Source organism: Gossypium hirsutum, chromosome D13, assembly GCF_007990345.1.
Source record: "Gossypium hirsutum isolate 1008001.06 chromosome D13, Gossypium_hirsutum_v2.1, whole genome shotgun sequence".
In the NCBI taxonomy this organism is placed as follows: Eukaryota; Viridiplantae; Streptophyta; class Magnoliopsida; order Malvales; family Malvaceae; genus Gossypium; species Gossypium hirsutum.
In genome coordinates, this window is record NC_053449.1 from 6340144 (window position 1) to 6412232 (window position 72089).

General features: G+C 33.6%; 4 protein-coding genes and 1 long non-coding RNA gene across 13 annotated transcripts; 2 read left to right on the forward strand and 3 right to left on the reverse strand.

Moving 5' to 3' along the window:
* The first annotated feature begins 6831 nt into the window (after positions 1 to 6831).
* Positions 6832 to 9585, forward strand: LOC121225723 (uncharacterized). 3 transcript variants are annotated; one of them, XM_041110146.1, is made up of 6 exons: positions 6832 to 7221; positions 7312 to 7407; positions 7496 to 7536; positions 8040 to 8157; positions 8555 to 8635; positions 9281 to 9585. In XM_041110146.1, exons 1-6 carry the CDS (start codon positions 7021 to 7023, stop codon positions 9335 to 9337), a joined length of 594 nt encoding a protein of 197 aa, XP_040966080.1. In that variant the 5' UTR covers positions 6832 to 7020; the 3' UTR covers positions 9338 to 9585. The 3 variants fall into 3 exon arrangements, with proteins under 3 accessions (XP_040966080.1, XP_040966081.1, XP_040966082.1); XM_041110147.1 differs by having other exon boundaries at positions 6906 to 7221; positions 7496 to 7553; positions 8078 to 8157; XM_041110148.1 differs by having other exon boundaries at positions 6906 to 7221; positions 8078 to 8157.
* Positions 9586 to 10338: 753 nt separating this feature from the next.
* LOC121225721 (guanosine nucleotide diphosphate dissociation inhibitor At5g09550) lies at positions 10339 to 17558 on the reverse strand. The gene is made up of 14 exons (XM_041110145.1): positions 17344 to 17558; positions 16318 to 16380; positions 16107 to 16190; positions 15756 to 15863; positions 15461 to 15633; positions 14980 to 15091; positions 14711 to 14791; positions 14545 to 14607; positions 14050 to 14151; positions 13815 to 13939; positions 13332 to 13542; positions 12519 to 12593; positions 11288 to 12377; positions 10339 to 10764 (listed from the first exon to the last, which is right to left on the reverse strand). Exons 1-13 carry the CDS (start codon positions 17428 to 17430, stop codon positions 12327 to 12329), a joined length of 1335 nt encoding a protein of 444 aa, XP_040966079.1. The 5' UTR covers positions 17431 to 17558; the 3' UTR covers positions 10339 to 10764; positions 11288 to 12326.
* A 10611-nt stretch (positions 17559 to 28169) lies between these two features.
* On the reverse strand, positions 28170 to 34692 carry LOC107918801 (MADS-box protein SVP-like). Of its 7 annotated transcripts, none has more exons than XM_016848390.2 (9): positions 34483 to 34688; positions 33671 to 33883; positions 31898 to 31979; positions 30813 to 30874; positions 30629 to 30728; positions 30179 to 30220; positions 29107 to 29148; positions 28900 to 29018; positions 28170 to 28434 (listed from the first exon to the last, which is right to left on the reverse strand). In XM_016848390.2, the coding sequence occupies exons 1-9, from the start codon at positions 34494 to 34496 to the stop codon at positions 28416 to 28418; spliced, it is 693 nt and encodes a 230-aa protein (XP_016703879.1). In that variant the 5' UTR covers positions 34497 to 34688; the 3' UTR covers positions 28170 to 28415.
* Positions 34693 to 51079: 16387 nt separating this feature from the next.
* On the forward strand, positions 51080 to 52018 carry LOC121224928 (uncharacterized). The gene is made up of 2 exons (XM_041108575.1): positions 51080 to 51651; positions 51727 to 52018. The coding sequence occupies exons 1-2, from the start codon at positions 51080 to 51082 to the stop codon at positions 52016 to 52018; spliced, it is 864 nt and encodes a 287-aa protein (XP_040964509.1).
* Positions 52019 to 61061: 9043 nt separating this feature from the next.
* Positions 61062 to 61828, reverse strand: LOC107919735 (uncharacterized). Its single transcript, XR_001690438.2, has 2 exons — positions 61684 to 61828; positions 61062 to 61361 (listed from the first exon to the last, which is right to left on the reverse strand). It is a non-coding gene; the product is annotated as an uncharacterized lncRNA (long non-coding RNA).
* Between the last annotated feature and the right edge of the window lie 10261 nt (positions 61829 to 72089).

A 72089-nucleotide genomic window follows, 5' to 3' on the forward strand; every position in this document is an offset into this window, starting at 1 on the left:
ATTGTTCTTTGTACAACAAATGCTACATAAATATATTTGTTATAAAATATTATAGTGCAATTTCCTTTTAATAATCAAAATTTATTTTGTAATAATCAATATCATATAAAAACTTAATAATACATATTTCTTAATTAAAATTAATTTAAATTACATATATGAGAGTACATATTGACACATTATGTAATAACTCATTTTTCAATGGTGTCAAAAATGGCTGTTTTGGGACCCCATTTCCGACGAGTGAGTCCGTAAATATCATTACTTCATATTTATGAGGTTAGTATAAAGTTTAATTGAAGTTTGATCCTTTAATTTTGTTAATTGTATAGTTAATTAAGGTGGAAGGACTAAATTATAAAATTGGTAAAAGTTAATCACTATAGATTTTTAATTAATTAGGGGACCAATTAAGCAATTGAACCCTTATTAAATTGATAAAAGGTGGTAGATGACATTTGGGATCCACCAAATGTTGTTAATTAAGCTTAGAATTAATTAATAAAGATTAATTAAACTAATTATAATTAATTATAAGATAATTAACTATATAAGTTAAAAATTAAAAGAAAGAGAGAAAATTTTTGCTCTCCATCTTCATCAACCCGTATCTAAGGAGAAAAATAGGGTTTCAAGCTTTAAAATTTTATTTCTTTCAATTGGTAAGTGTTTTCAAGTCCGTTTCTTGTAATTTTATATTTTTGAGATCTTGAGAGTATCACCCCAATACCCGGCCTAGGAGTCTAGACCGAATTTCGGAGGTTACATTGATCACTGAAGTGATCGTGGGAAATTTTAGTTTAACAAACTGAAAAGCATTACAATAGTTAAGTTCCGTAAAAACTCTTAGACATAAAGTCCCGATATTACAAAACCCTTAGTCCAAATAACACTTACATGTATTTGATACAAAAATTCATACCATAGTTTTCAAAACAGTACTTAAACTAATTATTTAAAATGCGTAACTCCGAGACCTCCGGTGTGCCTAGTCTAACATCAGAAATCGAAAATGTACTTGAAAGGGAAACACTAAGGGGGTAAGCTACACGAGCTCAGTGTGAGTTCGACACGTGACTAATAACAAAATTATGGAAATCAATTCGATAGCGAAACATACATATAGATATACATAGAATCAGAAAGTAACTTGGAGCCAATGTCCCAACAGAACGTAACAATTCAAGCACACCATGTCATACACAGACACTCAGTCACAAGTGTTATTTAGTTAGACAGAATACAGTCAAATAATCTTACACCCAGTCACTCAAACAAATGCATATGGATACAGTCAAGTAATAAAAACCCATCCATCCAGCCAACACACCTTTCTGTCCCCTAATTATACCCCAAAAGAGTTGTATAAGCTCATTCAACTAAACACACCATGTAGGACCCCAAAAGGCTCATCCAACCCTACACACCATGTATGTAGACTAAGCCACTCAGATAATAATACGCAGTAAAGCTAACATATCTACAGTACTGTGCATTACGGTAAACCGCTGTACAGATAAGTTACAGTTTAAACTGCCAAATCAAATAATAGTACGCAGCAAAGCCGACGTACATGCGATACAGTGCGGTAAACCATTGTACCGATAAGTTAAAGTTAAATTTCCAGATCAGATCAGAATTAGTTTTCCTTCTCTTCACAACCAACCCAAAAATTACTTTATGCAAGTGCATGTATGCTTACAACCTCATAGAAACAATGAACACATCGTCAGACAGTTAGACAGAAACAAACATGCACACACCCAGTTAACCAGAATCAGATATCTCGCACAACAGTCACAAATAACACATAAGCCAAAGCCCAAATCAGAGTCTTAACTACCCTTGCTAAAGCCTAGTCAAGAGTCGAAACACACAGACACATTTTCAGATAAAAATATACAAAGAACTAAAAATTGGTGACTTAGGACCACACGACCGTGTGCTCTGGTCGTGTGGAAATGCCTACGTAGTGTGGGGGTTAATATGCCCATGTGAGAGAAGGCACACGACCGTGTGGCTGAGGTACACGCCCATATGAGCCAGAGACATAGCCGTGTGAACAGGCCATGTAACTCTCTGTCTATTTATGCTAAAATAAAGTACAAGGCAGACATGACCGTGTGCCCACCAGGCACGACCGTGTGTCCAAAACACACACTCGTGTAGGATCCCTAAATCCCCAAATTAGCCACACGACTGTGTGGTACAAAATAACTAAATCCCTAATTCCCACACACACATGCCCATGTGTTTAGGGGACACGGCCGTGTAAAAATTGACTAAATCCCTAAATCGGCCACACGATCGTGTGACCAGGCCGTGTGGAACCAAATTTTACCCGAAAACCCTTATTTCTAATTGTACACAACCATGTGAACTGCCCTTGTAGAGGCACACACCCGTGTGGCCACCTGTGTGGTTAAAAAACCACACTGAAATAGGCTACCGAACATGCCTTTATTGTCGAAACGTTCCCTAATCCCTTAATCACTGAGAAATATATCAAAATCACACCCAATTTTAAGCTATTCCATGATAATCGCCCCTTTTGAATAGTCGATTCCACAAGCACACAACGATTTCCAATTTCACAAAAACATATCACAATTCGTTAACAAAAATTTAAAAGGTTCGAACCCACACTTGATTTGCGAACAATGACATCTAGACACCGACTTGATGACAAAGGGGCGAAGCTCTCCGAAATCCATAAGCAAAATTGTTTCCTAAAAGAAGAAGAAAAAGAGAACAACAAAGGAGAGGGAGAGGAGAACGTGAAAAAAAGAAAACAGTAACAAAAAAAAAATAAAGCTAAATAGTTATTTTAAAACTTAAAACAAATCACTATTTAATCAAATGAAAATATTTCTCCAAAACGCACACACAAGGATTCAAACACGCGTCCCAGAGATACACTAACACACAACTAACCACTAGACTAGCAATCCCATTCTGTCACTTAAACGTGCAACTAAACACAATAGCACAAGCTACTCACTGACCGTAACCACAAAATTTAAAACTTTTAACCCTAAAATTTGGGGTGTTACATCGAAAGTTTGATTTAATTGACCCATGTACTATTTTTCAATACTGTTAAAGTATTCCAAAGTTTCCATTGTTGAAAACTTGATGAAATTGGTGTTAATTTGTTGATTTTAAGCTTAGATATGAAAAAGTACTAGTTTGTAAAGTTTAATTGTTATTTTTTGAAAATAAGGATTAAAGTGCATAAATTTAGAAATTTATGTTAAATTTCTATAATTATTGATAATAGATGGCCGAAGAATGATAAAATTGAGGTCAATTTCAAAATCGAAGCTCAAATTTGAAAGTTATAGCAATCTCAGTTTTAAGGACTAGATTGAATAAAACGAAAAACCTTAGGAAACTTTTGAAAAATGAAATTGAAGTTTCATATGCATATAATAGAATTTTATAATTTATTTGGAATTGATAAATTGAAATGAATTGTCATATAGATTGGGAATTGAACCAACCGGAAGATAATTGAGGAAAAGGAAAAATTGTAAAATAGTCCCCGACATCTTGTTATTGCAATTTCTGTCAAGTAAGTGCATATGGTGTAGTTATATGTAATATTAATGTAAATATGTTTGAATTATAAAATCATTTGTGTGTAAGTGTAATTTTGAATTGGTTACGATTTGGTACAAAAAGGTGAGACATAGACTAAATTGTAAAAAAATGGTAATATGTGTTATATGTGCTCGCATGGATACGAAATGTTTTTATGATGGGATGATATGTATATGATGACACTACAGAGATGATATGTATATGATGACACTACAATAATGGGATGATATGTATACGATTGGCATGCTAATAGGGTTATTTGTGCGCTTGTACGGTTTTAGCATTTCTATGCTCTCTATTCAGCACATTAGTGCTCTCTGATCAGTACTCCGGTGCTCTCTTCTTAGCACTTTGGTGCTCTCTGGTGTGGTGTAGTTACCTGTGTATCCGAGTTTATTTACTAGAGTTCATCGAGCTAATAGATTAATAAAAAAGAGAAATGTCAGTGAAACGTTACGAGCCTAATGTTCAAATGGTTATATGATGAATAGATGATACAAATGGTATTGAATTGTGGACTTTATGTGTATGGAACTAAATTGAATAGTATATTAAATGTTGAATTGCTATATTACTCGGTTATACAATGAACTCACCTTATTGTTGATGCTATGTTAGGTAATATTGTGACAAGTTAAGTAGTTGAAATATTTAATTGTAAATCAAGGTAAGTTTATCATTTTAGTACTTATGAACTTACTAAGCATTCGAAATGCTTGCCTAGTTGTTTTTCCCTTTTCTGTAGATTGTCGATTTGCAGAGTACGTTGATCGGATCACCTCGAAGTTCACACTATCCAACTATCGACTCGGTAGAGTTTTGCTCGTTTTAAAACTTAATTATGTGGCATGTATATAGGTGTCTCATAATTATTGGTTGAGAACTTATTGTATATATACATGTGATTTGAACGATAGTGTTAGTTGATTGAATTGGTTTGAATATGGTTAATATTAGATGTTAAGAAAGTTAAGTTAACTTGTGTTTGTGAATTGGTAAAAGGTTATGATGTGTGAATGATATTTACAAATGCGTAATTGAGTAGGTTATGGTATGAAAATGGATGATATTGAATGATTCATAGACATGTTGCTACAAATTGAACTTAATAGGCGAATTTGATAAATATTTTGTTATGAATTGGTGTAAAATTTTGACATATTGAATTGGATGATTTTGCAAACAATTAAGTGCTTGAGTTGGGTTGATTTTGGTTAGTTCAGGTTTAAGTGTGCTTTTAGGCACAAATTGATTATCATGTTTTGTTAGTATGAGAAAGGTATCAAAATGCAAGATTTTGACATTTTTGGCATGAGGTATCGATACCCAAAATAAAAGTATCGATACTTAGAGTTTTTCCTTAGATTTTTTCAAACATCAAACCTTAAAATGGTATTGATATAAAGGCAAGGTATCAATACATTGAAGAAAGTGTTGGTACTTTAAGTTTGGTATTGATACTTTCTTATTAAATTGATTTTTTGAAACATCAAAGTCAAAAAGGGTATCGGTACCTAGCAGGGGTATCAATACCTATTTTGAAAACTTTGAAAACATTACAATCGGTCCTATTTCATGCCCGAGTCAATAAAAAAGCTTTTGTAGGCTCGATTAAGGCTCAAATTTAATTGTGTATAATAATATATAGGTATTTATGATATGATTGAATATCTAAATGATTTATTTATGGAGTACTTGATCTAAAATTTTAAAAATGTTGCAAAAAGGTCCCTTTTGATCTCGGGTTGATTTTAAAGCATTAGTATGCTCATATAAGACCCGTAAAAGAATGTTTATGATATTAGATATTGTATTGCTGTTGATTGCATGAACGATCATGAACTATGATGTGAAATGATGATTTTACTGTGAAATTGTCAGTAATTGTGACGGTAACGATTGTAACATCTCGTAACTCGAACTAGACGATTGGGTCTGGCGATGGGTGTTACACATTAAAGTTGTAAGGGATAAATGAAGCTAAGCATAATTTAAACAGATACTCATATTTATATAATTAAAATGTTCATATTTTTATACTAGATTAAAATATGACATAAGTCCTTGTATTCTTCAAAAATTGAAATTTAGTCCATGCACTTTTATTTTTGGGCTAGTCCTACTTTTTAGATATCAAAATTCAAGTTCAACTGTTAGAATTATTAAAAAATATTTTATTAAATTCATATTCATTATAAAGTCATTTTTTAGTCACACGAATATCGAGCATTTTTTATTAAAAAAAGTAACATTAACAAAATTGACAAAAAAAATCTAACAATGTTAACAATTGGACTTGATTTTCAAATCTGAAAAGTAGAGATTAAATTCTTGAAAATAAAAGTACAGGGACTAAATTTCAAATTTGTGAAGAGTACATAGGCTTATGATATATTTTAACCTTTATACTATTATTAATATATTTATAATTGTAATAAATATTTATTATTAAAATATTAATTTTGAATATTTTTAAATATATGAAAAATATTATTTAGAATTATTATTTTTAAAATTTATTATTAAAAATAAAAATAATTTATTAAATAATTTATTAAAATAATAAATTATATTAATAATTTATTATATGATTAGATATAGATAATTAATATGTTTAATAATATTGAAAATTATAATATTTTATTAATTTTAAATATTTTTTAAAAATAAAATAAAAAATTTATTATTAATATAATAATATTAAGTTTAACTTAAGTTAATTTTTATATAAAAATAAACTAATATTTTTTAGAAAATAAATTTCACTTTTCAAAAGAATAAAGCATTTTACAGAAAAATATTTATTTTTCATTAATTTATAAGTTATTTTTTTGTTGACTAAACTACTTTTTATAAAATAATTATAAAAATTATAAAAATTATTTTTCGAAAATCATTTTCAATGAAACAAATTAAGTTTAGATCTTCTAAATGAAATTATTTAAAATTAAAATAGGGAGACCTGAAAATATTATATTTTATGAAATGCAAAACCAACTTAAATATCTTATTCATTAAAAAAAATTCTCAAATTTTAATGATTAACTCATAAATAACGGACAGTAACATGCCAGTTAATTATGAACCGTTAGATTACCAATCATTTGATTAGATGAAATCTGACGGCGACTATACTTATTCCGCGGGTCCCACAAATATCCAATGGACTCAGTTGTCAGCTTCAGTATTGTATTGTTTAACCGCCAGCTGTCAGTTTATCTCCCATTCAGCAACCGACACGTGGAAGCGGACTTCACTTGGCTTGAATAGCAGGTGAAAGTATCCCCCGCTTTCCCAACGAACAACTAAAGTTCATTGTTTATTCAAATCCCTATTAATCAAGAGATTCGAAAAAATTGTTTCATTGATTTGATTTCTTTGGGGTCTTTTTCCCCTCAGATCAAAGGTGAACAAATTATGGCGAGAAGCGGAGATCCACAAGGCGACGGCGGCGAGCCAGTGCTGCCGAGAGCGTCTTCCAGCACCAGACTAAGGTCCAGACCCGACCCGTTTTTGGTGGTTTGCCGTTGTTTTAGTGTTATAACGTCTCTCACTGCGATTCTCTGCATTGCCGTTAATGTTCTCTCTGCCGTTCGGTCTTTCAAGAACGGAGCCGATGTATGTATAATCTGTTTCTTTTTTTTTTTCCTTTTCTTATTTCTACTTAATAATTTTGACACTTTTCTTTCCTTTACCCATAAAAAATAGGTTTTTGACGGGATTTTTCGGTGTTACGCTGTTGTAATTGCCTTCTTTGTGGTTCTGGCGGAAACAGAATGGGGATTCATAATCAAGTTCTGGAAGGTTAGGGAATTTATATTCTCAAATATGTAATGATAATTAATTTTAGATAAAACCATCAAATGCTGAGTTAAAAAACTTTAAAATGCAGGTTTTGGAGTACTGGGCTGGTAGGGGTATGCTGCAAATCTTGTATGTCTTATATTGCAGTAAGATTTTTCTTGTTTTTTCCCCCCATAATACCAAATTTTTACTAATTATGAATTTCATCCTTCTACAACAACTGAGAAGTCTACTCTCATTTGTTGGAATTTGGTCCTCGTATTTTACAAAAACTTATAACCTAATCCAGTTGAACAGCTGGTTCTTACTAATTTGTTATATATATAAGCTGTTGAAATGTTGAATTTTACTAATTATTGCATATAAATTAATGAATTGTTAATTTCCGTGTTAGCAGTTTAATGATAAGTTTTAACATTGTTACACAATTGGACTGACTTATCAGTTTTTATAACATATGAGCATCAAATTATAACAAATTAAAGCAGAGGACTAGCTTTTCATTTTTCGGGATGAGTTTCATAATTAGACCAAATTTTTTACTCGGTAATACTTGATTTTTGAATTTTTTGTTGAATAATCAATTTTTTTTTGTTTTAATTTCTTTCTAAATTTGCTATTATTGGCTCCAGCGTTGCAGTAATGACAAGAGCTTTCCCTGATTATACAGAAAGGCAAAAGGATCTGGTTCTTCTTCAGAACATAGCAAGCTATATGCTCCTTGCCTGTGGTGTAGTTTACGTTTTCTCGGTAAGATAATGAACCTAATGTCTTATGTTGCTTTGAGAATTTCTAGGTTCACCTATCTTAAAAATGGATAGGAAGCTTGAAGGAATATTCAACTGAATTACACATTTACCATGTCTTTTTTTCTTTAATCTTGGATTCTAAGTGTGGTTTGAGTGTCATGGTGCCTATATATGGAATCCTTGATCATATCTTCATAGCTATGCTTGAAAATGTGTCTAATGTGATGCTGGCTTTGTTTACTTCAAGAAAAATAAAGAGTGAGATGTTTGAGGTTTATCATTCACTTTCATGTCTTGATAAAATATAGTTTGGGGTGGAATTGAGCAAAGGCTTCAGAACTGTGATTTTGAGTTGAGTTTATGTTTACTCCTTGATTTTACTGATAATAATTTGTCAGGGAATCTTATGCATTGGCTTTCTCAAACGTTCTCGCCAGCAAAAGGAAATTACAAGGGAACAAGCAGTTCAAGATCTGGAGGTAAGCTATGAGAGTTGTTCAAAGCTGGCCTTTTGGTCTACATCTTGCCTTGATGATTTCTTATCTATGTATTCTTTTGTTTGATCAATTGGAGGTCTAGTCATACTCTGGATGCTTCTTTTTTATATTCAAACCTCTCCTACCACATTATAATCAAGTGTTCTTAAGTTGACAAATGAACTGTAAGAACCCATTCTTGCCGTGCGTTACCAGTGATTGTTGTTAAGATATTGAGCACCAATTAAGGAATATTATATATGTTGATACATTTCCTAGACTACTCCTGAACTCCCCGAACCCCTGAATAATTGTACTCCTTTGAGGAGGACATTACGCGTCTTAAGTCCCACTCGGACCCACAACCTTTCAGGAGTCTTGAACAGTTCATTTTAAGGATATTTTCTAACATTGAATACATAGCTTACTTTAGCTGAATTCAAGAAAAAAGTGATGCCTTAATTACACGGCATTGGTTAACATTTCTAAGAAACTTATCAATAAACACCTTAACATGATAATGAATATTGGAGATTTTGCAATACGGTATTGATTTGTAGGGTATTTCAGGCCAATACTGTGAAAGTATCACAGCTGCGAACTAATTTTCTCATCAAATACCGTAATCTCATGGACATTTATGTGCAGGAATTGGAGAGAAGAAGAGAAGAACTTGAACAATTGCTGTTGGCAGAAAGGGTATGAGAGAATGTGGGTGATTAAGTCAAATGGAGAAAGGGACATCATGTCCTTGTTGTGTGTAAGTTTTTTCTCCCTGAGACAGGTAAGGAACCTGACATCAAGAATGGTTCAACTTAAAGATGCTTCCTTGTACTCATTCTCATCCTCTTTATATTTTCTGATGCTTTCTTCAAGTAGGATACTAAGAAACAGCATTTCGTGTACTATTCTTTCTGATTGCTTCTAAAATAGTTTGCTCATTAGAACCTTCATTTTCTAGTCTTTTATTTATTTGTGTAAATCATTTTTCTTTGTTTAGTGACACAACGAATCCTTAAACATAATTTCTGTTGAGTTACATATAAATAATTTTTTAAAACTTGTGTTTTATCACTTTTTTAAAGTATTATTTATATATGTCAAATTCTGCTGTTTGTCATTGCACTATGTGTCCTTATACTCTAATTTAGTTTAATATATGTCAAATTCTGCTGTTTGTCATTTCACTATGTGTACTTATACTCTAATTTGGTTATTTTTTTAAAATTTAGTTCTGACCCAGACACTAGCTATTAAATTTATTAAACTAAATTATCAAACGTTATGTCAATTCACTAGCACTGCCATGTCATTTCAATTGATGATTTAACAACTATGATTTTCAAAAATTTGAAAACAAGGTTGCTCAATTTGAATATCAAGTCACACATTCCATTTTTGCTAGGAAAAGCTATATCTTTTTTCAGAATTTTATAAAAAAAAAATTATTTGAATTTTATACGCGTTTTAAATGAGTGTGAATTATATTTAAAAAAAACTACATCTAAAAGTATGACCCATTTCCCTCATGGGACATAATATCCTCATTAGTTCCACAATAGTAGCATTGCTGCTGCAAGTCCGGCAGACATAACAAAAGAGAAATTAAAAAGATAAAAAATAATAGCCAACCGAGCATCCGTTAAAATTAAGTCATGATTAACATTGAAGTACAGAGTTTCATCTTGTACACCCCCTCACTTATAAATAAAAATAAAAACAATCAGCTTTCATTCATTCTTTGTAAGAATGGTTGAAAAATAGCTAACCTGCATCACTAGGAGAATCATATGATAGGATGCTGTAGAAGTCGACATTCAAAGATGGTATACATATAAGACCATTTTAAATTTATAGTATTGAATGTGGTTTCAAAAAGTTTCCACCACATAATTTGTAAAACAATCTTGGTTTCTTTCTGATACCGATGACCAAGGGCCAACATAAAATAATACTCATTTCAGGTCTTTCTTCTCAGATGAACTTGAATTTTGGGAGTATTTTTTGAGCCATCTCTGCTTGTTCTTCTCGGATGCATTTTGATTTTCAGTGAACTCTGTTAACCCTTGTCTCAATGCTCCAAGATTAACCCCATCACCCACATATATACTTGTTACTCCCATCTTCGAGACCTGCCATCGTCATTACAAATTCTGTTACACTGTGGCGGATCTTGGCATGGGCCTAATTAAAATTTTAAAAAAATTATGAATGGGGGGTGCTTTGCCCCAATGACCCTCTGCCCCTACTGTTAAGTGAAACAAAGCATAATACCAAGGCAACCCTTACCAATAACCATAACGAAGAAAAAGTAAAAAGATCCTTAAAACCACAATGCATAAACATGTAAGATCCTAATATCCGACCCCATGAAATACTAAGTATGTTACTCAGATTCAGATGTGAATATCCTAAACAGGTATTTGTCCAACACAGATATGCTCAAATTTCCCAAGTTTTTCATATGCTTGGAGAGATCTAGGAGGGTCAAATTCCCACCATATTCATATCCATATATGTACTGGATACAAGTGCTAGACATGGGTGTTTCAGGAAAAATGAAGAGCCGGAGTATCATAAAATACCAGCAAGTGAGCAAAGCAAAAAGAAAAAAAAGAACAGGAAAATCGAGAAGATAGGAAAACTCGTTCTTACAGCTTGTATGTTCCTATCCTCATCATCAAAAAAGAGCATTGAGTTGAAGGGAATCCCAGTCCTTGAGTGAATTCTCTGGAAATGATCGGTCTTGTGTGTCCAGCTGGAAAAAATTTCCTGAATGGTCCAAAAGAAGAATAATTTAATGCAATTGCAACGGAAAAAAAGAACTATCAATGGTCAATTACTATGATATTCATGTCCTTGCTATCAGAAATTTATCAACGAGCAAAACCCCAAATCATATCATTAATAGTCAACAAAAGCCCAACTTGCATATGTATAAGCATTTAGACTATTATATTACAAAGAAAATAGATACATAAGAAAAGTCTCCATGAATAATTCAGTATATGAGGTCTAATGGATACAACTACAAGTAAGGATACGCCAAAACACCATAATGTTTATATCCTTATTTAAAAGTACACAAGAAGAACTTCAAAGTAGGTGGCTACGTTACTCGGACAAGGGTGTGAATGCAGGGACAAGTATATGTCTGATATAAGTATATTCAATTCTTTAAAGTTTTCTCATGTACTTGGAGCGTCATATCTCAATACCCATGTCTGAATATGCATTAGATATTAGTTTCAAAAACGGATAATTCAAGAAAAATTGAAGAGTTGGGGAAACATTGGTTTTTAGTAAAGAATTAAAATATGCAAGATCCTTCAAGATAAAACGAAAGAAAGAAAGAAAGAAAGAAAAATCTTTTAGCTACATTATTCTACACAGCCTGTAAGTATAATTATTTTTAAAATTAATGCAATAATATGGTAAAATAAGAATATATTATCGTGACTCGTGCTCTTATACATAATATTGGTCCAAAACATGTTTCACCAACCCACTGATGAATTTGGGATAAATCACTTAAAAGCAGTAACAATAATAATAATAAAAGAAGATTACATGCAAATATACTTTGAGTTTTTCATCTAAAAGATTTGGTGAAACACAAATGAGACAAACTGAAGGCTTTTTTTTTTTTGTTAATGGCTTTACTTGATAGATCAAAAATGTTTGAAGAATTGCTTCATTCTTCAGCAGCACTAGCAGCACTCAGGTCCACCGATAAATCAAGAACCTGCAGAAGAAAACAATAGTAATTGATGGTATGTGTGAATCAACCATTGCAGAACAGATTAAAGAGGAGATTATATATATAAATATATATAGTAAGACGAAAGATTGAAATTGAAGAATATTTGGGGGATGGAACTGGTACCTTTCCAGTAATCTTGGTGTACATCTCCATCACATCGATGACGGTGGTCTCGAAGTGTGTTGTCGAATCATAGCTCTGTAAGTTGAATCAACAACATTAGATGAAGGGTATAAGCCAATATACAATGAACACCAATTCGCAAAAGAAACAATATCCATGTCTTGAGCTAATTGTCTATTTGCAAGTTGTTGGAACTAATAATGAGGAAATATGGAAACTACCAAGACTTTGCCAAATATCAAAGTCTCGCCAAAAGGACAATCTTAACACCTTGTCAGAAGGGAGCTCTTTGCTGAACTGCTATTGCCAAACCCAACAAGTCTACCGGCCTATTAAACAAATATCTAATAAGATGACCTTGCTAGCTAATCCTCTTTCATACAGCAAGGCTTTTCATGCAGGGGCATATTGGTCCTCGCAAATCACATCGTGACCCACGCGACAACCTCTAACAGGACAATACATCTCTAGTCACGTCCAAGAGCACCTATAAAGAACCTTCCATGACTCTGCCAACAACTCCCTTACAGAAAGATACCTATATGGAGAGAGCCCCACAACGAAGGGAATTAATAGTCCTATCTCCCACCAACTCAACACCCAATACACATCAACCTCCCAGAGGCTCTCCGAACCACCATGTGAACCTGCTTCCTCCTTAACCCACCTTGTATCAACACAAGTTTGTCTTAATATTCTTTCAATAGTACACGGACAAGAAGGTAATCAAGGGAAAACATTGCCTTGCGTACTTTACTTTCGATATTTACTCCAAAGAATAAGCAAAAGTAATAGAGATTAAAGTCTTCTTACAGCAGATATGAAGCAGTTGTCAGCTTGATGGTCGTTAGTGGGCACATATCTGTCATAAGTGTCATAAAATATCTCATCTACAGATCCCAGTAGGTCAACCCCAGGCTTCAACTCTTGCTCAGGGTTGTCAGTCTCGGCTTCAGCTGAAACAAAAGCGATGTATTTTCCCTTGGGAGCTACATTATGAGCATAGGAGCAACAAAAGACGTACCTGCAGTACCCAAATAAACATCAGAAAGTTAAGGGAGTTATAACACTTGTTTGCTTGCTGAACATATTCACGATATAAATTTATATGAACAGACAATGTAAGGCTTTTACAACGAAGAAAAGACTCAATTGGTGAAGCTAAAACTGTAACAAATTATGTATAGAGTGAAAACTATAAATACAAACATATCAGATTTGCAGCGGTATTTATGTTTTAGCCACTCATTCTAGAAGGTAAAAGTTTGAAACTAGTTGAGAGAGTTAGCAGCATACATGTCTGATTTACGACCGAGTTGCTTCTGAGGCAGAATAACCTGAGCTGAGTGAGAATCGTTGGTATCAGGGATAGGGTGGCTCATTACACATACAGCACGAGCAACTTTCCCAACCTTCTTAACCTGTTGTATTTGAAAAAACCATGAAAGGAAAAGTATAGTTCTCGAGGATTCATATCTGTTCCTAAAGGAAAAAAGAGAGTGAGTGACATGGTTTTGTCATCGGAGGTTACCTTATCAGACAAATAAGATGGATCGCAAACAACTTTGTTGCACTTAGCAGTTTCGCCTTCAGAAGTTACTCCAATGACTTTCCCATCACCGTCAAATTCTACCTGCAATTCCAAAAAGCAGAGCTTTTATAAGAAATTCACAAGAGAAATGTAAAGACATCTGCAAATCAGCTCTGATTATAATTACCAATTTGTTAAGTAGAAATACCCACACCGATGTTTGAATGTGTGTCAAACATCAGTGTCAAACACGGATACTTGAAAAATAAATAAAGAGTCCGAACAATATGGCCACAAATTATAAGATATTCACCATATAAGTTAACTCATATGGGTGCACCATTGATGCCTAATACTGCTTGACACTATATGACCTTCTGACCACTAAAGGACTCAAAGGAGAGCTTAAACATGATAATCACTAATTGCTTACTATTACTTTATAAAGACAAACAAAACTAAATTCTGGGTTTGCAAATGTTCTGAGAAATTTACCTTACATTCTGGCTTGTTGAGCATGTAAGTACCACCATAAACAGCACTTAAACGTGCAAATGCCTGCCAAAAGAGGCCCCATTAACAAAGTCCAACAACAATTGTTTCTGTTAAACTATAATGTAATATATTATATATGTGTGTGTATGTACAGATAAAGACATACCTGAGGCAATTCTCCAAGTCCATATAGTGGATAGATATAAGGAGATCCTCCTTGAAATCGTGCCAAAGACTCTGCATAGAGCTTTACAAAACAAATGCATAATCTCTCTGAAGATTGTGATTAAAAAATGTAGAAGTTTCCACTGAAGAATATGATTAAATAGTTTATTTAATGCTAAGCAAAAACTTATTTGGTATGGAACATGGAGCTTAAGAATCAACCATTACTTGTGTGACAAAGATGAAATATGACATGAAACAAACATTTACCTTCATTCTCTTAACAAAGTTCAAAGCTGGCTGAGCCAAGTAACTATCTTCATTGTGGAGTGCCAAGGCATGACCAATAAAGTCAATTGTATCATCTTCAAGTCCATACTTTCTACATTGGAAAATCAGCAAAACAGGACCAGTAAACTGAGAGCCATAGTAGCTAAAGGGATAGGACAATTAGTGTAAGCAATATTAATGATCAAGAGAAGAGTTGATCCCTCAAATATATCATCTTCCTTGAAAAAGCCAGGCGAAAGAAACCAAAGCTCATGATAAAAAAATCAAACATTTTCCCTTTTTGTGTGAGAAAAATTGTTAAAAACAGCAACATTTAGATCAGAATTTATGAAGAAAGTTTAACCTACAAGTCTAAACACTGATTTATAGCCATTGCATTGCATATACTGTTCTTAATTTCATAGTAAACGTTAGTGGGAGAGCAAAGCTTTTTAGAGGGAAATAAGGATGAGATACACACGAGATAAGTTCTTTCGCTGTTACTTTGTTGAGATCAAGTTTTTCATGAGATTTTGGGTCGTTTTCGTCGTAGTCTTGGACATAAATGAAGAACTTCCTGGCACGGCGCTTCTCAAACAGCCCCATCAATGGTGATTTCAGTGCCTCAACATCAGTTGCTGGAACTTTATAGATCTGCAAGTCATAATAATTGCTTCAAGTTGCTTCAAGTCATTAAAGCCGATAGAAAGACATTTACGCTAACTATTAGACACAAACACTACTACCAAAAAGAAAAAGGAAAATGCTACTCTTACTTTTTTCTTTTTATACACATAACTGCCATCCACGGCCTTGAAGTTAAGATACTTGGTAACACCTGTGTGGATGAGAATACGAACCAGACTGCCATTGGCCATCATGAACTGTGAAACAAAATTAAGCATAAATTCATCATAAAACATGGCTAATTAGCACAAAGATGGTATACACTATCTCCTTGGTAAGTTGCTGATTAGCACAAAGATGGCATACTCATTGGTAATTGGTGTGTCACTGCACACTTTGAACGAAGTCCCCCAACACAACATATTTATATGCATACAGTAGGGCAACTAAGCAATGATGAAAACTACAAAATTAGTAACAAAGAGGTTGAATTTGCATGCCTTGGGAATCATATCAACATTATATTCCCTGCTTGTGCCAAGCTGTTCTGGAGGTTTGTCATTTCCCTTGAAATGTTTCCAAAGCTATACAGAACAAATACAATTTTCAGAAAATGTCAGATGAAACCAATATAGTTAGGGTTCTTTTACATAAAGGTTAAAAACAAAATTATAAATCCCATCATTTAATTAAAAAAAGAAAAGAAGTGACCTGCACAAGATTAAGAGAAGTAGACTCTCCACCGTAATAATCATTTCTGTCCATATGCAAAACCTGTTTTGAAATGCAGATAATTTAGATAGCAGCTCAATCATTAATGCAAAATTGATAATAATAATAATAATAATAATAATAATAATAATAATAATAATTTATTTAACCACCGTAAATCGCTATCTCCCCAACGATCTTCGAATTAGTATACAAGTACGCTAGTGATCTAATTCAGTAAAACTGGCACTGCCATTAGTATATTATAAAATTATTGAGTAAAACAAACAATTCACAAACTTCAAAATTTTCTTTTAATTTAGAATTATAACTCAAATATCTAAGATCCAGAAAGTTTTTACATTCCCACATTCGGTTTTGTTGATAGCATCGACTATTAAAAATGTTTTTGAAATATCGTTAGTGCTAAGCATTTTCGATCGGTCGATATTTTTTTTAAAGTTGAATTAAAATTTTATTTTTAACTTTGTTGAGAGTTCGAACTTCGAACTAAAACTAGATTCACAGAACAAGATCGAATCAGTCGTATATGGTATCTATATAAGACTTAGATTCAAATCCTATCAATGACAAATTCCTTAGTAGGAATGGTAGGAATGAAGTTCTCCTACTTTGTAAATCTCTCCTCCAGCTGAGCTCTCGACAATAATGAAAATCAAAATCCCAACTCGATCCGGAGACGATAAACAAACCATTTTTTCAAGATTTCTTTGGAAGGAATGGATATCCCCACGTTTCTACTGAACAAATAGGAAAGGACTAACCCTATCAAATTACATCTTATAAAAGTAGATCGGATCCATCCATGTTCAAGGTAACATTGATTTTAACATATCAAATCTAACCCATTTCCTTTTATCAACCTAAACCAACACCCAGAAATCATATATGAAAACAAAAAACACCCAGAAGAGTGCCGATGCTGCTTAAAAGAAAAGAATCCTAGATTGCAAAACGATTTGAAACGTGGAAACAATGAAAGTAAACAAATTAAGAAAGAGGTACTTTGAGTCCATCAACGGAGAGAAGACCACTGAGAATGCATTCCTTAAGGCCGGTACCTAGGACTATCACATCGTATGTTTCATCCATGGCTGAAAATCCTCAGATTTTTTTTCTTCTAAGATTTCTTAATTTATTTGTTTGTGTTTCTTTTTTCTGTAAGAGAAGGATTTTGAAGCGAAATGGAAATGAGAGAAAATCGGGTTTTTATTTTATTATTATTATTATTTCTGTTATGTGTTTGGAACAGTTCTATAGCGGGAAAGTAACGAGACTAACGCTTTCGGAAAGTACTAAATTCACGCGATTTTAAGCGCGTCGGATGTACGGCCACCTCTTGTATTTTACTGTCAAGATTTTAAGCCCAAATTCAAAAACTTGATTTAATCAACTCCAAACTTTTATTATAAAATATCAACATTTCAAATCTCTCTCATTTAACACCCAAAAATCCAAAATTGATTACAATGAGGTGTTATAAGTTAAAAAAAATATGTTTATAAAAATTGAATTAAATTTTAGTTTTATTTAATTTTATTTTTTATGATGTAAAAATAAATATTTTATATTTAAAATAATGAAAATAATTTAAAATTTTTATATAAAAATTATATTTAAAAAATTAAAACAGAATTTCAAAATTTGAAAACTAAAAAAAATCAAATTAAAGATCATGGACTAAATTCGTAATTTATGCATACTACCAGAACTAATAACATAATTTGACTTCTAAAAAAATACCATATAAAAGTTATTAATTGTTTTTTTATTTACTTGAAAATTTAGTTTTTTAAAATATTTATTAGAAAATTTTTAAAACTTTATTGAATAATGTTCAAAACTCTTAAAACAAAGGTCATTTGATCAAAATTATCATGGATGGTTCAAAAAATCTAAACATTCGAATTATAGAAAAAATTTATACTTACTAAAAATGATAATTGGTTCAGACACCTGCATTTTTTTAATCATCTTAATCTAAATATACAAGTCAACCTAAGAATTCAAATCCATTTATTATCTGAGTATTAATATCTAAATCTGAATTAAATACTATTATGTCAAATATCCAAATTCTTTAAAAAAATCAATTTCAAAATTTTGAATCATTTTTCAAATATTCAAATATGCAAAGATACAAATTCAAATCCATTAAAACTCTTTTTTATAAATATAAAATCAAAATTATAAGCATTTTGTAACTAACAAATTTAGAAATCCGAATCCAAATTGACATAAGTTATTTAAATAAGCAATGCAGATTCAGATAGTGAATATATAATATATCTATTCACATTTACTCTGAATCCATAGTTAATAGTAATTTTAAATTCGAATCTAAATATGCAATACTCGAATAAAAAAATCTAATATTTGTAATATTCAAATTCAAAAAAGAATTAATATAATATCTATAAATATTCAAATTCACAATCCAAATTGTGATCCCTAGTACCACATATTAATATATGTATCCAAGACATGAATGTTATAAGAAAAAAAATCCCATAAACACAACAAAACAGGTTTTTAGCGGTGTTTTTTGGCCTATAAGCACTGTTAAAACAATTTGTGTCGTTTTGATAAGCGCTGCAAAAAATGCTGCTATAAATAGCGCCGCTAAATTTTGCAGCGTTTATTTGGAAAAACGCCACTATAGAATATGACCTTTAGCGGCGCTTCTCATAAAAATGCCGTTAAAGAACATGACATTTAGCGGCGTTTGTGGGAAAAACACCACTAGCTTTAGCAGATTTTACCAAACCATTTTAATTCATATAGAACTCGAATTTTCAACATAATTTCCTGTAATATCAAATCCAACCAAAAACTTTAAATCTAAATGATACTATTACGAAGGAAATATGTATATGATCTAAATTAATAAATGAAATAATAAAATATATTATATTCGAAAGTTATATTGTTAAGATATTCTCACAATAAGAAAATAAAAGTATAAAATGGCGGATTCTGCGACTATTGAAACATCTTCATCATATTCTGAAGCTATAGCTGGAGTTCGTCATATTTTTTTGTTGCCTCTGCTTCTCTCGCTGCTGCCTTCGCTTTAAGTTGTAGCTGGAGTTCATTATATTTTCTTTGAGCTCTGCTTCTCTCAATGCTGCCTCTACTTTAAGTTAAGCAATTTGCTCAATTGTGCTCGCTTGCATCTGAGCCATCTGGTCTCTTAACCTCTGAACTTCAGCTTGAGCCTGATTCGCCAAAGGCATGTATTGCTGCAAGCTGGATCCAAAATATTGGGTTAGGTTAACAAAAGATCATTGAAATCGAACCCGACCATACCTTTCAGGACCTAAAACTTCAATAATAATTCGATTATGAATGTCGTCCAAATTAACAAAACTATCACTTGAAGCGATCGCTTCATACCCGCCCTTTTATCCTTTAGTTTCTCCTAATAAATCAATCAATGATTTAGAAACGAAATATATAATCAAACAAATTCAATATAACTTGGCATTATTTGCATTACAAACGACGAATTAAACCATTATAATTAAACATGATAAATATTTAAAATAATTCAAATTTTATTAAGTAAATATACCATAATTTCTATAGCTTCAGTAGTCATAAGAGATCCATCTTTCTTTCTATAGCTGAAGGCGTCCAACTTTTTGACCAGACGACAGTTCCTGTAATATAGTAGGAAAAATATTATTTAGTAGAAAGTAATTAATATTTGACACAATTAATAAATTCAAAATACCTCATCATCAGCTACACAAGTAAAACTTTTCGACCTAGTTGTGCGTGTGAATATTTGGTTTTGCCTACTTGTAGTTCCAACTCGCTCATGATCCTACATTATGAAAATATTATTACGTATATAGTAAATACTATAAACCAAAATAATTATAAGAGTTTGGAAATACGTAATACCTATCCTTTCTTTGAATTCCAAAATCTAACTGTATCTTCCCATTGGTACCTCAACATTCTCGGCGAGACATTTCGCAATTTCTTTTCGAGGCTTATATTTTTTTTAAAATATTCATTCTTTAAAGTACTTTTATGGTGTCTCCATTTCTTTCCTAATGCCTTCTTCACATAATTATCCGAGACCTCTAAAGCAAATCTCTCCTGCAAATAACACAAGTTTAGAAAGTAAATATAAATGAAACTTAAACCAAAGTATTATAAATTACATTCACGTTATTACCTTAATGTTATCGAGAGCTTGATTTTTGTTACTATCAAACATATGATGCCATGACTCGTAGTTGATTGGCAACAGATTGACATTTCGTGCTATAATGCCCAAGTATCCTGCTAAAAGTCGAGCTTCTGATCCAATGGCTGACCATGACTGTTTCTAGATACTTTGACATGCTCCACAAAATTTAGATTGTATAAATCCTTTAATAGCGTACGTCCTCGAGTTTTGCGTCTCCCACCACTTTCAGCTAAAAAATTGGTATACGATAATATAAGAATTTTAAACAAAAATCAATAATAAAAGTCAACATGCATGTAAATTAAAGTTAACATTACTTTGAATTTCTACAGTTTCGTCAATTGTATTCGAAACATTCGAAGATCCAATAGCAATCTGTTGTTCACTATTTGTTTCTTCCGAATTTGGAGGATTTTGAATGATACTTAAATCTCGCAATCTTCTTCTAGGTATATTATCTACAATACACATAAAATAGTTGAAATATTAGTAACTAATTACAACAATAATAGTTCATATAAAATAGTTGAAATACTTAACAAGATCAAGATTTAAATTATAATATTACATATAATTAAAAAATTGTAAAATCTTACTACATCATGATTCGTAAATATCTTTATTCAAATCCTGGCGAACCCATTAAAATTGTGTACTAGTACCAAGGATAGTTTCATTTAAGTTTTGGTCTGGAAAAGGCAAAGTTTCTGATCTTTCGTCGATGTCATCTCTATTTCCATTGCTCATGTCAAACAAGTCTCTAGGGGTGTTACGGAGTACAACGTACCAACCCTCATTAGTTGGATCTTTCGAGTAAAAAACTTGTTTGACTTGAGAAGAAAATACATACGGCTCGTCTATCAATTGTTGTCCAATGTGAATTAATCGAGAGAAGTTTACCATTGTAAAACCAAATTGATCTTTTTTAATTCCGCGAGCAGTATTGACATCAGCCTAATCACATTGAAATAAGACCACCTTCTGTTTGCCATAGTAATCTAACTCAATAATGTCCGTAAAAAGTCTGTAATACTCCACATTTCCCTCAACAGGATTACTGTCTCTAGCACTAGCATAACTTGTAATTGAAGAATTAACAACTATTCCACAATTTTGAGTCATCCTCAATCTTTTGCGAGATTTTGTATGAAACTTGAATCCATTAATGAGAAAGGCAGTATATCTTTTTACTACTCTACTCGGACCTTGGGAAAACCATTTAACTTCTTCGTTGACGTCATTTCCACTCCAAACCTATTGAATTGAAAGTACATTGATTAATTATAATGTTATACAAAAACATTATTATTTGTCATTGAAAACTTCAGTTGCATACCGCCTGCACTAACCATTCATGAAAAGATTTTGTGAATAACTTATGAATCTATCGATGTTGTAATCTTCAGGAGCGTGAACGAGATCTCAAGACTTGTTTGTACTCACTATGTTAAAAAGTGAATTATTTGGTTAGAAGATAAACAAATTAAAAAGATGAATATTTATCAAATTCTAAAACTTACTTGCGTAATGGTTCAATTGAATCGTGGTGAAAAAGAACATATTGATGTGCTTGTACCCAAAATCTATCATCTAAGTGTGCAATTTCAAGTTTACTAATTGGTTGTCCATAACTTCGAAATAAATAAGTTTTAGCTAAGTAATGATTAGTTAGCCCAACATTTCTACTTGGTCTATTCAGCCTTGTTTCAACATCTTCTAAATATCTAGAGCAGAAAGTCATACACTTCTCTGCTAAGTAACCTTCAGCAATTGATCCTTCTGGATAACGCTTATTACGACAATAAGACTTCAATTTGCACAGGAACCTAAACACGATATACAACATTATCAAAAGTTGTAATTAAAGGTATATTCATGAATGAATGAAAACTTGCAAATAAATTAGCACCTCTCTATAGGGTACATCCATCGATAGAAAACCGGTCTATCAAGTTTTGCTTCATAAAGGAGATGGATTAGCAAGTGCACCATAATTGTGAAAAACGAAGGTGGAAAGATCTTCTCCAAGTTGCATAAAGTCAAGGCGGCTCGATCTTGTACTTTCTCAAGTTCTTCAACAATCAAAACTTTGCCACAAATAGCTTTCATTATATTGGATAGTTCAATTATACAAGACATCACCTTTTTCACATACAACACTGTAAAGCAACTGACAGTAAATCTTGCATCAAGATGTGATAATCATGTGATTTTAGGGAATATAGTCTTCGATCGTTACGACTCACACATCGAGATATATTTGATGCATACACATCTAGGACCTTTATATCCTTCAACACCGTGCAGAACACTTCCTTTTCTTTCTTCGACATTGCAAAAATAGAATGTGACAATCGAGATTTTCCATTCAAAAGTAATTGGGGATGAAGATCATGTTGAACTCCCATGTCAACTAGATCAAGTCAACTTGAATATTGTCTTTTGATTTTCCATCAACATTCAGAATTGTCTCGATGCATGACATCGAGATTGTGTTGCAAAATGTGATGCTCCTAATAAGGCAAAAAATACTTCTTTTTTTCCACAAGTCTGCCTCATTAGGATCATCTTGTTTATCAGATTTATCATCGCTCTGCCGGTCAACATCGCCAACATACGCCTCCCTCGGTCTTCTCTTTGTTTCTGTGTTGAGTGGTTGATTAATCTTCCCATAACTGAAATTGATATATTTTAACATGAACAAGATTTCAGATCCAATGGTCTGCTCAGAAGCTTCTCTGAACTCTTCAGTACCATCAGATAGAGTCTTCTAAAATCTAAATCTATGATTTCCATCTAACCGCCGACGATGGCCTATATAAGGGAACTTCTTCCCATTATATAACCACTTCAAATATGCTTGCGTAGTACAATAAGAACAAGCATAACATCCTTTTGTTCTCCAACCAAATAAATTAGCATAAGCCGGGAAATCATTAATAGTCCACAACAAAGCTGGACGTAAATAAAAGTTCTTCTTTCTCAATACATCATATATTTCAACACCCGCCCATAACTGTTTTAACTCTTCAATAAGTGGCTGCATATAAATGTTAATATCATTCCCGAAACATTTCTCTCTAGGGATAATCATAAATAAGATAAAAGAAGATTGCTTCATGCAAATCCACGGAGGCAAATTGTAAGGAATAAGCACTATAGGCCAAGTACTATACGAAGTGCTCGTAATTTTAAAAGGATTAAATCCATCAGATGCTAGCCCAAGCCTCACATTTCGAGGATTGCTTGCAAAGCTTGAAAATTTACTATCAAATGATTTCCAAGCTAAAGAATTCGCAGGATGCCTTAATAATCCATCACCGGTTTGTTGATTACGATGCCACCTCATAGACTCAGTTGTCTTTGACGACATGAAAAGCCTTTGAAGCCTTGGTATTAGTGGAAAATATCACAAAATCTTTACTAGCTTCTTTCTTAACTGTGCCTTACCTTTATCCTCATTCACATCTTCTGCATTCCTATTCATCCAACGAGAGTTACCGCAAACATGACAAGACTATTGGTTTTTCCAATCACCCAAATACAACATGCAGTCATTTTGGCAACTATGAATTTTGTCGTACCCAAGGCCTAAATCTTTTATCAGTTTCTTCATATCTTTGCATGAATAAAGGATTTTTGCAAACAGAAACATTTCTCAAAAACTCTAACAGCAATGTAAAAGAGTTTCTGGTCCACCCTCCCAAAAATTTTAAGTGAAAAAGACGAATGCCGAAGGACAGTTTTGAAAATTTCGATCCCTCATAAAGTTCTTCATTCATTTCATTAAGTAACTTGTAGAACTTCGCCGCTTCTCCATTTGGCTCTTCATCAGGTGCACTTCTTCCCGTTTCGATAAAAGCATTTACACCAATATCACAATCATCAGATGCAATAATTTCAAGTGGAAACGATTGCAAACCATGATTGCATATTAAATACATCCCGCAACATACCTTCCATGTCATCTTCTCTAACAAACTGATGGTAAGCATTATGAAGATAAATTGGATTAATCGTTGAAGAGGTTCTACAAGGTGTACACTCTCCATGGAAAATCTATTTTTTATACCCCGAATAAAGCCATCAACAATTAGATGTTCGTAGACAACTTCATGAATATGCCAATTGATGTTGCCACACTTCTTACACGGGCAAAGAATCATATTCTCTTGGCTTGCATTTTGAAATGCAAAATTTAGAAAAGTTTATGCTCCATTTCAATAATCGTTGCTTACCCTTGACAAATCTATCCAACTTTTATCCATTTCGTAGTTCTTAAAGTCTAAAGTTGACAATAAACTATGGTTACTTAAGTGTTCTAAATAGATTTAATTCATGTTTATAATATGATTACGTAAGTGATCTAAATAGATATAAGTCAAATTTCAATTCTAATTTTTATGTTATGCTCAAATTTATATCTCAATGTTTATAATATGATTAATTAATCTTAATTTTTTATTCCATAAATTTAAGGCTGTAAATAAATAGTTTATGAGTTGGATCTTTGTTTATTTATATTCATTTGTTAAGTTGAATAAATTAACATTAATAAAAATTTAAAATTTGTTTATTAAATTAACCTAATATAAATGAAACATATCCAAACTAATTATCTTCATGCTAGTAATATCACAATGAGATATGTAAGATATTATGCCTTATTCAAATCACTAACATGGATTTATCTCAAAAAAATATTGTATTAAATTAAAACATTTAAGTAATACGAGGTTCTTATAAATTCAATTAAGGAGAGCTTAAAATGGAGTTTTTTGATTAGGCAATTCAAATGAGCCTATCAAATACTTCTTTTGTAGGGATCCAGTTCACTGTTTCAATAAAAAAACATAATAAATAAATGATAAGATAAATTATTGTATTTATCTGCGTGTATTTCATGTTATTTTTTTAAATTATTTATTGACTTGATATATAAGACAAATATTATAATATTAACATGAAGTATACATGGAGCTTAAAAAAATTTAACTCTTTTTTAAAAAAATTAATAGATAAATTTAGTTTTTAAAAAATAAAGGTCAAATTGATAAGAGAATATAAATATTAATAACTAAATCTGTTATTATATTAAAAGTTGAGATGATTATTTTGATAAACACTTGAATACAATGCCATTGTAATGTGATTCTGTAATGGTTAATTAATTTGTATTCCTTTATTTTTTATTCATTCTTAAATAAAATCAAATATATCTTTACCTAAATAAATAAAAAATATGCATTAAAAGGTTCATACTTTAAGGGAATTTAATTTTTGTACTTAAAAAATATAAATGGTTACATCGTTAATACTAATTAAACCCCAACCATCTCTATTTTAGAAGCAAAATATTATAAATTTAATAAACATATGATATATATTAAGCAATTTTTTCGGGCAAACAAAATATTTAACAAATTTTAAGCAAAATTTGATAAAAATACTAATTTAAAAAAAAGTATTTAACCTTTATTTTTCCAATTACAGAAACAAATCTCAAAATTTGTGAAAATAGAAGAATGATTCATGGAAGCACTTTATATGGAAGCATTGTTCTCCCAATAAAACAAGATTTACGTACTAATGGAACAATATTGACTTTTAACTTTAGAGAGGCCAATTATTGGCAATCGTTGGCAATTGTTATACCCTATAAAGACCATGCCAAGAGACCCTTGCCAAAGAAAAATAATACTTTATAAGGAAGGCCATCAGATCTTAAACAAATTTCCTAAGAAGACCAGCACTTGTGTTCATCATTTCCCAACACAAAACTATGCCTTGACTAGTTACATTAAATCAACTCAGACACCCATAAATCTAATCAACCATGACCCTATTTTAAATAAACTATGTAGAGGGTCTACAATGAGAATTAATCTGTATATGAAATTTTGAATAGTTAAAAGATGCTTTGTAGGAGAATGAATACCAGAATCCTCCTCCAGGAATTTGGTCTGAGAGAAGCAGTGCATAAAGTTAGGCAAATAAAAGCTTCACTTCACATATGCTACTTAAAGAATATATATTTCTGCGTGTCGAATAAGTTAATGACCAGCTGTTTGTAGCCTTATTTTGCTGATCTTTAGCTGTAAACAGAAACCATGGCCAATCATATATTGTGTTCTTCTAAAAACAGAAAAACAAATAAGGACATTGCAACCTCTTTTACATGACAGTTTACTTTTCAATAAAATAAAATATCATGTTAAAAGCAAATAAGGACAGAAAGCATGTGCATCAATACCATTGAAGACTGAAACTAAACTCTTTCTATGACAGTTTTACTTTTCAATTCATTGTATAAAACAAACAGAAACTAAACTCTTTCTATCACAGTTTACTGCAAATATCCGTTCCTCAATATCTAACAGTCATATTTTATGTAGGCGAGATATTTAGAATCCCGACTCTTGCTCCAATCTTTTAAATTTAAATATATAAAAAAATGCATGAACAGATTAAAAGATTTAAATTATAAAAAGACAGAAGAAAAGAAAAGAACAAAAACAAAGAGCGCACAAATAAGAGCAAAATTATAAACAGTGTCTTTAAATTTCTCCTCATCAAAAAATTGAAGTGTAAGGAACACAAGTTCTCTGCTAAGCACAACCCAATCCAAAAGTACTCACTTTTATAATTGAGATTAAAAACAGTGAGATTTATGGAGTTTAATAATATTTTTGAGTTCAAATTCAAAGTCAAAACCCTTAAATTCAGAATTCAACAAATTGATTCTTCTTTCAAATTTTTTATTTATTTTGATTTTGATAACATGGATATGAATTAAGTAACTTGGAGCGAACTCGTAAAAAATTTAAGTTCCAACTCGTAAATTCAACAACCTAATAACATTATCCATAAATTAAAAAAAAGATATAAAAAATTACCAGATTAATTGCACAGATCAGGAGAAATTTTTGGAGAAAACGAAGAGAACGGTAGGTCATTTTACTAGAGAAAGCGAAGCGAAGAGAAAAGGGTTAGGATTTGAAAGATGAGAAAATAAATTAAGAAACAAACAAAATGAAAAACATAAAAACTTACACAGCGATGCAGCAGAGGACTGTCGACGGCGATGCGGCAGGCAGTCAGGGAAAATCTAAGGGATTTGGGGATTTTTGATTTGGGAAAAAAACTAAGGGATTTGGGGAAAATTTTGAGGGAAAAAATAAGGGATTTCGAGAAACTGATTTGGGGATAAAACTAAGAGTAGCAAAAACGGCGCCGTTTTGTTAAAAATAAAAAGATATTTTGCGGCGTTTTTCTCATAAATGCCGTTATTGCTAACGCGCTATTGATTTACCTTTTGTTACATTTATGAGAAAAACGCCACTAATGCCTTACCTTTTGCGGCATTTTTCTCATAAACGCCGCTATTACTTTATTTATTACGGTGTTTTCAGTCCAAACACCACTAAAAGCACCGCTAAAAGTTTAATTTCCTGTAGTGAAAGCTCAACCACAAGGATTAAGGTCCTGAACAAACATTTTTCTAAAATATTATATAATCAATCTGATCTGCAGCTTATTCTTTTTTCAAATAATTGTAAGTCCAATAACGTTAATTTATATACACTTAGCTGTATGATGCAAATTTAGACCACAAAATGGGCTCTCGTCACATGAATTAGACACCGAATTTATTGTAATGTAGGTTTTCCGGAAACAAATTACCAACTCATGATGAGCAAACTTTATTAGCTGCCATAAATTGGTTATAAATACATACTCATACATGCATATACACCAGCCACATTCTATATTTACTGATACACACACGCCATTGAAGATAATAAGATCGTGCATGATGATGATGATGATGACTTTTTGACACCATCCCCTCCATCCTTTCAAGTTTCAACAGTCAGTTAGGGTAAGGTAACCTGCAACAAGCATTCAAACATGCACTCAGCCAAGAAAAACACACGTACCCACTCCAACCCTGATCTATGATACCAACAAACAACAATTCTGACACTCCGTATATGACTTCATAGGTAATTAAGCATCTCCAATCTTTTTTTTCTTTTTAAAAAAGAGGTATAAAGGTCTCCCATTACTTGTGCTATTGCTATTTGCTAGCACTATAGCATATGTTAGGTCTAGTTCTAGTTTTAGTCCCTTATGTTCTTTAGGTTAATTTGAGATAATTTAGTTTCCTACTTTTATAATGTTATTAATTTGTTATTATTAAAGTGATTACGTGGATATAAAAAAATGGATTTAAACGTACGGCTAACATGTAAATTTGAACTTCCTAAAATCAATGTCATTATTATAACATTAACAAACATTAAGGCTTTCACTATTGATGCATTTGTATGTATGGATGTTAACAAGACACTTACCCCAGTCTAAGAGAAATGTCAGAGCTATAGCTTCTCCATGCATGGCCGTTGCAGTCTGATGGCTGGCCTAGGCCTTGCTGAGCCACAGTTGGTTGGACCACATGAGGTGAATTCCCCATCTATACCAAATCAACTTTGCTGTCAAATGAAAATGAAAAACCAGGAAACTATAGGAAAAATTTTCCAGATGATACAATATACACTTACTTTCTCTTTCAATTGCTGGTTTTCTTCCATCAGTTCTACTTCCTTCAAGTTCAACAAGGATAAATAATAATAATAATTTGTAAGTGCTAAAGATCATTTCAGCAGCAAAGAGAAGAAATAAATATAGGGAATAAAGTAAGGTTTAATTATGAACTTCATCCTACTAAGAAGTTAATTCCTTGATTTTAAATTTTTACAATTTAATCATAGTGTTTTATGAAAATTGAAAAGCTAATCTAATTATTAATAAATACATGAATTTGAGCTACAGACTCGCTATTTTGTTACATATTCTTTGTATATAAATTACTGCACTGCTGATTTTTAAATCTGATAATTTTTTTAATTGTTGTAAAATACAAAAATCAAATTATGATAAGCTTCTCAATATTCATAAAAGAGAAGGATGAAATAGAGTGTTAAGGAAAACCTTAGGCCCTTTCTCAAGTTCCATGTCTTTTCTGTTAAAGACCTTTCGCTCAATGTTAACTGCAGTAGGTGCGAATGTCGAATATGAATGTTTATATACAAATATTTTTAAAATTATTCATATATAAAAAAGTTATACCTTATAAATATCTACATTCAAATATTTATCAAGTATGATAAGAAAAATAAAGTGTTTATTAAACAAACAAAATTAACAAATAGGTCAATTTATGATTTATCTAGCTAAAATGTCAACATTGATTATTTCCTAAAATCACACCTCCCAACGCAAAAAAAATCATGTAAAAATGATAAATTTGAAAGAATGCTTTTATAAAAAAAATTTATGTCCATATTTTAATGATATTAATTTTCTAAATTAACTAACAACTTTATAAAGTTAGAAGGTTAAATTATGCCTAATTAAAGTAAAAAAAAAACTAAATTTCAATTTCAACATAATAGTAGAGACCAAACTATAATTTGACCCAAAAATCTTCGTTCCAGAGATTAAGCAGCGAACTTGTCTGTTACAGTTACATAATATCATCAGATACTCTAATTTATTCATTTTACTATGGAACTTATATATATTGTATATCATAGAGAGTATCAACTATTGCAAGCTAGCTACTTATATTACCTTCCTTTTGAGGATGCTGATTTCTTTGAAAAACAGTTCATCCTGAAACACACAAAAAGTAATCATCATTAGTTAAATCACAATCTGCCAAAGCTTCAAATGGAAGCTACAAACTGAGGGTGTAAATAAGAATAAAAAAGGGATAGGGTAACATTTAATTTTTAAATTTGTTAACTTTTCCTTCTTCTTTAATTTTTTTTTACCCATATTAATCTTTAAGCTTGGCAACTTTTTTAATCTTGTATTATTTTTAGCTGATTGATGTGGCACAATATTAAACTGTCATGTTATCATGTCTAAAACTTGAAAAATTTGTAAGTTCTAAAATTAATGTGGATAGAAAGAAGTTCAGGGACTAAAAGTTGAAAAAAAGTTATGAAGTACAAAAATTAAATGTTGTTTTATCCCACTTAAAAAAAATGATCTGGGGTGAGTTGAGGCATCAAAAACCTTTGTTTGGGTGACCCGGTTAAGGCCTCCTTCAAGTAATTTCTCTAGATGTTTTAATTCTTCAAGATCTAACCCTTGAAGCTCCTCTCCTCTCAGCTGTCTATCAATGAAAAGGATGGCACAACATCATCATGGTATATAAAACTCATACAACAAAACAGCTATAATATGTTCATATTTTTACCTCAGCTCTTTGGTCTTTTCTGCTATTTCCGTTCCCAACATGGCACATGTGCTACTTTGAAGCTAAAACAAGAAGAAAAAGAGAAGATTCTTAGCATAAAATGGTTTTCTTCTTCCAAGCACATGAAGGTAAGAGGATTTTGTTTTAAGCTATTTCATGGGACACCAATTTTAAGTTGGAAACGTAGTGCTGCTGAGAGTTGCATTTTCAGGGCCTTAAATTTTTAGTCACTCAGCACTCAACTTCAGCAAGATGACTTCACATTAAAGTGTAAGTAACAGGTACAAATAAGTTTTTGTTCAACACAAATATATTACATCTTTTTAAATGTTTTTTCATGCATTCAAAGGTTCATATAGGGTTCTAAATGATCCGAAGCTGAATAAATGAATCTCTGTTTATGTTTGTTTGTTTATTTTTAGATTTATTCGCGTTTGTTAAAAACTTCAACATTGTGTTCGTGTTCATTTATTTAAAATAAGGTATATTCAATTTCATTCATTTAAGTTAAATAAACTTATTCGTGAACATTAAACATAGTAGCAAATATGTTTATGAACATATAATACATGTTCACAAACAATGTTCATGAATAATAATAAATAAACAATAAATAATCACATATTCTTTTAGATGTAAATTAATCAAGTATAAACTTTAATTATTATTTTATATATATATAATAATGTTTTTAATTATATAATAATAGAACAATAAATGAGTTTTAAATGTGTTTTAAACAGTTTCATAAATTAATATAAATGAATTTGTATATGAATATAAATAATCAAAACAAGTTTTATTCGTGTTCGGTTCGTTTAATAAACAAGCCTCAAAGATCCATATCTAAATTTTTATTGATTATAAATATTTCAAGAAAAATAATCATACCATTAGAAATTTTAAGAAGTTAATATTGCAGGTTTCACACAACATTGAATACCCTAGTCAAGATTCAAACGGTGCTGGTTTGGATAATGCATGCATGCAAACATATATATATTACATGGGAAACTTAAAACAAAGGTCAAATATCAATAATACAAACAATAAGAGAAGGATGAAAAGATGTTCAAAGTTCTAACCTGAAGCTCAAGGGTTGAAATAGGATCCAATAGATCGATTCTTTCTGACTGCAGATTTCTCCTTTCAATCACCTGCCTTGTACTTAGGATATAGCAAAAGAATTTGATATATTGCAAAGCAAAATAGGGTTATTCGAGGAGCAATTTCTAAGTATTTATAAACCATATACATATAGCATATAATAATATAGGGCATGACCCAGTCAGGCTTTCTAGGTTTCCATGCCAGTAGTAAATTATAATTACATTTATTTTTAATAAAATTATTATATCATAACCCAAACAAACACACACAACAAGCCAAAGACTTGAAGTCTGTAAGAGATCGCCAAGTAAAAGAACAACAAGCAAAACAAAAGAAAACCACCATAGACAAAGCTCAACAAGCAACATGTTAAAGAAACATTCTTAAAATACACAAAAATCCATAATGAACAGTTGCTTAATTAGTTTATGTAGAGGCTAACACTGATTATTTATAGAAGAACCTATCAATTTGCATGTGTCAATTCTGGTAAAGTATATATGTAGTTGTTTTATATATAGACTATATGTGCATAATAGCAAAGGTATGCTCATTATCCACTTAAATTAGATACTTGCATTTATTTTTTTTTATTTAGTAGAAACCTTAGTGTTAAATAAATATTAAAGCTTTTTTTTAACTGGCAAAAAGAAAAATAGTATTCTTATCAAATAATCAGACAAGGCACAGGTTATTGATTCAACTGATGACCAAACCCAATCAATTATTTAAAATGTCAAATCAAAAATATTATTACCATCAATTCAGAAAACTTTTTGGAAACTCCAACTATTTCTCCACAGGTTTAAACTACTATGTTTAGAAATTTAATTATTTGCCTTTTCAAATGTAAACATTATTACTATGTTATGGATTTCTCCAAAGCATTTCATCATTATTGGTAGTATTATTTTCGGAATTAAGAGTACGGGTAAATGTTTAATATAAGAATATTTAAAATTTTAATTTTTTTAATATATTTTGAGAGTATTTCGAAGATTAATTTCTATATTCATATTTTAATATACATCAAAACATAAATGATAAACACAAATATTAAAAAAAAAAAGAATCATAACAACATAAAAAAAAACCTTATATTCTATATTTATGAGGTAGAAAGATGTTCATATTGGGATTTCATGCTGAATGATAAAATAAAATTACCTGAGAAATAAAGTATCAGTGTTGTCTTCTACTTACATCAACAAAAGATACATGGAAATGATCACCATTTATCTAGACAGAAGCTTAGTCATAAAATATGGATTCAACAAATATAAAACTTTCATGTGAAAACTATTGACTTAGAGGTTTAAATAGCAATCACGAATGTAATCTTTTATTGCATCCATTTATTATGATCATAACTCTAACAAATATTATGACAATCAATTACAAAATATCGAAGAAAACTAGCAATTACAATATTTGCTATTATAAAATCCTTGTTTTGACATCAGCTTACATAAATTATTAAATAATATTTTTAATATAAATATAAGATCCTAGTACATTCAGTCACTATTAATTTATAGTTTTTAACACAACTTTCTTGATTCTAAAGAGCTTCACCCAATGCAATTATATTTATTCTCTCTTCCTCTCACAGACCTACACACCATAATATGCACCAGCAAAGCACAGACTCCTAGGTAAAACCAGTAAAAAATAGAGCAAATTTCCAAGCATGAACATTACATATAATATGTTATATGTAGAGAAAAAGTGAATTAATTTAATTTTACCTGGTACTGGAGTATTCAAAGAGCTTCCCAGTATTTGAAAACACTAAGAGAGCTATCTCAGCATCACATAGAGTTGAAAGCTCATAAGCTTTCTTGAAAAGCCCTCTTCTCCTCTTGGAGAAAGTCACCTGCCTAGCCGCCGTGTTGTCGATCTTCTTGATCTGAATCTTCTGCCTCGTCATTTCGCTTCCTGGGTTCGAATTTATCGAAACCCTTCGAACAAATTCGAACCCGAAGTGAGATATTTAGTTAAAAAGGATCTCTACAAAATCCCCTCCAATTTGATCTTTAAATTAACATATGTGTGTGTTCTTCAAAATAAAAATAAAAAAACAGCACATAGAAACCAAAAAGAAAATTCAATCAAAACACAGAATCCTACATTAACCCTTAAAAAAAACAGCACATAGAAACCAAAAAGAATATTCAATCAAAACACAAAATCCTACATTAACCCTTAAAGAACATCACATAAAAACACAAAACAAAAACTGGGTTTTGAGTTTATTAACAAGAAATCAAACGAGGAAAAAAACCCAGAAAAAAAAAGTTATTTCTCACCACAAAATCAAGCTAAATACAAGGCAGAAAGCAAGTGTTAAGAACTGAGATAAGGGAAAATGGTCAGTGATATAAAAGGAAAAGGGATTTCAAAATTAAGCTAGCGTAATCAAATAACTTTATAAGTGAAAATAATGAAATATAAAACCCTAGATGGGAAAAAGAATAAGGACTAGAAAGGAAATAAAGCATAGAGTGGCCAAAAGGGGGAAAACAAAAAAAGAACTGAAAAAAAGGAATAAAAAACCTACCAATCCAAGCTCATTTAGCAAAGAAAATGGAAGCAAAGAACATGTGGGATTGGGCAGAATTTTTCTGGGTTTCACCTATATATCTGCCTTTTATGAGTGGCGACACTAAACATAAAGGGTCAGAGACAAAAGCCACCAATTGTTTCCAGAGAGAGAGAATATGGGAAAAGAAAAGAAAGGCAAAGAAAACAGAAGCAAAAGAAGTAAAGATATGGAAAGATTCCATTTTTATGTGCTAAATAAGGTCTGAATTTTTTATTTTATCCAAATTTGATGTTTATATTTGAGACAAATTGATAAATAGGTCAAATTGAATAATATTGTTAAACAAATTTATAAAGAATAATTAGCAGAAATTACCCTTTCAAATTAATGTGTTTACAAAAAGTTGTACCAACTTTTAAAATTTCCTGAAATTTTCACAAATTAAAATAAACGATTTAGCTTTTTAGTTTTCCTAAGATAATGGATCAAATTCATAATTAAACCTAAGAAGAATGAAACAAACAATAAGTAAATTAATATTTTTCTTTAAGGTCAAATTCTATTGGAGGTCCATGTATAATATATTTTTGGTGGATTTAGTTTATATATTTTAATTTTAATTTGATTGTTTTTGGTTTTTGTACTTAATTTTCAATTTTTTTAATTCCGTTAGGGTAGCGGTTGGAAACATTGATTTCAAAATAATGGAAATTGATTGATAAGGGCGAATCTAGGGGGCTGGCGAGGGCTCCGGCCTCTGAAATAGAAATTTTTTTATTTTGACCCTTTAAAATTTTTAAAATTTTAAATTAGTAAAAGTAAAATTATACTTTTACCCCTCTAAAAATAATAAAATTTTGATTTAATATTTTAAAAATTACATTTTCACTATCGTAAAAAGTACAATTTAATTTTGGCCCCCTAAAATAATTTGCTGGCTTCTCCCCTGACACGAATACTAATGTAGCATTGATGATTATTTCTCAAATCCATATAAAATTTAAGAAATTATTGAATGCTTATTATTTAATAGAGAATTCAAATTTTTAAAGGAATTTATTAATTTCAAAAAATCAAACTTTTTATACTTTCTATATATATATACACTAATTTTATTAATGAAATTAAATTTCAAAATTTTCAAATTCATATTCTATACACAACATCGAATAATTTAACTTAGATTTTTTTTAAACATATGATAATAGAACATATATACGTAAAAAAAAAGTTACTGTGCAAAATCGAGGTTGAAAATATAAATTTAAAAAAGAAGAGAACAAGGAAGGATTAAATTATAAGAGAGAGATTGAATACGTAAAATTTGAATAGTACAGGGGCTTTTTATAGAATTTCACCTTTTCTGTTTTAGTTTTAGACGCCTTAGACCATGCTGAGTAGCTGTCAGAAAATAATGACTGCTTTGTACCCTCGTACCAGTTTACGTCTTCAAGGCTGCCAATTTGGCTCTCACATAATTACAGCCTATTTATTTATATTTGTGTTCTTATTTATATGTAAATAATGATTTAAATAAATAATATATTAATGGGTCTTAAAGAATATTCTAAAAGTATGCATTAGCAAATTTCTATAAATACATACTTACATTTAAAGCAATACTAGAGTTGTTCTCATGATCACCAAGGCTTAGATCGGCAGGACATCAATAAATAAATTAGGAAATTTCGTGATTTTGGTCGTCAAAAGATATTGATCGAGAGTTCGAGTTTTCAAATGAGCAAGTGATATGTCTTTACTTGAATAGCTTTCATTGAACTAAGCATATGGTATGGATATGTCATTATTATGCGTGTGAGTAATAATCTTTTAATTGTATGATAAAAGAAATAGAAATTAAATATTAATGTCAAACTCTTTTTTTTTTTTTGGAAATTATGGGTATCGTTTATAAGATCTACTTATTTTTTCAAAATTTGTAAGAATCTAGAATTGTTAGGGGGTCGACTTTTTTGGGAAAAGTCTTCAAAGAGTCGTCTACCGAGTATATAACACTTCCCCTAGCAACTAAGGTATTGTCTATTAAGAAATGTGTTTACATTGTAATAAACATATAACTGTTTTCTATGTATTTGAACGATGAATAAATAAATAAAATTAATTTTACATTTCACTGTTATACATTTTGTGTTTTTATCTTTCATGTTTTGCATACATGGCAAAGATTGTGGCAAGTAAATATTAGCTCATTATTTAAGTTCAAACTGATGATAAGTGGCATTGTAAGAACGTTTACATTGCAATAAAGACAACTTACTTCAATAGATAATCTAAACGAGTCTGTAATCTCGTAAAAGAATTAAAGTGAGCATTTGATTCAAATACTTAGAAGAATTATTCTATCGTCTACAATTCCAATTTGGGAGATGACTAGTCTTAAATATTGGAGCAGTTGACTCTAGGGGTGAGCATTCGATCGAATTGAATCGAAAATTTTTGAGTTAATCGAGTTTTCGAATCTCATTTTATCATCCTAACTTTATTTGAAGTTTTATTGAATCGAGTCGAGTGAGATGGAATTCGAATCGAATCGAAAATATTTGTTCGAGTTAAATTTTAAAAAATAATTTTGGGTCCTTGTAACCACTGTCACCCATCGTAAAAAAATTTGTCCACCTTAATCAAATTTTTTATTAACTTTCATCACCTCATAATTTATTTATTTTTTTTATATATTGGTTAGCTTCTTTACTTGCTTAGTTGTTTCAATTATCTTCAGATTCTTGTCTCTATGTATTTTGGAATTAAAAAATATATTAAATATAAAAATATGATTTTTTTTAATAAAAGTTATTTTAAAAATAAAATGTGAAATTGATACCAATATAAAATGTTAACACGAATATTTTATGGCATAATTAATAATTCAATTTTAATATAAATATTCAATTTGATTAAACAATTTAATAATATAAATAATATAAAATGTGAAATTTAATTTAATAATATAAATAGTAGATATAAATAAAATTATTACTATTTATGTTTAGTGATTTTTTTGGATAATTTTGATTTTTTATTTGAGAGTAAAGGGTGAGAAGTAAAAATATAGGGGGGAAATAAAAAGTTTTGGGGAATAAAAGTTTGAGTGAAAGTAAATAGGGGGAAGTAAAATTTTGGAAGGAAAATATTAAAAAAAATTGGAGGGGGAGGGTTTGGGGTAGATGGGAGGTGGGAGGTGGGATGGGAAGGGAATAAAAGTTTTAGGGAAAAAATGGGAGGGAGTCAAAATTTTGGGGGAAAATAAAAGGTTTTGAGGGTTTTTGGGAGTAAAATTTTAAGAAAAAGTAAATGGAAGAGTAAAATTTTGGTGGGAAATGGATTTTGGGTAGATTGGAGGGTTGGGATGAGAGGGCAGGGGAGGGGAGTAAAAGTTTTAGGGGGAAAGTGCAAAGGAGTAAAAGTTTTGAGGGAAAAGTAAAAAGGTTTGGAGTTTGGGGTAAAAATGTAAAATATTATAGTTTGATATTCGAATTATTCGAATTATTCGAGTTATTCGAATTCGAAAACTCAACTCGATTCGAACTCGAAATTTGAAAAAAAATTCGAGTTGATTCGAATAACTCGATTTATTTAACTCAAAATTTGAATTTTTTCGATTTTTTCGAATAGAATCGAGTTTTGCTCACCTCTAGTTAACTCCACGAGTAAAGACATAGAAGTATTCATTGGAAGAATGATACATTGGAAGAATGATACATTGGACTGGATCCAAGATAAATTAATTCTGAATTCGTTTGTGAATTAATTCACTTGTGACGTTTATGATGTGATTTACCTAAATCTTGAGTTAGTCACTGACCATGCATATGTAACTCATGTGCTTTGATATAAGTGGAGGTTTATGCTCCGAAGATGATCGAGCCCATAGCCGGTATGTTAGGTACATAACTTGTGTATGACATGACTTTACTGGCAACAATGGAATTCATAGCTCGATTAAAGAGTTAACGATATCCTCTCATTGGCATTGTGTGGATTTATAAAACAAGCAATCTATTACAGTCATTTGTTGGCAGTGATCATATTAATTATTAAGAAGACACAACAGTGACAATGAGATAAAATATGATTGTATTGAACGAATAGACTTAACTCAAAGGAATCAATGATATCATATAAGGGTAACACACTAATGATGAGGTCATTGGACAAAGCAGTTGGATAAATTTCTTCCGTAAAAAGTATAAATAAGGAATTTTCAATCATGGTACTTCTTGTGCACTGACTCCATGATTAAGTAATTGTGAATTATCGGAACGATGCTTCTTGACATAATTGCAATTACTAGAGCCTAATTGTATATGTCCGATTAGTCCGTTCGCTAGCTCAACAAAACCTCGATCGAACTACATTTGAATCAGAAAAAATATACAACTTTGGAAATAATTTAATTGATTTGATTTACTCGATGTGGAATTAAATTAGGCGGTCATGAGAATCATTTAATTAGAGAATTTGATTAAAGATTTAAAAAAATTAATTTTGGAAAACCTCAATGATTTTTTTAGAAAATTAGTTTTGATAAAGTAAAATTAAATTAATCAAGTTAATACGATATTTTTGGAAATTAATTTTTAAGCCAAACAATTAGCCCAATGAGTAATTGAACTTGAAAATTGGACCTGATATCGAAAATTTGGCCCGAGAACCCAAAATCGAAACTGAAACCAAGATCAAAACCCAAAAACTAGTCGAACCGAACTTGGTATGTGAAACTAGGTTGACGATCCAACTGGTGACTGGACTAGATTGGTTGGACTGTCACTGGCCCGGGCCAAACCAACAGTAGCCAAACCGAATTCGGGTGTCGTGAGGGTGTCGCGACTGCACCACTGACCGAATTCGGGTGTCGTGAGGGTGTCGCGACTGCACCACTGGGCACTACGGTGCCGACGACTGCGACAACGACATTTCTGGTGACCGACGGGTGGTCCTTTGGCAGTTGAGCAGTAGAAGAATTACAGTCTTACTAGAACTTTACCAGATAATTTGATTTCAGATTAACTATTCTAAAAATAATATTATTTTAATAGTTTTAATATTAAATTAAATTTAATATTTATCTTATAGATAAATATTATATTAATTTAATACATGTAATACTAGATTTAATATGATATTTATCTTGATAAGTATTATATTAATTTAATATTAAAGTGATTAAGTTTAATCATAGTTGAACTCTCTAAACTCACCCTTATATAAAGAGAACCTTAAGTTTCAAGAGAAAGTTGTAGAGAGAAAATTTTCTGAAAAAATTTATTTCAAAAAAAAATTAGAGATATTTTTCTTATTTACAACTTGGACCAAAAGTTTAAAGAAATTACGAAATTATCCATTGGTAACTTTGTGAAAATTTTTTTGACTCTAAGTGAGCTCACACTGATTAGACGTGAGCTTGAGGATAGCGAAAGAGACTACTTGATCAAAGCGTTCATCCTAGACGAATTTAAATGTACGATTTTGATTAAATGTTTATTATTTTAGATAACACAAATAAGTTTTTGTTTTGGAAAAATTTTAAAACTCTTATTTTCCCTAAAATATATTTTTCGATATATTTTTTAAACTCGATTTTCTAATAATTGGTATCAGAGCCAAGTTATACTCTATCTATAAGTATAAATAGATAATCAAAATATATTTTTCTTCTTCTTGAATGATTTGATTACATAGAAAGTGATATTCTTTAAATATTATCCATGTTTTGAGTTATATATGGAATTGGATGTGATATTATATAATTGTTATTTTTGCCAATGTTGTAGTTCTTAGGAAATAGACTATGGACTATCATCTTCACGCATGACTTTTTTTTTAAAAAAATTCATAGAATTCTTGTGAGCCGGAAACTGATATAGAACATAAATTTAATTTTTCAAAAAGAGTCCATGAAGAGGAGAAAATAGAGCGAAGGTGATTGAAGACCCAATGAATGTCTTATGGTGAAAAAGAATGGGAAAATGTAGTCAATGTAATCACTGAATTTTGTCCAGGATTAATTTCGTGTTTAAAAAAAAGGAATTTTTCTTAATTTTTTTACATTTTGACCCCTAAACTTTTTAAAATTGCACCATGACCCCTGAGCCTTTTGAAATTACATTTTGACCCTTAAATTTTCTTAAAATTATATTTTGGCCCCAAAAGTTTTGCTGAATTTGCAATCTGGTCCTTCTGGCAGCCAAACATGATTTGTGCACCTAATCCCCGCGATTTCCGGCCACCAACCTAGGGTATGGCTTCCCTTCTCCATAGCAACCTGCCACCTGCAAAAGGAAGCAAAGAAATCAGCATAAAAGGGGTTTTAACCCCAAAAATCGGGACCCCCACAAATCAAAAAAAGAAGAAGAAATGTTTCAAAAAAAAAGAGTTTTAGCAGCAAAAGAAAAAGGAAGGAAGAGGAAAGAAAAGAAGAGAAGGGAGGAGCGACGTAGGAGATGGTGGCGGCACAAGCGACGGCGCGGCGCAGCGACTAGGGTTTCCAAAAGAAGAAAAGAAGGAAGAAAAAGAAGAAAAGAAAAAAGAAATAAAAAATATATTTTTTAATAATCGAGTCGACCCGAACCGACTAGTCCGACCTGACCCGCGGCCCAAGAGACCCAGCAGCAGCCCAATCCAAAAAAAAGTAATTAAGCAAAAAAAGTAAAAAAAGAAATAAAAAAAGGAGCCCGTAGCAGGCCTAGCAGGCCAGCCCAAAAGCATCCCAACAGCAGCCCAACGCAGTAGGCCAGGCCCAAGCTAGCAGACCACCAGCAGCAGGCCTGCAGTAGCCCAATCCCCAGTAGGCCCAGTTCGCCCATTAGCCCAGCAGAAAAAAAGAAAAAAAAAGAAGAAAAAAAGAAAAAAGAAAAAAAGGAAAAAGCCCGAGTCGTGTAAGCCCGTTCAATCAAGCTCGTATTTTCGGGCTTTTCAGTAATTTCTTTTTTACCTACTTTTAATTTAATTTACGTATTTTTATAACATTTCATCTTTAATATTATTAGTGTTTTTAAGCATTTTTTTATATTTCGTATTTAGTTTTATTTAATTTCATTATTTTAAATTTTCATAAATAAGGCGACGGACCGATTTGACATTAAGCCGAATATTTTCACCGCTATGTTGGGTGAATATATTTGGCTCGTGTTAAATTCAGGACGCCCTTTTAAAAAATTGAAAAACTTAAAAATTCTCGTGTTTTAAAATTTTTTCGTGTTTTCAAAAAAATTAATTGTTTCAAAAATCTTCGTGTTTTTTTTTAAATTTTCTCGTGTTTTGATCAGATTGCGATTAACTATTAAATTGAACTTGTATTTTTGAAAATTAAGACAACGCGCGTTTAACGAGATACTAATTTTGGGCGTCGCGAGGGTGCTAATACCTTCCTTGCGCGTAACCGACTCCCGAACTCTAATTTTCTCTGGATCTTCACGTAGACCTAAAATCACCTCTTTTTTAGAAAAATTCAAAAAAATAAAATTTTCTTCTAAAAAGAGAATTTATTAGGTGTTCTATCACACCTAGGAAAAAAGATCGGTGGCGACTCCCTTTTTAAATAAATCGAGATTCTATTTTCAAATTTTCAATAATTACTTCGACTAGCGCCCATCGTAAAATTTTTAGGTCGCTACAGCTGGCGACTCCACTAGGGACTTTTTGAGAGTCGAGTCTGGTGTTAAACGCGTGTTGTCAAAATTTTTAAAATTTCTTGTTCAATTTAAATTTTAATCGTGATCCTTGAATTTTGTTTTGAAAAATCATGCATCCGCATTCGGTTTTGAAATTAATATTTTTCTAACCTATTTTATTTTCGTGTTTTTTTCAGCTTTAATTTTTATGGTTTTAGTTTTTTTTAGTAAAAATAAAAATAAAAAGGTTTGCAAGTTTCTCCCCACACACCGTGCACTTGCATTCTTGCATAACATGAGCTCTCTACCCGGGCTCAGTCCGTTTAAGTGGAAGTAAACGCTACGCCTTCGTGAGTTAACTCGTCCCTCCGCACAGGCTATTGAATTACTTCCGGGTTACATATGACTTACGCTTTCGTAAGTTAACTTGTCCCTCCATATAGGCATAAGTAAATGTAATCCCTCGAATTGAGCTCGCAAGCCCATGAAGGGCGATAACCGAGGCTCCATACTAACCTTAGTAGGTGACATTATGGACAATTCGAGTACCTCTCTAGAACCGAAACCACATATAGTGAACCGTACGAGCCACCCAATTAGAGCCATGCTGAACCTCTGTCCGATGAATAGTCACCAAAATAAGTACACGGGAGAAACGCCTCTTACCTTTTATTTCTTTTACATTTACACTTATTTGCAAATAAATTAAGTCTGTTTAGTAAATTGGGTCGGATAGATTGTTTGATGGTATGTGGGGTAGGTTTTTGTAAAGCATGTTGGGGCAAAAAAATGTGGGTCTGTTCCACCAAATTGCATGATTGAATAGCTTAATTTGTTAAATTTTCCATAGTCTTTATTTTTCTTTTTTTCTTCTGTTTATATCTGTTGTGATCTCTAACCAATGTTATTTGTTTTTCATTTTACTTTTCATCATGCATCGTAGACATCGTTAGGAAGGTGTTGATTAGAGATTGGTTACCAAAAATGGGTTTCTGATGGAGCAGTCAATTACACGAGTAACCGAGAAAAATGTTGTAGTCCGAGATTGGTCTTTGAGAACTCAAAAAGTGAAAGAGGACAGTTTGAAAGAAGGATACACCTTTGATCTTCCTGAGCGTGTGACCTCAAATGTGCGTCAGAATGATCTTGAAGACTTGACAAGGATTTGGAAACAATGGGACTCAAATACTAGAAGCATCTTCACTGAAAAGTACGGGGATATAGCTCACTTGATAGCAATCAATGTGAATGAGCAGTTGATTCAAGCCATGGTTCGATTCTGGGACCCAGCCTATCAGTGTTTCACTTTTAATCAAGAAGATATGACTCCGACCATAGAAGAGTATGCTGCCCTGCTTCGCATTGATAATGTGCAACTCAACAAGATATATGTGAAGGAGCCTAAACCAATGACCTTTAAGAAAAAGTTAATGAAGTTGACGGGGATGACTGATACACGGGCGGAAAAACAGATAAAGAAGAAGAATGAAATCAGTTGCCTTCTGTGGTTTTCTTTTCGGAAGTTAGTTCAGAATCATCCAGATACTTTGAGAAGGATAGATCTGTTTGCCTTGGCCATTTACGGACTAGTCATCTTCCCAAATGTTCTCGGGCACATTGAAGTCGCGGTAGTGGATTTCTTTAAAAAGTTAAGGCAATGAATCAACCCCGTCCCAACCATATTGGCTGAGACTTTTAGATCTCTAAATGCTTGTAGAAAGAAAGGGGAAGGGCGTTTTATCGGATGCGCTCAGTTACTTAATGTTTGGATTTTTAGCCACTTTTAGAAAATAGAGCGCACACCTTTCCATATGTTCTCAAAAACATTCGTTCTGTTAGAAGCACGCCTTGAAAAAGACTGGCCAAGAGATGTCATTAAACAACACTGGGTCTCGGTTTTTCAAAACCTCAATGCTGAAGATATAACTTGGAGAGCACCTTGGATTCGTCCTTCTGTCTTGTTATACAAGTGTGAGAACCAAGACTGGGTGCCTTTGCTAGGATTACGGAGAGGAGTGGGATATGCTCCGTTGATGGTTCAGAGACAGTTCGCTTCGCGATAGTTTGTACTAGTTACTGATGGATTGGCACAATCAGAGTTTGCCTTTACGGGTGACGGTTACATGAAAAGGGTGCGAGATGCCGCGAATTCTTGGAGGAAAATATACCTAATGAAGTTGGCTCTCAATGCTGATACTATCACTACAGATTATGACATATGGAGGTAACGACGAGTAAAGAGCCAGCTAACCCCGCTGATAGACGTTGCTTGCCAGAATCTGTTCTTAGAGGAAATACCGTCCGAGTTAGATTTGGCGAGACATGAATTTGAACGTGAAAAAGCAAAGCTATTGCGAGATGTTAGTTCTCTTCAGGAGGAAAACTACCAGCTGAAAATTGATGTTCAAATTGAAAAATCCAGAACCGAAAAGGTCCAAAAAGAAATTGAGGTCACGAGAAAGGATTTAAGAGACCTTCATTTGGAAAACAATAAATTAAGAGGCACTATAAGGAATAGTGGATTGGGTAAATCATTGGCAGAATGGAAGGATGAGCTAAGCAATATCAAAGGTGGGATGGGATTCTAGAAAGCCAAAGCGAAGAAGGAAGAGGAAAGGGCTGCACGTGCTATGATAGAATTGAAGAAGAAGAAGAATGTTGAGTACGAAACTGTGTCTGCAGAATTAACGGCTAGTCAGTCTGAGCGTCAAGAGCTAAAAGGAAAAATTTGAAGTCTAGAAAGTACAATACAAGCTCATCAGCAACATTTGGATGACCTCTTAAGAGCTCTAGAAAAGAAAAATGGTCAGCATGACAGAGACATTCGCGCTTACGAAAGAGCCCTCCAAGAAAAGGATCTCGGTAGTTTGACCAATGAAATTCGTAAGGCAGCTGAGCAAATAATGGAATTATCTGATGAAGCCGAAGCTCTCAGTTACCAATACCCTCAAAACCAAAGGTTAAGCATATCGGAGTTCCTAGAACGAATAAAGAAACAAGGCGATGTGGCTAGGAAATTTGTGTAACTGCTGAACAAGGATGGCAAAACTTTTTGTAATAGACTCTTTTGATTAATGAAACGCCAAAATATGGGGCTATCTTGAAATCAACACCCTTTTTTGCCTTTTTTTGTATAATTAACATTCATTATTCATTAGTCATTCATTCATTCATTGCATGTACATATCATCCTAATCGCTCGCTAAAGCTAAAATCGTCTAATTCATAGTTGTTACACTACGAGTCTAGAATCACGTCACTCTTATAGGACGTGCCTAAGAGTTAGAGCTATGGATGCTGAACTCAATGAAAGAATGGAAAGAATGGAAAGAGCCCAAAGAGAGTTGTAGGAGCAACTGGCCAAGTCGCAGCAAGAGGCGAAAGATTTGATGGTGAGATCTCGAGAGGAATAGCTCGAACAAAGGGATCAAATGGCCAAAATGATGGAAATGATAACGGCCTTGGTCAAAGGAAATGGACCTATACAGAGCCCTGATATCGTAGAACCGCCTCAGTCAAGAGCTAATCAAGATTCACTTTATCCCTCGGGATTCACTCTACCTCATGTCCACACAATGCAAAGAGGATACCCCCAAAGAGAACCTACAGTCCTGGAACAACATCCTGCTCCATCTGCTCATTTAGGACAATAAATATTTGTATCAAACCTTGGGGCTAATCCCTCAGATCCAATTGTTCCAGACCTAGATGATCCTGTAGAAATAGCAAGGCTGAAAATTGATGACAATAGTGCTCAGGATAAGTATAGAATCCTAGAAGAGAGGATCAAGGCAGTAGAAGGTGCTAAAGTTTTCTCTGCTTTGAGTGCCAAAGAGCTCATTTTGGTACCCAATTTGGTTCTACCCCCAAAATTCAAGGCACCTGATTTTGAGAAGTATGATGGAACAAGATGTCCAAAGGGGCATCTTATCATGTTTTGCTGAAAGATGACTGGTTATGTGAACGATGATAAATTGCTGGTACACTGCTTTCAAGATATTTTGGTTGGCTCGGCTCTTCGATGGTATAATCAGCTCAGTAGAGAGAGAATCCGATCATGGAAGGATTTGGCGTCAGTATTCTGTGAGTAATATAGGCATGTATCGGATATGGTGCCTGATCGATCAACTTTACAAATGATGGAAAAGAAGCCTACAGAGACTTTTAGGCAGTATGGACAAAGATGGAGGGATATCTTGGCTCAGATAGAACCTCCGTTAACTAAGACAAAGATAACGGTCCTCTTTATCAACACTCTGAAAGCACTATTTTATGATAAGTTGGTGGGGAGTGCCACAAAGGACTTTGCAGATATTGTAATATCTGGGGAGCTTATTAAAAACGCCGTCAAAAGTGGGAGAATGGAAGGTCCCGATAGTTCGAATAGGGCAGTACTTGTGAAAAAAAAGGAGGCAGAAGCCCATATGGTTGGAATCGAGAGCCACTGTACCTCCAACCCGTACCCCACCCAATCACGACCGCATTACCGCCCACCTTCAAACTTCTACTTTCCTCCTCAAGGTCCTTACTATCAAGCACCTCCCTCTTACCCCGTGTATGCCATGAACAACCAAAGGCTATTCACCATGTTCCCACCAAACACCATGCCTTCACAAAACCAACCCAAAAATGAACAAAGACCAGCCAGACCCAATTCTGAAAGACCTCAGTTTACACCAATTCTTGTATCATATGGAGAATTATACCCAAAACAGTTAGAAAAACAATTAATATCTCCACATTATATGGCACCTCTGAAGCCCCCATATCTGAAGTGGTATGATCCTAACGCTAGTTGTGTGTATCACGCTGGGAATCAGGGACACTTTAAATAAAACTGTTTGGCCTTTAAAAAGAGGGTTCAAGGTCTCATCGATGCTGGCATTTTACAATTCAATGGTGTTAGCAATGTGACGGGAAATCCTCTTCCTAACCATACTGGTGGGAATATAAATGCGGTGACAAATGAAGGTGATTGGTGAGCCAAGAGTTATGTTATCGAAGTAAAGACACATTTACGGAAGACTTGGGAGATGATGGTTGAAAAAGGCTTACTATGCCTGTCTAATAGAATTATCAAAGAGGAAAGTAGAAAAGACCAAGGTTTCTGTGATTTCCATGGCGTCGAAGGGTATGACATCCAGTCTTGTAAGGAATTTAGAAAGTTACTTCAGGACATAATGGATAATAAGGAGGTCAAGGTCTTTGATAGGATAGATGGGGCCGAGGAAAGAGAAATATGTGCCTCTGATAATCAATCAGCAGTTTTCCCTTATAGCGCCGATAGACCTTTGGTGATTTATTACGAGGCAAAGAAGGAAGAAGTTAGTCGAGAAGTTAAACCAAGTTTGATAATTAAAGTACCTACTCCTTTCCCTTACAAGGACAACAAGGCAGTACCCTGGAATTATGATGTCAATATCGTTGCACCAGAGGGTGAAAGGTCTAAGGTTTTGAGTGAAGGTATCAGCAGAGTAGGACACTTCACTCGCAGCGGAAGATGTTATTCTCCCGAGACAGTTGAACCAAAGAAGAAAGTTGCTGGCCTGAGCCAAAAGGGAAAAGCACCAATGTATGAGGTTGAGAATGATATCGAAATACCGCCTGAGCAAGAGGTTAAAAAGGTTGTGAATGAGGAGAAAGCACGTGAGTTCTTAAAGTTCATTAAGCACAGCGAATATAATGTTGTAGAATAATTAAACAAGCAGCCAGCCCGAATCTCGGTACTATCTCTATTGTTGAACTCGGAGCCACATCGAAACGCCTTGCTAAAAGTGTTAAATCAAGCTTATGTGACGAACAATGTATTTGTGGAAAAGCTTGATAGGTGGGCAAATAATCTGAATGCAGATAATTTCATCTCTTTTAGTGATAACGAAATACCACCAAATGGTAGGGGCTCCGTAAAAGCATTACACATCACAACCAATTGCAAGGGCTACATAGTACCAAATGTGCTCATTGACAATGGATCTGCACTCAATGTTATGCCTTTGGCCATGCTTTCTAGGATGCCGGTTGATATGTCCTATATGAGGCCTTTTCATTCTATAGTAAGGGCATTTGATGGGACACGATGAGAGGTTATGGGAAAGATCCAAATTCCTCTAAAAGTAGGGCCATGTGCATATGATATCGAGTTCCAGGTCTGGACATCACACCTTCATACAATTGCCTCTTAGGAAGACCTTGGATCCATTCTGTTAGGGCAGTTTCTTCACCTTTCCATCAAAAAGTAAAGTTCATCATAGATAGTCGCTTGATTACTGTTGTTGGTGAGGAAGACATCGTCGCATCTATCTCTGCTGATGCACCCTACATCGAAATAAGTGAAGATGCTGTAGAACGTTCTTTTTGCTCCTTGGAATTTATTAATGCTGCATTTGTTGCTGAAGGGAATAAGATCCCCATTCCCAAAGTGTCGAGAAATACCAAGATGGGAATTAAGCAGACTGTGGGAAAAAAAGCTCGAGCGAGGAAAGGCTTGGGAAAATATCAACAAGGGATGGTTAGAGCTTTGAAACCAATGCACCATAAGGGTCGATACGATTTGGGGTTCAAGCTAGATATACATCAAAGAAGAAAACAATTTCAAAAAGATCGAGAAAGAAGAATCACGATAGCTTCAGACCGGGAATTAGAATGGGAGCCGTTGGCGTATCCTCTTTTGTCAAGAATATTTGTTGCTGAAGGGAATAAGATCCCCATTCCCAAAGTGTCGAGAAATACCAAGATGGGAATTAAGCAGACTGTGGGAAAAAAAGCTCGAGCGAGGAAAGGCTTGGGAAAATATCAACAAGGGATGGTTAGAGCTTTGAAACCAACGCACCATAAGGGTCGATACGATTTGGGGTTCAAGCTAGATATACATCAAAGAAGAAAACAATTTCAAAAAGATCGAGAAAGAAGAATCACGATAGCTTCAGACCGGGAATTAGAATGGGAGCCGTTAGCGTATCCTCTTTTGTCAAGAACATTTAAATCAGCACGAATGATGTACCCATGGCAGGACAATCCGCAAGTCACATTATTGATTGAAAAGGGTCTTCAGAATATCAGCCTAAATGCTAGTGACAATAAGAATGATGAAATTTAGAATGCTTCAATGATACACCCTTGTCCTCCTGGATTTGCTTTGAACAACTGGACTGCTGTGGACCTCCTTGTAGTTTTTAAGTCCCCTTCAGAGTAATGCCATTCATTTTGTGTGTCATTAAACAGTAGGGTTCCTTTTGTAAGAGCTTATGTTTGCTCTTTATCATTTCAATGAAATTAATGAAGATGCATTTTGTTTTATATTGTCATGTTCTTTTCATTTCCGTTAACTTCGCGACTACTCCTTCTATTCATATCCTTTTTCGGCATATGTCTCATATCATCTCATATCATTGTGTGTTGATTTCAATATCTCTATGCTCTTCTATAGCTTTTTCCAGTCACCTTTTAGGTGCTCAGATATCAATAGTATGAATAATCCCATTATGAATCCTGAAATCAATTTTGAGAAGGCTATTTGTTTAGGAGAATTCGAAGCTGACGAAAATGTTGAAGATTGTGTCTTGTCTCCTAACTTACTGAGAATGGTAAAACAAGAAGAGAAGCAGATCCTACCCCATCAAGAATCTGTTGAGGTAGTGAACTTGGGGAATGAGGAAAAGAAACAAGAAATGAAGATTGGGACTTCCATTTCAGAAAACACCAGGCGGGATTTGATCGTCTTTCTCCATGAGTACAAGGATGTGTTTGCCTGGTCTTATCAGGATATGCCAGGGTTGAACACAGATATTGTGGTCCATAAGCTCCCACTGAAACCAGAATGCAAACATGTTCAACAGAAGCTAAGAAGGATGAGACCCGAAATGCTGTTGAAGATAAAAGAAGAAGTCAAGAAACAATTTGACGCTGGCTTCCTACAAGTCTCCAAGTATCCAGAATGGGTAACTAATAAAGTCCCAGTGCCGAAGAAAGATGGGAAGGTGCGAATGTGCGTGGATTATCATGATCTGAATCAAGCAAGCCTTAAGGATAACTTTCCATTACCACACATCGACGCTTTGGTGGATAATACGGCAAAGCATTCTCTGTTTTCTTTCATGGATGGCTTCTCAGGTTATATCAAATAAAGATGGCTCCCGAGGACATGGAGAAAACTACATTCATAATAATGTGGGGGACTTTTTGCTACAAGGTAATACCGTTCGGATTAAAGAATGCTGGGGCAACATATCAGAGAGCCATGGTGATGTTATTTCATGATGTGATGCACAAAGAAATATAAGTTTATGTCGATGATATGATTGCCAAATCTCGGGAAGAAAAAGAGCATGTTGGGAATCTCAAGAAACTGTTCAAAAGATTAAGAAAGTTCCAATTGAAGCTTAACCCGGCCAAATGTACGTTTGGGGCTACCTTAGGAAAACTGCTAGGGTTCATTGTCAGTGAGAGAGGTATCGAAGTTGATCCAGATAAGATAAAAGCTATACAAGAACTGCCTCCCCCGCGCACACAAAAGGAAGTCAAAGGATTTTTAGGAAGGTCGAATTACATTGCTCGATTCGTTGCCCAACTTACCAATCAGTGTGATCCAATTTTTCGACTCCTCCGAAAACATAATCCGGGAGGATGGAATGAGGAGTGTCCAGTGACTTTCGACAAGATAAAACAGTATCTATCTAATCCTCCGGTACTAGTACCGCCAACCCCTGAAAACCCTTGATATTGTACCTGACCGTGTTTGAGAACTCAATGGGTTGCGTACTGGGACAACATGATGAGTCGGGAAAAGAGAAAAGGCGATTTACTACCTCAGCAAAAAGTTCACAGAATATGAGGCAAAGTACCCTTCAATTGAGAAGTTTTGTTGCGCATTGATTTGGATGGTTCGAAGGCTCAGACAATACATGTTGTATCATACGACATGGTTACTTTCAAAATTGGATCCAATAAAGTACATGATGGAGTCACCTGCACTCTCAAGAAGAATGGCACGATGGCAGATCTTACTGACTGAGTATGATATCGTGTATGTGAGCCAAAAATTGATAAAGGGAAGCGCGATAGCTGACTTCTTGGCAAGTCGAACAGTGGAAGAATACGAGCCTTTGAGATTTGATTTCCCAGATGAAGACTTGATGTGCATTTCAAAAAAAGAGGGTGAGTCATCAAAAGAGAAATCATGGAAGATGAGTTTTGATGGTGCATCGAATGCATTGGGGCATGGGATCGGAGCAGTCTTAGTGTCGCCGGAAGGAGATCATTATCCGCTCACTGCCAGATTGAACTTGTTCTGTACCAATAATATAGCAGAGTATAAAGCTTGCATCATGGGACTTCGTGCAGCTATCGAGAGGAAAATTGAAATCTTAGAAGTACACGGGGACTCAGCATTAGTCATTTACCAAATCCGTGGAGATTGGGAAGTGAGGGATTTGAAATTAGTCAAATATCACGATCTTGTTTCGAAATTGGTCAAAGAATTCAAAGAAGTGACTTTTAACTACTTTTCACGAGAAGAGAACCAATTGGCTGATGCTTTGGCCACCCTGGCTTCAATGTTCAAAGTAAACAGAGAAACTGAAATAATGCCTATCCAAATGAGCATATATGAGACCCCCGCACACTGTTTTAGCATTGAGGAGGAGTCAGATGCACGACTATGGTTCCATGATATTTTAGAGTACATCAAGAATCAAAGGTACCCCGAGCAAGCAAACAAGAATGACAAAAGAACAATCAGAAGAATGGCGATTGGATTTGTTCTTGACGGGGATATTCTATACAAATGGGGAAAAGATCAAGTGCTCCTGAGGTGCGTGGACGCTGTTGAAGCTAGAAAGATACTTGAAGAGGTTCATGAAGGAATTTGTGGAATGCATGCTAGTGGTTTCACCATGGCCAGACAGATTATGAGACTTGGTTAATATTGGCTGACGATGGAAAGGGATTGCATTGGCTACGCACGAAAGTGCCACAAATGTCAAATTTATGGAGACAAAATTCATGCAGCTCCATCGCCCCTTCATGTCATGTCTTCTCCGTGGCCTTTTTCTATGTGGGGGATGGATTTTATTGGGCCAATTTCCCCGAAAGCTTCCAATGGGCATCGATTCATCTTTGTGGTTATAGACTACTTCACAAAATGGGTAGAAGCCACTTCGTTTGCTAATGTGACAAAGGCTGCAGTCTGTAGGTTCTTAAAAAAGGAGATCATATGCTGATATGGTTTGCCTGAGAGAATCATTTCAGATAATGCTTTAAATTTGAACAACAAGATGATGGAAGAAGTATGTGAGAAATTTCAGATAAAGCATCATAATTCTTCACCCTATTGCCCGAAGATGAACGGAGCGGTAGAAGTTGCTAATAAGAATATAAGAGGATTATCAGGAAGATGACTGAGATATATAAAGACTGGCATGAGAAGCTACCATTCACTTTGTACGCATATCGCACCTCTGTACGGACGTCTACAGGGGCAACTCCTTTTTCTTTAGTCTACGGGATAGAGGCCGTTCTGCCTATGGAAATAGAGATCCCATTCCTGCGCGTTTTGATGGAGACAAAGTTAGAAGAATCAGAGTGGGTTCGAGCTCGGTATGATCAGCTAAATCTTATTGAGGGAAAACGCTTGAAGGCAATTTGTCATGGACGGATGTACCAGAAAAGGATGATCACGTCCCATGATAAAAAGGTGCGGCCAAGAGAATTTCACGAAAGAGAGCTCGTTTTAAGAAAGATCCTCCCGATACAAAAGGACTTTCGAGGAAAATGGTCACCAAATTGGGAAGGGCCATACGTTGTAAAAAAGGCATTCTCGGGAGGGGCTCTGATTCTTACTGAGATGGATGGGAAAGAATTACCTAATTTAGTGAACTCAGATGTTGTGAAGAAATATTATGCCTAAAAAAACAAAAAAAATTAAGATGAAAACCCAAAAAGGGCGTCTTGATAAACAAAAGGGATTAGGATGAAAACCCGAAAGAGCGTCCTAATGAAATGGGCTTGAACTTAAATGAACAAACTGACTTGAACGTGGAGTTGAATGACGAAGTCACAATATTTGAAGCATTCTCAGAAGCTCGAAATCTTCTACACAAGAAGTCGTGCTCGAAAAGATCCAGGATGAAGAAACGTGGAAAGTTCATGCATTGGATATGTAGAGCATTTGTGGCCATTGAATTCGCTTTCCTTTCTTTATGATAGTTTTTTTATTTGAATTTTTCCTTGTCAATTTTCTTTGTTTGTTCTTTTTGGAAAAAAATGAATGTGAGGTCTTTCTTTCATGCCTACTTTGCCATTTTTTATGCATCTCATGTTTGATTCATCTAAATTATAAATAGTAAGATGACATATTCTAAACAAAAGGAATATTGAGTATTACCTGATGAGAATTTAATAAATACGAGGGCCCCAAAGCAAGAACAAAGTTCAACAGGGGACAGGAGGGTGATATACGAAGAAATGTGGGTTACTCACCAAACTTGAGGATGAGTACAAAACTAGAGAGAAAAGTCAAGAATTGAGGAAATGAATACGGACCCTCACGAAAATCAAAAGTGGGGCACGTGACAAACAGCCCAGGCTGCATTGCATGATCATGTAGACACAAAAGCATTTAGGACAAACATGTGCATATCATAATAACATCGTACATGACATATACAGGTATACTAGTAGAGCAAGGAATATTGGGAGAAAGCTGCACAGAATCAATGAAGAAGAAGACTTTTAGTTTCACCAGATTTTTTGAAACTCTGTTTCTTTCAAGAAATATTTTTCAATTTCTGCTTTTTTTCAAAAATCAACTTATAATACGAGAGGTGAGTTGAGCCTCGGGTCACGCTGAGGTATTTTTAATTTCTGTTTTTTTCAAAAATCAACTCATAATACGAGAGGTGAGTTGAGCCTCAGGTCACGCTGAGGTATTTTTAATTTCTATCTTTTTTTTTAAATCAAGTCATAATACGAGAGGTGAGTTGAGTCTCGGGTCACGCTGAGGTATTTTTAATTTCTGTCTTTTTTAAAAAAAAAATCAACTCATAATACGAGAGGTGAGTTGAGCCTCGGGTCACGCTGAGGTATTTTTAATTTCTGTCTTTTTTTTAAATCAACTCATAATACGAGAGGTGAGTTGAGCCTCAGGTCACGCTGAGGTATTTTTAATTTCTGTCTTTTTTTAAAATCAACTCATAATATGAAAGGTGAGTTGAGCCTCAAGTCACGCTGAGGTATTTTTAATTTCTATTTTTTTTCAAAAATCAACTCATAATACGAGAGGTTAGTTGAGCCTCGGGTCACGCTGAGGTATTTTTTAAATTTCTATTTTTTTCAAAAAATCAACTCATATTGCAAGAGGTGAGTTGAGCCTCGGGTCACACGCTGAGGTATTTCTTTTAAATTTATGTTTTTTTTCAAAAAAATCAACTCATATTGCGAGAGGTGAGTTGAGCCTCGAACCATGCCGAGGTATTTCTTTTAAATTTCTGTTTTTCGAAAATCAACTCATATTGCGAGAGGTGAGTTGAGCCTTGGACCATGCTGACGTATTTCTTTTAAATTTCTATTTTTCAAAAATCAACTCATATTGCGAGAGGTGAGTTGAGCCTCGAGTCACGCCGATGTATTTTTCAATTCTTGTTTTTCAAAAATCAACTCATACTGCGAGGGGTGAGTTGTGCCTCGGGTCGCATGCCGAGGTATTTTTTTCAAATTCTGTTTTTCAAGAATCAACTCATATTGCGAGAGGTGAGTTGAGCCTCGGGTCGCATGCCGAGCTATTCTCGATTTCTTCTTTTCAAATAAAAAGAAAAATTTTGGATGGTCGAACAAAATTCAGTGCTTTTTAGTCTTTGCTCTATCCCTGTTTCACAACGATGAGCAAACAGGGGCAGCTGTAATCACTGAATTTTGTCCAGGATTAATTTCGTGTTTTAAAAAAAAGGAAAATTTTTTAATTTTTTTGCATTTTGACCCCTAAACTTTTTAAAATTGCATTTTGACCCTGAAACTTTTTAAAATTGCACCATAACCCCTGAGCTCTTTGAAATTGCATTTTGACCCTTAAATTTTCTTAAAATTATATTTTGGCCCCAAAAGTTTTACTACATTTGCAATACGGTCCTTCTCCCTAGCAACCTGCCACCTGCAAAAGGAAGCAAAGAAATTAGCATAAAAGGGTTTTTAACCCCAAAAATCGGGACCCCTACGAATAAAAAAAGAAGAAAAGTTTCAAAAAAAAAGAGAGTTTCAACAGCAAAAGAAAAAGGAAGGAAGAGGAAAGAAAAGAAGAGAAAGAAGAAGCGACGGAGGAGATGGTGGCGGCACAAGCGTTGACGCGGCACGGCAATTAGGGTTTCTAAAAGAAAAAAAGAAGAAGAAGGAAGAAGAAGAAGAAAAGAAATAAAAAATAAAAATATTTTTTAATAATCGGGTCGACCCGACCCGACCCGCGACCCAAGAGACCCAGCAGCAGCCCAATCCAAAAAAAAGAAATTAAGCAAAAAAAAAGTAAAAAAAGAAATAAAAAAACAGCCCGTAGCAAGGCTAGCAGGCCAGCCCAAAAGCATCCCAACAGTAGCCCAACGCAGCAGGCCAGACCCAAGCCAGCAGACCACCAGCAGCAGGCCTGCAGCAGTCCAGTAGGCCCAGTTCGCCCATTAGCCCAGCAGAAAAAAAGAAAAAAAGAAGAAAAAAAGAAAAAAAAGGAAAAAGCCCGAGTCGTGTAAAACCGTTCAATCAAGCTCGTATTTTTGGGCTTTTCGGTAATTTCTTTTTTACCTACTTTTAATTTAATTTACGTATTTTTATAACATTTCATCTTTAATATTATTAGTTTTTTAAAGCATTTTTTTATATTTCATATTTAGTTTTATTTAATTTCATTATTTTAAATTTTCATAAATAAGGCGACAAACCGATTTGACATTAAGCCGAATATTTTCACCGTTATGTTGGGTGAATATATTTGGCTTGTGTTAAATTCGGGTCGCACGCCGAGCTATTCTCGATTTCTGCTTTTCAAATAAAAAGAAAAATTTTGGATGGTCGAACAAAATTCAGTTCTTTTTAGTCTTTGCTCTATCCCTGTTTCATAACGATGAGCAAAGAGGGGCAGCTGTAATCACTGAATTTTGTCCAGGATTAATTTCGTGTTTTAAAAAAAAGGAATTTTTTAATTTTTTTCATTTAGACCCCTAAACTTTTTAAAATTGCATTTTGACCCCAAAACTTTTTAAAATTGCACCATAACCCCTAAGCTCTTTGAAATTACATTTTGACCCTTAAATTTTCTTAAAATTATATTTTGGCCCCAAAAGTTTTACTGCATTTGCAATCTGGTCCTTCTGGCAGCCAAACGTGATTTGCGCACCTAATCCCCGCGATTTTCGGCCACCAGCCTAGGGTATGGCCTCCCTTCTTTCTAGCAACCTGCCACCTGCAAAAGGAAGCAAAGAAATCCGCGTAAAAGGGGTTTTAACCCCAAAAATCGGGACCCCTACGAATAAAAAAAGAAGAAGAAAAGTTTCAAAAAAAAAGAGAGTTTCAGCAGCAAAAGAAAAAGGAAGAGGAAAGAAAAGAAGAGAAGGGAGGAGCGACGGAGGAGATGGTGGCGGCACAAGCGTCGACGCGGTACGGCAGCTAGGGTTTCCGAAAGAAGAAAAGAAGAAGAAGGAAGAAGAAGAAGAAAAGAAAAAAGAAATAAAAAATTATTTTTTAATAATCGGGCCGACCCGGCACGACTAGTTCGACCCGACCCGCTACCCAAGAGACCCAGCAGCAGCCCAATCCAAAAAAAAAAGAAATTAAGCAAAAAAAAGTAAAAAAGCAGCCTGTAGCAGGCCTAGCAGGCCAGCCCAAAAGCATCCCAACAGCAGCCCAACGCAGTAGGCCAGACCCAAGCCAACAGACCACCAGCAGCAGGCCTGCAGCAGCCCAATCCCCAGCAGTCCAGCAAGCCCAGTTCGCCCATTAGCCCAGCAGAAAAAAAGAAAAAAAAGAAAAAAGAAAAAAGAAAAAAAGAAAAAAAAGGAAAAAGCCCGAGTCGTGTAAACCCGTTCAATCAAGCTCGTATTTTTGGGCTTTTCGGTAATTTCTTTTTTACCTACTTTTAATTTAATTTACGTATTTTTATAACATTTCATCTTTAATATTATTAGTTTTTTAAAGCATTTTTTTATATTTCATATTTAGTTTTATTTAATTTCATTATTTTAAATTTTCATAAATAAGGCGACAAATCGATTTGACATTAAGCCGAATATTTTCACCGCTATGTTGGGTGAATATATTTGGCTCGTGTTAAATTCGGGACGCCCTTTTAAAAAATTGAAAAACTTAAAAATTCTCCTGTTTTAAAATTTTTTCGTGTTTTCAAAAAAATTAATTGTTTCAAAAATCTTCGTGTTTTTTTAAAAAAAAATTTCTCGTGTTTTGATAGATTGCGATTAACTATTAAATTGAACTTGTATTTTTGAAAAATAAGACAATGCGCGTTTAACGAGATACCAATTTTGGGCGTCGCGAGGGTGCTAATACCTTCCTCGTGCGTAACCGACTCCCGAACTCTAATTTTCTCTGGATCTTCACGTAGACCTAAAATCACCTCTTTTTTAGAAAAATTCAAAAAATAACTTTTTCTTCTAAAAAGAGAATTTATTAGGTGTCCGATCACACCTAGGAAAAAAGATCGGTGGCGATTCCCTTTTTAAATAAATCGAGATTCTGTTTTCAAATTTTCAATAATTACTTCGACTAGCGCCCATCGCAAAATTTTTAAGTCGCTATAGTCAACATGAAAGCATCTTCTTTCGAAGCTATAGGGGTTGGTACTTCATCTTCTTTCGTTGCTTTATTTGCGTTATGACTTTTGGAGACTCTTTTTTCTTTTCATTTCCTATTATTCAAAATATGAGAGTCACGAAAGGTAATTTTTGCGGCACTTTTGTAAGTGTAGTTACTTATGATAAAAAAGTAACCAAAAAGTATCATTTGTGACATTTTTGTTTAAAAGTTTTCGTGACGTTAACAATTCTTTACTTAGATTTTCTTAAATTTTTGTTGCGTTTAAACGTCAAGAATTAGAAAACCTTTCGTGACGTTTCGTCCCAATTTTTTGTGATGTTTTTATGCGTCATGAAATAAACAATGTTTTCATCATTTTTTGATTGGTCAATGTGATGCTTAGAAACGTAAGAGCATCTGTAATTACATATTATTTAAAAAAAATTGTGATGTTTAGAATTGTTTCTAAACGTCACAAAAAAAATTACTTTTTGTGTCGTTTTTAAAGCGGCAAAAATATTTTCCCTTACAGTAAATACATTATGCTTTTTTATGTTTCGAAAAGAAAATGCCACGAAAATTTAAAATTGACAACGTTACAAAAACATAATTTTGGAGTAGTGATTATTTAAAACATTATCATGTATGTTGCATTGCCCTATTTGATTTATTTAACTACAATATAAAATTTTATTGTTTGCTTCTTATTCTTTTAGCGTGTAAAACATTTTTAAAATTTATTAGTATACAAATTAACCATGCGCACATATTATATTAATATCAAGTATGGATTGTTAACCAAATTTCACTTCTTTCTTTTGTAGAATTTAAATGGGTGAAATTATTTTCTTATCAATAATATGAACTCAAGAGGTAAGAACCATGTATATGATATGTTATTTTGAGATTACCATAAATACAAATCATATGTGAAAACTATTTTCGCCTTGGAAAAATAAAATAATTTAGGCTCTGTTTGGCAATTGGCTGATAGCTGAAAGTTGATAGTTAATTGCAGTGACTGATTTGACCATCTGATTCTATGAATTGATTTAACCAATTGATTCTATTAATTATTTATTTAAAAATTTTTGGTCAAATTTAGCTGATAGTTGAAAACTGATTTGTGTAAAATGATAAATAAGGGCATGACACATTTTATTGTTAAGTGTTTATTTGTTTATAATACTTTAGTCTTTATTTGGTGAAATTATTGAAATAAAACACTATTACCAATGAATTAAAACATACATTATGGAAATTAATTATTGAATATTTTTTAAAATTTAAATAAACAAATTTCTTAAGTTCCTTATTTGTAAATATTAACCTTGTGGAAATTGATAAATATTAATAGTGTATCAATATATTTGTAAACTATATTTTTAGTGATAATTATGTCATCTTCTTAATATGTAAATTAGTGATAATTATGTCATACTTTGAATAAATTTTTCAAGTAGCATATTTCAATTAATATAAAGTTGCATAAGTAATCATTTTACACAAGCAAATTGAAAATAAATGAAAATTACATAAATATTCAAGAAATAGATACATGTGGCAAATGGAGTAATTTTTTAGCAAACATAGTCAGATATATTATTCCACATATCTCATTCCCAATCAGCGAAAAAAGTTGTTCATCCTAGCATTTTTTGTTTTGGAGGTTTTAACTTAACAAGCTCTTGAAAACCTTCATTCACCAAACACTACAATTAGATGATTTGATTACCAAATCTGGTTTTTTTTATAAAAGTAATCCTAAAATTTTGAATAATTACAAAAATGATCCACTTTTTTTATTATGTATGTAAATGACCTGAAATGAATAGTGAAAGTTGGTGGAGCCAAAGAGATTTGTACCACCAACATGCCACGTCAGTCATTAGGATTAAAAAAAATCAATTTTTCTAATGGAGCCATAGAGAATGGTGCCACCTGTATACATACTAGAAAAATGCCAATATTTCTCAATAATTGGAGGGCTAAAAAATAAATAATAGTAGTGAAGCCATAGAGAATGATGCCATCACTTTAATGTGTTAGGTGTTTTTTAGAAGTGTTTTTATTTTAATTTAAAAATAAAATTGATATTTTATTTGGTGGTGCTATAGAGAATGATGCCACCAGTGTCATGTGTCAGCTTTTTTAAATGTATTTTTTAATTTAAAATTAAAATTGATATTTTATTTGGTGGAGTTATTCTTTTTGACAGTTCACTCTAAGTTGAAGAATTTTTTTTGAAAAGATTTTATTATGTTAGAGGATGAATGAGAGAGAGATGAGAAGTGTTTATTTTATTTTATTTTACGTTTTTTTTTTGTGTTTCTATTTATTTAGAAAATTTTATAATTTGAAGGTATGTTTTGTTTAACAATAATCCGATGGAGCTCCAACACCAGTAAATTTAATGGTTATTTTTGGTGACAATTTCAACTAAAATTAAGAGTCTCGGTTTCTAGTTATTTATTTGATAACGGATTCAAATTGATTATGCAACCAACGGATGGATTATTTGGGATTCTCTAGGTCGGCGAGATGTTTGAAGTTTTTAAGAAATCCCAAATCGAACCGCACGGGTGAGATCATCAATATCAATAACATTCGAGCTGCAAGATAATAGAACCAAGAAACTTGCTCGTGTTGCAGTTAAACATTGTATTTTTCAATTTGTAAGATACAATGTTGTTGGTCTTGAACAAAACTGTTTAATTATGTTTTATTTGTAAGATAAAATGATGTCAGTCTTAAATAAAATCATTTAATTATGTATTATTTGTAAGACACAATGTTGTCGGTCTTAAACAAAATCATTTAATTTTTTTTAGTATTGAGAAAGCTGCTCATGTTGTAAAATTATATATTGTAAGTTAAGTGAAATTATTTTGGAATGTTGCAAATGTAAAATTATATTTTGTAAAATATAATTTGTGAATTATGTAAATTGATAGTTATTTGAAATGTTGGAAATGTAAAATAATTTCATTTAAATTGTTTCTATAATGTGAATTAATCGTTTGATAAGGGAAATTTTTAAAATATATAAAAAAAGAGCAGACCAAAAAATAAAGAAGTTTGGGAGAGTGAGTTGGTTGAAAAAAAGAATGAGGAAAGGTTTATTTTTTTAAAAAAAATACAGGGGTATTTTCAAAAAAAATAAAAAAATAAAAGACCAAAAAATAAATATGAAAAAGCTTATTGATCGGTCACATCGTGTCAGCCGCGTCAAAGACGCGACTGATCAGGAGAGGAAGTAGCTGCTTCTTTCGTAAAAAAAGAAGAAGAAAAAAAACTTACCTAAATAAGCCCAATTGTCCAGGCCCACATACTAGCCCAATACAACAAAACAAAAAAAAACCTAAGTAAAACTCTAGCCCTTTTTTGCCTCTGCGCCACAGCACCCACGCCTCAGCGAGGTTCCAGGCGCCGCACGTCTCGGGCCTCCTCTCCACGCACGCACGCACTTAACAGCCACCAAACCTGCGAAAAAGAGGCGTACAAACACGACAAAAGGCAGAAGAATAACAAAAAATCGGAGAAGATGCCAAATAGAATAGATCTTTAGTGATTTTGATTTTTTTTCTTCCTTTTCTATTTCAGCTATTTAAAGCCGTGAAAGATCAGTGAATCGGGGGGGATATTTCGGTGTAAAGGAATACACATAGAAACACTGAAAAATACAAAGGAAAAGAAAGAAAGATACAAATTTTTTTTGAATATAAAGGTCTTTTTCTTCCGGTGTTCATTATTTTTTCATGTTTATTGTTCATTTATAAAGAGAAGAGAGCAAAGAGGAGTTTACCTCTGTGTTCGGGTCGCCGTTTGCTACCATCTCCGCCGCAATCGGAGATCCGGTTCAAAAGGCCGACGAGCGACGGCGCAGAAAGAAAATTTTGAAGAAACCCTAGCAGACCATTTTTTAAAAAAGAAAGAAAGAACAAAATGTGTTTTTTTTTCCTTTTTTTCCCCAGATTTGCTCTCCTTAAAGCAGAAACAAACAACACTTTGGGGAGAGGGGGGTCCGCGCGTTCAGACCTTAAATGGTCTAATTTCGCGTTTGGTCCCCCTTATTTCTGCAGTGTTTTTAATTAGATTTCTTAAGTCTTTTAAATTTTAACGCACACCTTGTTGCTGTTTCGATTTGGTCCCTAGATGCGCAGTGTTTTGAGAGGATGGATTAATTTCCACTTGGGTCCTCCTTCTGTTGTGCGCACTTTAATTGGGTCCATTCACGTATTTTCTAATTTTAAATTCAGCCCTCAAAATTCTTTTATTTTCGATTTAATTCTTCATTTGACATTTTAGTTTTTTTAATATTGTTAATGTTATTATTGCATTTTTACTATTATATTATTTCTTATTTTTGTCATCATTATCATTTTCATTATTTTTATACATTTTCACGCATCTTACATATATACCTTTTATAATTACATGTGCATTCTCTCTCTCTCTCTCTCTCTCTCTATATATATATATATATATTCTATTATTATTTTATTTTCATTACCTCCTATACATATATATACGCATAGATTTTTATATAGTGTACATACGTTTTTATAGTATACGTTATATATATATAAATATTTTTTCCCTCTTTTTTTTGAAAATATGTATATACGTTTTTTATCCTTCACAAACATTTTTTTTACAAATATATGTATATGTACACATGCACGTTTGAAATACACATGGTTTTCAATATACACATTTTTTATAATAGATTTATATACTTATACATTTTATTTTGTGAACATATGCATATACATATCCTTTTTTCACCCCGATTTTTAAATACATACATAGGCATTTTTCTTATTCTTGCTCACATATACGCTTTTAGAGATTACTAAATTTTGTCTTTTTATATACACTTCTATGTATGCATTAAATATATGCGTACGCATACTTGTAAATTTATTCGTATATTATACCTACTTGTATATATTTGTAAATATTTATTCATATATGTTTGAAATTAGAGTATTTGTTTCATGTTATACCTTAACCCTTTTTAGAATCCCTTTTAAAAATATACATTCGGATTTTCTCAAAATATTTAAATCATCCTATTTTATAAATTCCAAAATATTTGGCATTCATGATTCTTGTGAAAGATCGTGTCCTAACTTACTGGATCGCGATTATTTTTCGATGAGTTTAGAAAGCCAAGTATTCATTTTGCAATAAATTCATAATTTTTAAATAAAAGCTTATTCTCGGGAATTCAAAATGTTGGGTCCTAACTTACTGGTCATGACATTTTCTTCTCGAAATAAGAATTTTCAAAAACAAAAGGCAATATTCGGGTATTTTGAAGATTTAAAAACATTGTGCCCTAACTCACTGGGTATGGTGTTTTATTTCTTTGAAATAGGAATTGTCTTATTATTTTAATTCATTCATGAAATAAAAAGTTTCCTTTTAAAATCTTTTCAAATTTTCGACACCAAGGCATTAAAAAAATCAATTTGGTACCAATTTTGGGCGTTACGAGGGTGCTAATCCTTCCTCGTGCGTAACTGACTCTCGAACCTGTTTTCTCAAATTTCGCAGACCAAAATTATTTTTAAGGTGGGCCGATCACACTTTAATAAAGGATCGGTGGCGACTCCAGTTTTGTTTTTTAAAGTCGACAACTAAATTTTTGTTTTCAAAAAAACGGTTTCGACAGCTTGGCGACTCCGCTGGGGACACTAGAGAGTCGAGCCATAAATTGATTATATTTGTCTTTGTGTCGAAAATCAAAAGTTTTTTTAAAAAAATTCATGAGTTCCCTTCGCATTCATTGATTTTTCATCTTGGAAAGTTGACAACTTTGCATTTGCATTTTGCATTTCACCCTTAAGTGGGAGCGAGAAACTAGTCCTTCGTGAGGTTTTCACCTCCGTGCAGGGTAGTGGACCGCTTTTGGGATACATCTGTACTTATGTCTTCGTGAGATTTTCATCTCCGTGCAGCCATAGGAAAATGTATCCCCCTGAACTGAACTCGATCCACATGAGCCTATAATGGGTGAGGATCAAGGAATCTGCTGGTTCGGGTACCCTTACTCTAGAAACTAAACTTCATATAGTGAGCTTTAAGAACTTGCCCTAGGTAGAGCTATACCAAACCTTAGAGGATTCCTGAATAAATGTTCTGGTTATTTCATGTTTGTATTGGATTATATCTTTTTGGTGGGATACTGACTTGGGTTTATTTTGTTTTGATTGCATGACATCATTATTGCATTGCATTTGCATCTTAGAAAAGAAATGTTGATTCGAGTTCGATTACTAAATAGAGAGCTTGTCATAAGAAAATGGGTTTCTTGATAAAGTGGATGACAATATGGTTGTCCGAATATGGTCCAAGAAAACGTGATAAGAGAAGGGTAATGGAGGAATACATAACTTTACTTCGTGCCTCAAGGTCAAGCTGATTATTCAAGAGTTTCTGACATTCCAACTACCTTAAAGAAGTTGAGGAGCATTACGGGGATGGGCAGACGTTGGATTATAACCAGGATCAAGTAAAAAAGAGGTAAAGGAGATACCCCTTTTGAAGAATTCGCAAGATTTATCTTAGCATCCAGATGAAGAAGGAGAAGATGCCCTCGCTTGGAGTATGAGGGCAAAGCTGTATATATATATCCGCTTTATGTAAAGAAATTTGTCTTCTAGAAAAGTTTTCTAAATGGAATTGAATCAGAATCAACGCCTCTTTTTGCATTCATCTCATGCATTTGCATTACATAGCATCATATGCATTAAAATCCATTGAAAGAGCCTAATTGAGTAAAATTATTTCAGTTAAATTGGAAAACCAACACCCTCACGGCACCCAAGCAAAGGCTAGAGAAATGGACCAAAGGTTGGAAAAATTAGAGTAAATGCAAGTACGGATACAAGAACAATTGACCAAATTTCAGCAAGATATGAGAGATCAGCTATTAGAAATCCAAAGAGATATGATAAGCCAATTAACCCAGTTATTGGGTAAATGGTTAGAAAAAGGGAAAAGTCCAGCGGTTCACTTTGGGGATAATAATGAAGACCATGCCTATCCCCCAAAATTTATCCTAATAAGTGTTCAAATCCAGCCAGATGCACACCCACGAGGGGCACTTTTTACTATCAGGCCTCAACAATATCAGACTGGTACATCGACACTGATGAATCACTCGACAGGCCCAGGTTGTAATCTAAGAGGCAATCTAACCAGTCCTGTTGCCCTTAATGACCCAGCAAAAACAAAGCAGACAAGAGTAGAGCACCCAGATACTGTAAAAGCCCCAAGGAATAAGGGGAATAAGGTGGATAATGCAAGTAGGTACAATAGGGGCTACTCAAAACCAACTACTGTGGGGCAGCCAAAGACAAAGACCACCAACCATCAGGCCCATTTAAAGCAAGAACCTTGCATGAGAACAAATACAGGAAGGCTTCAGTTCACACCCATACCGATGTCGTATAGAGAGTTATATCAAGGCTTATTTGATGAACACGTTGTTTCCCCTTTTTATGTGAAGCCTCTACAACCTCCGTATCCCGAATGGTATGATGCGAACGCACAATGTGACTACCATGCGGGAATTACAGGACATTCAATAGAGAATTACACTACCTTCAAGAAGCTGGTTGAGAGACTTATCAACATGGGTGTTGTCAAGTTTGGCGACTTATCGAGTGCAGAAAATTCACTACCCAATCACATTGATATTGGGATGAATACGACATATGAAGAAGAGTTGGAAAGCGTTCATATCAATGCCGTATATGAAGACACACTTGAAAAGGGACCTTGTTAGGTATCCACCCTTATAAACTTGAGAGCGTCTAAATAATCGGATTGTAAAAGAAATCTCTGTAGCATCTAGGGTTTACTTAGAGTAATGTTCAGAACACACTTGTTGCTTTCAGCCTAGAAGCAATAAGAATTTCTTTGTGAGATAGGCTCACGTCTAAACATTATTATTTTAATGAAATACATTATTGCAATCATCTTTGAGCAAATGTTCTTTCATTCTTTACGATTTTTTTTCCATTCTTTTGGATTTTTTCTGCCAAACTATTCATTCGTTCATTCATATTATTCATACATTCTTTTGAATATCCTTTAGCACCTACAATAGGTACTTGGATATCAATGACATGAGTGACGCTGCTACAGACTCAAAATCGCTTTTTGAGTGAAACATGTGTTTAGAGAGATGTTATGACTTTGAAGATGTCATAAATTGTAGCTTATCTCTTGACTTGTTGAGGATGGTAATGCAATAAGAGAAACAAATGAGACAATAGAGACTGGGACCTTGAGGGAACATGCATGACCGAAAAAATAAAGTAAAACGTTGTTGAGTTACTTCAAGCATTCAAAGATGCCTTTGGATGGTCATACCAGGATGTGCCCGGTTTAAGTGCTGTCATAGCAATCTAAACAACAGCACGATACCAGAAATTTGCAGTATGTTCAAGGTGAATAAAAACTCTACCGGGGCAATGCCACTCTTTCCAGTTTATCACGATTTTTTCATTGAAGTTGAAATTCTTTCTCTTCGAGTTTTGGTTGAGCTGAAGCAGGATGAAGATCTAATACCGATACGATTAGTTGAACCTAATTGAAGGAAAAGGCTAGAAACTATTCATCATGGGCAGATGTACCAAGAAATGAATGATGTGAGCCTATAGCAAAAGGTTTGTCCCAGAGAATTCCATGATGGCGACCTAATGCTGAGAAGATCCTCATTCGACAAAAAAATATAACGGAGGCCAAATTGGGAAGAACCTTATGTTATAGAGAAGGTCTTTTCCAAAGGAGCTTTGATTTTGAACAAGATGAATGGTAAACCTGCAAAGTCCTGTAAACTAAGGTTCAGTCAGGAAATACTCCGCTTAAAGAAGGAGATGGCCAAGGTAAAAACCCGCAAAGGGCAGTTTGAATCCCAAAAAAAAAAAGAAAAAGAAAAAGAAGTGATGTGAAAAAATAAAAAGATGAAAATGAAAAAATGAAAAAGTAAAAATGGAAAGGCTAAGGTGAAAACTCGCAAAGGGCGCCTTAGACCAAAGGGGATTTGAGTTGAAAACCCAAAAATGGCGGCTCAAATGTTGATCAAAATGGCATTTAAAATTTTCAGAGCAGCTCAAATACTGATCAGAATGGGGGCATGCAGTGGTCTTGCTATACCGGAATCAACAGGAAAGGGTAGGCGACATCTTGGGGCATCGACAAAGTACTCCTAAACATATGTTAAACTCAGAATGGTCTTCAGAAAGCCTGTACAGTAAAGTTCAAGCTGCGATATCTGGGGCATCTAATCCTTATACTATTTTTGTTATTTTTGGAACACTTTATTCATTTCCAAGATACGCATTCCTAAATCAATGTCTTTGTTATCCATCTTTATTATCTCTGATAATTTATTCATTTTGAGTTATGCTCAGAACCAATTCAATTTTATCCATCATTTTGTTCTCTTTGCAAGTGTGTCGCATTAGAGTAATGATTAATATACTAATAAAACTTTCACAAGGGAAGTTTTGCATATTACTTTAGAAGCTTCTAAATAATACAGGAACCTGAAACAGGACTATTGTTTAGAACGCACCGGGTTGGAAATCTAATAAGGAAGAGTCTAAATTAAGACTATCCTTTTGAGTTTTGTTGTCTAAAACATTGATTGAAGAATGACAAGATGTCGTGTTGGTGACAAAGCCTCAATGAACAAGCAAGCAAAGATCACCGATTAATAAGAAGAAGTTGTTCTTGGAGAAGGATATTCTTCATTTGTGCATGAACATTTGGTATGATTCCCTAGAAATGGTGAAAATGACAAATGAGCTTCACATTCTACATCCCTGTGTTGTGATAGCAGATGATTAAGAAAAGGCCAAATCTTTTTACTCTTGGGTTACAACGGGAGAAAGATGGTACAAATTTTGCATCCCAGTGGATCAAACTTGGAGGTTTATAGTGGGGGCAATCTGGTCAAGTGTTTCTTTGGAGACGCCAACTGAGCAAGAAGGTGTTATAACACATTAGTGATGAAACCTTAATAAACTTGGAGCAATAATAACTCAAGCGTTAAAATATCATTTTCATGACATTCTGCATTCATTCAAATGTCATTCATACATGTCTAGTTAGGAGCATTGGATTTATTATGATCATGACATCCTAATCATTAGGCATAATTAGGTTCAAAAAATTCATTATACAGGTCATGTTCCCAAGAGAACAGATCAGTGATGATAACAGATCTTGCCTTCCTGCATCGACAGTGAAGTAGATCGAAGACACCAACCTCACCTCCCTCGGAGACAGTGGAGCAGGTTGAGGATAGCAGATCTTGCCTTCCTGCATAGACAGCGGAGCAGATCAAAGATGACGAATTTTACCTCCCTGTGGTTACAGTGGAGTACATTGAAGCCAGTAATTTTATCTCCCTAGGCAGCAGTGGAATAGATTGAGGATTTCAGATCTTGTCTCCCTAAGCAGTAGTGGAGCAAATCAAATATGGCAGATTTTACCTCCCTGTGGTTACAGTGGAGTACATTGAAGCCAGTAATTCTACTTCTCTGGATAGCAGCAGAATATATTGAAGATTTCAGATCTTGTCTCCCTAAGCAATAGTGGAGCAGATCGAAGATGGCGGATTTTACCTCCCTGAGGTTACAGTGGAGTACATTGAAGCCAGCAATTCTATCTCCCTGGGCAGCAGTGGAATAGTCTTGTCTTTCTGCATAGATAGCGAAGCATATCAAAGACGGCAGATTTTACCTCCCTGAGGTTACAGTGAAGTACATTGAAGCCAGTAATTCTATCTCCCTGGGCAGCAGTGGAATAGACTGAAGATTTTGGATCTTGTCTTCCTGCATAGATAGCGAAGCAGATCAAAGACGGCAGATTTTACCTCCCTGTGGTTACAGTGGAGTACATTGAAGCCAGTAATTCTACTTCTCTAGATAGCAGCAGAATAGATTCAAGATTTCAGATCTTGTCTCCCTAAGCAGTAGTGGAGCAGATCAAAGATGGCAGATTTTACCTCCCTGTGGTTACAGTGGAGTACATTGAAGCTAGTAATTCTACTTTTCTGGACAACAGCGGAATAGATTGAAGATTTCAGATCTTGTTTCCCTAAGCAGTAGCGGAGCAGATCAAATATGGCAGATTTTACCTCCCTATGGTTACAGTGGAGTACATTGAAGCCAGTAATTCTACTTCTCTGGATAGTAGCAGAATAGATTGAAGATTTCAGATATTGTCTCCCTAACCGGTAGTAGAGCAGATCAAAGATGGCAGATTTTACCTCCCTGTGGTTACAGTAGAGTACATTGAAGCCAGTAATTCTACTTCCCTGGACAGCAGCAGAATAGATTGAAGATTTCAGATCTTGTTTCCCTAAGCAGTAGCGAATCAGATCAAATATGGCAGATTTTACCTCCCTGTGGTTACAGTGGAGTACATTGAAGCCAGTAATTCTACTTCCCTGGACAGCAGCGGAATAGATTGAGGATTTCAGATCTTGTCTCCCTAAGCAGTAGTGGAGTAGATCAAAGATGGCAGATTTTACCTTCTTATGGTTACAGTGGAGTACATTGAAGCCAGTAATTCTACTTCCCTGAACAGTAGCGGAATAGATTGAAGATTTCAGATCTTGTCTCCCTAAGCAGTAGTGGAGCAGATCAAAGATGGCAGATTTTACTTCCCTGTAGTTGCAGTGGAGTACATTGAAGCCAGTAATTCTACTTCCCTGGGCAGCAGCGGAATAGATTAAAGATTTCAGATCTTACCTCCTTAGCAGTGCAGTGGAACAGATTGAAGCTACGACGGCAGATCTGGTTTCCCTGATATTACAGTTAAAAAGATTGAAACCACAACGGCGGATCTTACTTCCTTAGCAGTACAGTGGAACAGATTGAAGCTACGACGGCGGATCTGGTTTCCCTGATATTACAATTAAAAAGATTGAAGCCACAACGGCGGATCTTACTTCCTTAACAGTGCAGTGGAACAGATTGAAGCTACGACGGCGGATCTGGTTTCCCTGATATTGCAATTAAAAAGATTGAAGCCACAATGGCGGATCTTACTTCCTTAACAGTGCAGTGGAATAGATTGAAGCTACAACGGCGGATCTGGTTTCCCTGATATTGCAATTAAAAAGATTGAAGCCACATCGACGGATCTTACTTCCCTGACGATGCGGTGGAACAGATTGAAGCTACGACGGCGGATCTGGTTTCCCCAACATTGCAGTTGAACAAATTGAAGCTACAAGTCTTATCTCCCTGAAGTTGCAGTGCAGCAGATTAAAGATAGCAAATTTGAAGCTACAGCATGCGAATCCTATCTCCTAGACATTCTAGTGGAGGAGATTGGAGCACCAGTTCCTATACCTCTGAAGATGCAGTAGGAAGGAATGAGGCTATTTGAAGAAGAGAAGCATTGAAGAAGTCAAGGCTCAGTAAGACCAGACAATTGGGCCTTGTAGTATTTTCTCTGTTCCCGTTACACGACAACAGCAAAGAGGGGCAGCTGTAATAAGCCCAATTATCCTGGCCCACATACTAGCCCAATACAACAAAACAAAAAAAAACCTAAGTAAAACTCTAGCCCTTTTTTGCCTCTACGCCACAGCACCCACGCCTCCAGCGAGGTTCCAGGCGCCGCACGTCTCGGGCCTCCTCTCCACGCATGCACGCACTTAACAGCCACCAAACCTGCGAAAAAGAGGCGTACAAACACGACAAAAGGCAGAAGAATAACAAAAATCGGAGAAGATGCCAAATAGAATAGATCTTTAGTGATTTTGATATTTTTTCTTCCTTTTCTATTTCAGCTATTTAAAGCCATGAAAGATCAGTGAATCGGGGGGATATTTCGGTGTAAAGGAATACACATAGAAACACTGAAAAATACAGAGAAAAAGAAAGAAAGATACAAATTTTTTTTGAATATAAAGGTCTTTTTCTTCCAGTGTTCATTATTTTTTCATGTTTATTGTTGATTTATAAAGAGAAGAGAGCGAAGAGGAGTTTACCTCTGTGTTCGGGCCGCCGTTTGCTACTATCTCCGCCGTAATCGGAGATCCGGTTCAAAAGGCCGACGAGCGACGGCGCAGAAAGAAAATTTTGAAGAAACCCTAGCAGACCATTTTTTAAAAAAGAAAGAAAGAACAAAATGTGTTTTTTTCCTTTTTTTTCCAGATTTGCTCTCCTTAAAGCAGAAACAAACAACACTTTGGGGAGAGGGGGGTCTGCGCGTTCAGACCTTAAATGGTCTAATTTCGCGTTTGGTCCCCCTTATTTCTGCAGTGTTTTTAATTAGATTTCTTAAGTCTTTTAAATTTTAACGCACACCTTGTTGCTGTTTCGATTTGGTCCCTAGATGCGCAGTGTTTTGAGAGGATGGATTAATTTCCACTTGGGTCCTCCTTCTGTTGTGCGCACTTTAATTGGGTCCATTCACGTATTTTCTAATTTTAAATTCAACCCTCAAAATTCTTTTATTTTCGATTTAATTCTTCATTTGACATTTTAGTTTTTTTAATATTGTTAATGTTATTATTGCATTTTTACTATTATATTATTTCTTATTTTTGTCATCATTATCATTTTCATTATTTTTATACATTTTCACGCATCTTACATATATACCTTTTATAATTACATGTGCATTCTCTCTCTCTCTCTCTCTCTCTCTATATATATATATATATATATTCTATTATTATTTTATTTTCATTACCTCCTATACATATATATACGCATAGATTTTTATATAGTGTACATACGTTTTTATAGTATACGTTTATATATATATATAAATATTTTTTTCCCTCTTTTTTTTGAAAATATGTATATACGTTTTTTATCCTTCACAAACATTTTTTTTACAAATATATGTATATGTACACATGCACGTTTGAAATACACATGGGTTTCAATATACACATTTTTTTATAATAGATTTATATACTTATACATTTTATTTTGTGAACATATGCATATACATATCCTTTTTTCTCCCCGATTTTTAAATACATACATAGGCATTTTTCTTATTCTTGCTCACATATACGCTTTTAGAGATTACTAAATTTTGTCTTTTTATGTACACTTATATGTATGCATTAAATATATGCGTACGCATACTTATGAATTTATTCGTATATTATACCTACTTGTATATATTTGTAAATATTTATTCATATATGTTTGA

Bases quoted from the DNA above. Each gene is read 5' to 3' on its own strand.
- LOC121224928 (XM_041108575.1), top strand. From the start codon at position 51,080: ATGGCACGATGGCAGATCTTACTGACTGAGTATGATATCGTGTATGTG. The intron at 51,652-51,726 runs GTTCAAAGTAAA...ACACTGTTTTAG, and splicing joins TTGGCCACCCTGGCTTCAAT to CATTGAGGAGGAGTCAGATG.
- LOC121225721 (XM_041110145.1), bottom strand. From the start codon at position 17,430: ATGGATGAAACATACGATGTGATAGTCCTAGGTACCGGCCTTAAGGAA. The intron at 16,191-16,317 runs GTCACTTCTTTT...TGTTCTGTATAG, and splicing joins CTTCTCTTAATCTTGTGCAG to CTTTGGAAACATTTCAAGGG. The intron at 12,594-13,331 runs GTAAGAAGACTT...TTCAACTTACAG, and splicing joins ACAACTGCTTCATATCTGCT to AGCTATGATTCGACAACACA.
- LOC107918801 (XM_016848390.2), bottom strand. The intron at 30,729-30,812 runs GTAAAAATATGA...TTTCATTGATAG, and splicing joins GAAAAGACCAAAGAGCTGAG to ACAGCTGAGAGGAGAGGAGC. The intron at 29,019-29,106 runs GTAAGTGTATAT...GATTTGGTATAG, and splicing joins ACCAGCAATTGAAAGAGAAA to ATGGGGAATTCACCTCATGT.
- LOC121225723 (XM_041110146.1), top strand. From the start codon at position 7,021: ATGGCGAGAAGCGGAGATCCACAAGGCGACGGCGGCGAGCCAGTGCTG. The intron at 7,537-8,039 runs GTATGTCTTATA...TATTGGCTCCAG, and splicing joins AGGGGTATGCTGCAAATCTT to CGTTGCAGTAATGACAAGAG. The intron at 8,158-8,554 runs GTAAGATAATGA...ATAATTTGTCAG, and splicing joins GTGTAGTTTACGTTTTCTCG to GGAATCTTATGCATTGGCTT.